Raw genomic sequence first — 72,089 nt, 5'->3', positions numbered from 1 at the left:
ACAGGTGCCATTAATACAGGTAACGAGCGGAGGACAGAGGAGCATCTTAAAGAAGAAGTTACAGGTCTGTGAGAGCCAGAAATCTTGCTTGTTTCTAGGTGACCAAATACTTATTTTACCGAGGAATTTACCAATTAATTCATTAAAAATCCTACAATGTGATTTTCTGGATTCTTTCCCCCCATTCTGTCTCTCATAGTTGACCTATGATGAAAATTACAGGCCTCTCTCATCTTTTTAAGTGGGAGAACTTGCACAATTGGTGGCTGACTAAATACTATTTTGCCCCACTGTATATGAAAAGAATAAACAAATACAGCAGATAAAAATCATTTGATATGATCATTCCCTGTGATGACCTGGCGACTTGTCCAGGGTGTACCCCGCCTTTCGCCCGTAGTCAGCTAGGATAGGCTCCAGCTTGCCTGCGACCCTGTAGAACAGGATAAAGCAGCTAGAGATTATTATTTAGATTTAGATTTATTATTTAGATTTATTATTTAGATTATTTATTATTTAGATTTAAATAATTTTCAGTTTGACATATGTAACACTCATTACAGAAAGCATAATTCTGATGATATTTTGCTGAATTGCCAGCCTTTATTCTAAAATGACAATTATGAGTTAACTTCATCTCATCTCATCATCTCTAGCCACTTTATCCTGTTCTACAGGGTCGCAGGCAAGCTGGAGCCTATCCCAGCTGACTACGGGCGAAAGGCGGGGTACACCCTGGACAAGTCGCCAGGTCATCACAGGGCTGACACATAGACACAGACAACCATTCACACTCACTTTCACACCTACGGTCAATTTAGAGTCACCAGTTAACCTAACCTGCATGTCTTTGGACTGTGGGGGAAACCGGAGCACCCGGAGGAAACCCACGCGGACACGGGGAGAACATGCAAACTCCACACAGAAAGGCCCTTGCCGGCCACAGGGCTCGAACCCAGACCTTCTTGCTGTGAGGCGACAGCGCTAACCACTACACCACCGTGCCGCCCCTATGAGTTAACTTGAAAAGAAAAAAATAAAAATGGAGACACAAAGCATACCCATATGCAAACTGCTTAGATGTATACATCAATGAATAGTTGTGGAAAGTTTCCAGTTCTGAACTAATCCTGCAAAAATTCATATTGAGTATAACACAGTACAGAACAATAATTGACAAACAGATGAAGGAACAGTCAAATCTAATACTACTAATAATATAAGCTTGGTCATGAAAATCTATGAAACAGCTTACAGAAAGAAAATATTGTACCACTGGAACAAGACCACTGTGCAGGTTTTAGTCTATCACAAGGCATTTATTGTAAAATTCAGCCTGACTAACATACAGTGGTGCTTGAAAGTTTGTGAACCCTTTAGGATTTTCTATATTTCTGCATAAATATGACCTAAAACATCATCAGATTTTCACACAAGTCCTAAAAGTAGAAAAAGAGAACCCAGTTAAACAAATGAGACAAAAATATTATACTTGGTCATATATTTATTGAGGAAATTGATCCAATATTACATATCTGTGAGGGGCAAAAGTATGTGAATCTTTGCTTTCAGTATCTGGTGTGACCCCCTTGGTCAGCAATAACTGCAACTAAACGTTTCCGGTAACTGTTGATCAGTCCTGCACACCGGCTTGGAGGAATTTTAGCCCATTCCTTCATACAGAACAGCTTCAACTCTGGGATGTTGGTGGGTTTCCTCACATGAACTTCTCGCTTCAGGTCCTTCCACAACATTTCGATTGGATTAAGGTCAGGACTTTGACTTGGCCATTGCAAAACATTAACTTTATTCTTCTTAAACCATTCTTTGGTAGAACAACTTGTGTGCTTAGGGTCGTTGTCTTGCTGCATGACCCACCTTCTCTTGAGATTCAGTGCATGGACAGATGTCCTGACATTTTCCTTTGGAATTCGCTGGTATAATTCAGAATTCATTGTTCCATCAATGATGGCAAGCTGTCTTGGCCCAGATGCAGCAAAACAGGCCCAAACCATGATACTACCACCACTGTGTTTCACCGATGGGATAAGGTTCTTCTGTTGAAATGCAGTGTTTTCCTTTCTCCAAACATAACACTTCTCATTTAAACCAAAAAGTTCTATTTTGGTCTCATCCATCCACAAAACATTTTTCCAATAGCCTTCTGGCTTGTCCACGTGATCTTTAGCAAACTGCAGACGAGAAGCAATGTTCTTTTTGAGAGCAGTGGCTTTCTCCTTGCAACCCTGCCATGCACACCATTGTTGTTCAGTGTTCTCCTGATGGTAGACTCATGAACATTAACATCAGCCAATGTGAGAGAGGCCTTCAGTTGCTTAGAAGTTACCCTGGGATCCTTTGTGACCTCGCTGACTATTACATGCCTTGCTCTTGGAGTGATCTTTGTTGGTCGACCACTCCTGGGGAGGGTAAAAATAGTCTTGAATTTCCTCCATTTGTACACAATCTGTCTGACTGTGGATTGGTTAAATAAATGACCAACTCTAATATTTTTGTCTCATTTGTTTAACTGGGTTCTCTTTATCTACTTTTAGGACTTGCATGAAAATCTGATGATGTTTTAGGTCATATTTACGCAGAAATATACAAAATTCTAAAGGGTTCACAAACTTTCAAGCACCACTGTAACTGCTGATAATAAACTGTCAATCAGTGGCAGCTGGTGAAAAAAAATTCTTGGTGGGGCTGGTGTGCCAATAGATTTCCCTGCCTAGTCCAGTATAAGCATTCAAATAAACAGTCAGAAAATGACAACAATTCCACTTAAAATCAGCAGTTTCACAGATCAAGTAAATTAACAATTTACAGCTATATTAGGCTCCATTTATGCTTTGGAAAGGAACAGTATCAAATACAATACAATACTTAAGTTCTTGAGAGGAGTTTACAGCAAGGGTATGATTTCAGCAGAATCTATACAAATCAACAGTGTGTGTGTGTGTGTGTGTGTGTGTGTTTGTGTGTGTGTGTGTTTGATTAGAAAGTGAGTGTAAGATTTCTGTGTGAGAGAGTGACTATGAAATGAGGTGTGTGTGTGTGTGTGTGTGTGTGTGTGTGTGTGTTCTGAGCTAGGTGTATTTCTGTGAAATGATAGAGAGAGGGGAAGTGAAACACAGTGTTGACACTCTTGTTGTGAATACACACTATGACAAGAAAGATGTGTGATTATTGTCCAGTATGAACCAAAAGTCGAGTTTTGAACATTACCTCTAACCAGAGAGAGAGAGATATATTTTCTGTAGCAGGGGCGAAATTTCCAGCGCCCCAAAACCATTAAATTCGGCGATGCTGATTGGCCAAATATTTATTATTTTTCCCAAGCAACCATACATGATGATTTCGCTGCACTTCTGGGGCGCTTTGCTGAGCGCCCAAGAAGAGAAATGATACGAGTCTGTCAGTGGAAATTGACTGTTGAATGAAAGTCAGTTGGTGGAAATGGTGTTTAAATAATTCAGATTGCATGTAGGCACACACTATTAAGTAAAACTGACATTGATAATAAAATTTGTAAAGATAGATAGATAGATAGATAGATACATATTTTTCCCCTGCACATCTGGGAGGGCGGCGCCCGAGCGCCCCCTATGGGCCAGCCGCCACTGCACCATATCATAATCAGTACAAAATAACCATCTTATTATCTCATCTCATTATCTCTAGCCGCTTTATCCTGTTCTACAGGGTCGCAGGCAAGCTGGAGCCTATCCCAGCTGACTACGGGCGAAAGGCAGGGTACACCCTGGTCAAGTCGCCAGGTCATCACAGGGCTGACACATAGACACAGACAACCATTCACACTCACATTCACACCTACGGTCAATTTAGAGTCACCAGTTAACCTAACCTGCATGTCTTTGGACTGTGGGGGAAACCGGAGCACCCGGAGGAAACCCACATGGACAGAACATGCAAACTCCGCACAGAAAGGCCCTCGCTGGCCACGGGGCTCGAACCCGGACCTTCTTGCTATGAGGCGACAGCGCTAACCACTACACCACCGTGCCGCCCCATCTTATTATCATTCTCTCATATTTTTCTCAGAAGCTTATTTTCAGAATGGTCACAGGTTCATGTTTGTAGGTATACATACCTGAAATTTGCAAAGTAGGGGAGGGATTTCATGAATCTGCTGTCATAAACAATGCTTGCCACTGCCCTGTGCGGTGCAGATCCAAGTTCTCACCACTCTATCTCATTCTTTATCCTCAAGCAAGCCATGTTGACATTCTCCAAGAGCCCAACTGTGTTGATTGGTAATGTGAGGTACCAATCCAATCCACATTTTCTGACACAAAATAAATATGAAGTGAGCACAAAATGAGTTCTTTGACAGTACCATGTCTTCGTGATTTTTTTGGAAAGCCTATGTAATATTTTATATATGATTTCATCTGCTGTGTGAACCAGATGAAATCAAGGTGAGATGGAGACAGCACTTCAGTGATGTCTTAAATCGTGAGTCTGTAGTCAATCCTGCTATCGTTGAGAAACTTGCACAAGCACCTATCATCCACCAGCTCGATGAGCCACCCATGAATGATGAAATAATGGCCGCTGTAAAGTTGATGAATTCCGGAAAAGCACCTGGGGATGATGGAATACCTGCTGAACTACTTCAGCAAGGAGGCGACGTAATCTCTAGTCATTTGTATACAATATTTCATGATGTGTGGGTGAGAGGTGCAACTCCACAGCTATGGAGAGACACCATTCTCATTTCACTTTATAAGAAGGGACCCAAAGATGTATGTGACAACTATCATGGGATCTCTCTACTGTCAGTTGTTGGAAAAGCGTTTGCCAGAGTACTGCTGCATCGGTTGCTGGATCATTTTGCACCAAACATTATGCCTGAGTTGCAATGTGCCTTCAGACCGACTCGAGGAACAACTGACGTGATCTTCACAGCCTGACAGGTTCAAGAGAAGTGTAGAGAGCAACAACTGGATTTGTATCAGTGTTTCATCGACCTCACGAAGGCTTTTGACACTGTGCATAGGCCAAATCTTTGGGGTATTCTTCTTAAGCTTGGGTGTCCAGAGAAGTTCACGGGGCTCATTCACTCTCTTCATGACAATATAAAAGCGTGGGTCTGTGTCAATGGTGAGCTCTTAGAACCTATCCCAGTCGAATCTGGAGTGAAACAAGGTGATATTCTGGCACCTACGCTATTTGCTATCTTTTTTGCCATCGTGATTATGCAGGCTTTTTCACAAAGCGATGCTGGTATACACATTCGATATCGCACAACAGGAAGGCTTTTCAACATCCATCGATTCGCTGCTGTAAATAAGACGTTCGTGGCTCTGATTCGGGATCTCCTTTATGCTGACGACTGTGACCTTATTACCCACAGTCAGTGCGTTTACATGCACATAGAGAAAATCAAATTTCTAACGTTGCTCAACTGAAATCGAAGTTCTAAATGCCATGGAAACACCTTAGCTAGGCTGAAATTGAACCGAACTTGATTTCTTGTAATCGAGCTACATGACCTAGATTATGCGATTTTAGCTGAGCTACTTAGTGCATGTAAACCCTATCGAGCTACGTAGTCGAGCTGCTTACTTCAGCGCTGCCCCTTCCGGAAGTGACGAGACCACAAGCGGGAAACACAACAGCCTCGGTCGGCATGACACTTCACCTTATTTGCCACTTTATTAGGAACACTTGTGTCTGGGCATGTACGCACCAATTTCCAATTAGTTGGTAAGTTATTAGCATGTTAGCAGGCTAACAGTTAATATGTTCACCATTACAGATCAACTTCAACTTAGTGGCCATTTTATTAGGAACACTTCTGTTCGTACATACAAACACTCTTCTTGTGAACACGGAACTGATAACTTTGTTTATACTCTTGAATAGCTCTTCTTCATGATGACAACCGGAAGTGTACCAACACGATGGGGCATGTAGCGCCACCTGTGGCTCGGGTGCACAATGTACCTCACACAATAGCTCGATTTCCTTGTGTGCATGTAGGATTGGATTTCTCTGGCACCCCTGCTGGGACCCTTAGCTCGATTACCAACAGCAGCTCGATTTGGATGTGCATTTAAACGCACTCAGTGAGAGAGATTTGCAGCTCCTTATGGACTGCTTTTCAACCACCTGTGATGAATTCAGACTTACTATCAGTCTCAAAAAAACAGTTGTCATGCTGCAACCAGCATCAGGCAAGCCATACACCCCGCCATCGATATACATCAAGGGTAAACGACTAGAAGTCGTAGACACATTTGCGTACCTCGGTAGCACATTATCTAGATCCAACACACTTGATGAAGAGATCTCTTATAGACTCTCGAAGGCATGCGATGCATTTGGTAAACTGGAATCAAGGCTCTGGTCACAATCAGACATCAAAGTAGCAACAAAAGTTGATGTGTATCATGCATGTGTGTTAACAACCATGCTGTACGGCTGTGAGACATGGACAACTTACCGCAGGCATATACAATGTCTTGAGTGTTTTCATCAGCGTTGTCTGTGTAATATTCTAAAGATCTCATGGTGATCTCATATGCCTGATACAAGAGTGCTGCAGTTGGCGAATACAACAAATATTGAGTCCATGGTTATGAAACATCAACTTAGATGGTCTGGTCACCTTGTCTGCCTAGAAGACACTCGCATGCCTAAGCAGGTTATGTTTGGTGAGTTAGCACTAGGAAAATGACCGCAGTGCAAGCCCCACAAGCAGTTTAAAGACAATCTCAAAGACACACTCAATAAGACACATATCGATGTAGACACCTGGGAAGACCTTGCATCAGATCGGCAGGTGTGGAGAAATCTCATTGCTACTGGTGTCAAAGATTTCAAGAATAACAGAGTAGAGTATGCACAACAAAAACGTGCAGGCAGATATATGAGAGCAGGGCTCTACACTAACTTTTTTTTTCAGGAGCACACGTGCTCCTAAGTTAAAAATTTTAGGAGCACAGGGAAAAAAATGGGGGCACAAGCACAAGTAGGTTTTCATTTTAAAGGTTTATTGCAGCGCAAACCTTAGCCACACCAACACATAAAATGCAAATTTCAAATGAGAATGAATGAACGAATGAATGAACAAACAAATGAATAACGAACAACTGAATGAATGAACAAACAGTAGCTAAACAGAGAGCAGAGCTCAGCAGAGCTAACAACATCATCAAGGACAGCTCCCAACCTGGCTCTGAGTTCTTTGACTTGCTGCCCTCAGGCAGGCGTTACAGGTGCATCAAAGCAAGGACCAACAGACTCAAAAACAGTATTTTCCCATAGGCCATAACAACCTTGAACAATTAGCCTTTTTCACATTACGTCACTTGCAGGGGAACTCATATCCGTTTTCAGCCTTTTGAATGGAAGAAGAGGTATACGGCGGCAACATATGTTAACAAAACTGTGTCATTCACAGATAAGACTGATAATAATATTGCACATTGTTGTTTATCATTACGTATTGTTAGCGACCATTCCAGTCACCTATCTGCCTTGTTTTGGAAAGGAAGTGTGGCAGCGGGGGCATGGTCTAGCATCGGTCTGTGACAGGAGGGAGGAGTCAGGGAAGGTAAGTGGCAGAATCATTACACCTGTGGTTAATTAATGTGTTTGTGTGTCTTCCCAGTGACCGCGCCCTATTTAAGGAGAGAGAGCGAGAGCAGAGGGAGCTCTCTCCACAACCAGACGGCTGATGTGTGTGCGTGTGTCTGAGTGTGTGGGAATAGATATAAACGCTGAAAAGCTGAATAAAAGAGAGTTTTGTGAAATCAGTTCTGTCCTGCCGTCCTTCTGTGCTCCACCCACCTACATGAACTGCTACAGTGGTGCCAAAACCCGGGCACAAGCACAGAAGACAACAGCCCCATGGAGTCCTCCACCTTCGCCAACCTGATCCACGCCCTCGCCACGGCCCAACAGAGCCAGCACCAGGCGCTGCTCGCCCTCCGAAAGGAGCAAGAACAACGGTTCGAGGCCCTGGTGCTGGCGCAACAGGAAGATCGTCGGGCGTTCCGGCACCTCCTCGCGTCGGCGGGGTCCACCATCTCCACCGCCGAGGGCCCTTCCCCCCTCACCCTCACGAAGATGGGCCCATAGAACGACCCCGAGGCATTCTTCACGCTCTTTGAACAGGTAGCAGAGACCTCGGGGTGGCCGGTGGAACAGCGCACGGCGCGCCTCCTCCCCCTGCTAACGGGAGAGACGCAGCTGGCCGCGCTACAGCTCCCCGCCGACCGCCGGCTGGCCTACGCGGACGTTCGCCGGGCTGTCCTCCAGCGGGTGGGACGCACCCCGGAGCAACAACGTCAGCGTTTCTGCGCTCTGCACTTGGAGGAAGTTGGCCGGCCATTCGCGTTTGGCCAGCAACTCCGGGACGCCTGCTGGCAGTGGTTGAGGGCCGACAGCTGCGACGCCAAGGGACTCATCAACCAGGTGGTACTGGAGCAGTTCGTCGCGCGTTTACCAGCGGGAACCGCAGAGTGGGTCCAGTGCCACCACCCGGCGTCGCTGGATCAGGCAATCGAGCTGGTGAAGGATCATCTGGTGGTTGTCCCGATGGCAGGACAGCAGACCACCTCTTCTCTTCTCTCCTCTCTCTCCCCTCCTCCTGTGTCTTCTCCTCACCCCATTCCCCCACCGTGGAGGCGGGGGCCGGCGCCACCTCAGCCGGCCCGCCACACCCACGGTGCCCTTCCGTGTCTCCTTTCTGTGTCTGTTTCTCCCCCCCATCAGGTGAGTGAGCCCCAGAGCACTAGTGCAGAAAGGAAGCCCGGGCCGGTTTGCTGGCGCTGTGGGGAACCGGGCCACCTCCAACAGCAGTGCTCGGTAATGGAGGTGGGCGCGGTGGTTCGGATCCCCAACGCGCCAGGAGCCGCCCTCGATTGGGCCGGAGCGTATCGCATACCGGTGAGTATCCAAGGGGATACATATCAGGCGTTGGTGGATTCTGGCTGTAATCAGACCTCAATCCACCAAAGCCTGGTGCAAGACGAGGCAGTGGGGGGAGCACAATTGGTGAAGGTGTTGTGTGTGCACAGGGATGTTCACAACTACCCTTTAGTGTCAGTCCACATTTTTTTCCGAGGGGAAATATTTATAGTGAAGGCGGCGGTTAATCCTCGCCTTACCCACTCTTTAATTTTGGGGACTGATTGGCTGGGATTTCGGGATTTAATGACACACTTAGTGAAGAGTGGGTCCTGCCATTTGACAGGGGGAGAACCGGTGTCGCTTTGGCAGGAGCAGCTGTCACAGAGCCGTCTACGTCATCTCCGCGTCAGAGTGAGGAGCCGCCGGCCCCTCCTCTCTCTACTGGGGAATCCCTCGCAAATTTCCCATTACAGCAATCGCGAGATGAGACTCTGCGGCATGCGTTTGACCAAGTGAGAGTAATCGATGGTCAAACGCTCCAGCCAAACGCCACCCCGTCCTTCCCCTACTTCGCGATTATGAAGGATAGATTATACCGAGTGACACAGGACACTCAAACTAAAGAGCGAGTCACGCAGCTTTTAATTCCGAAGAGCCGCCGGGAATTGGTATTCCAGGCGGCTCACTTTAATCCCATGGCTGGGCACTTAGGGCAGGATAAGACACTAGCCCGAATAATGATCCGATTCTATTGGCCGGGGATTCGCGGCGATGTCCGTAGGTGGTGTACGGCATGCCGCGAATACCAGTTAGTAAATCCAGTGGCCATTCCAAAAGCGCCTTTGCGCCCTCTGCCGTTAATCGAGACCCCGTTCGAAAGAATTGGGATGGATCTCGTCAGGCCATTAGATAGGTCAACACGAGGGTACCGCTTTATATTAGTTCTGGTGGACTATGCAACGCGATACCCAGAAGCAGTGCCTCTTCGCAATATCTCAGCACGCAGTATTGCGGAGGCGCTCTTCCGCATCATCTCCCGAGTTGGAATCCCGAAAGAGATTCTGACTGATCAAGGCACCTCGTTTATGTCACGAACACTGAACGAACTGTATGGGTTATTAGCACCCACGTGCAATGAACCGGTGCTACAGGTGCTCTAGCCCCTGCCCCTTTTCTGTTTGCTGTCCAAAGTGCCCTTTTCATAGGGACTGTTTTGTTGTTGTTTTTTTAATATTTGTAAAAGATAAGTTAGCTCCAACATCAATATTCTCTACAATTTGACAATAATATATGAAATTATAGATTTATAAAATAACGTTTTTCTATGTAAATGCGGGCATCAATCCGTGATGTCATGCATTCAGTGAGCCTCCGTGCAGAAAGCGCATGCAGGCGGTTGACAGTGGGAGACAGTGCGAGGAACGGCATGGTAAGGTCACACTGAAAGTCTCCTTTCATTTCTTATCTGAACATGCAATATTGTGCAGCTCAGTAAACAGTAAATGCGTAGGGTTGTTTATCATTTAATGAAGCCGCCTAGGCTATATTTAAACCATTTGCTCCATCCATTTCATTAACGTGGCAGATTCGGAAACTTTCGTTTGAATGACGACGTTAATAACATATTTTAGCAGCTTCGAAAACTTAAGGCTGAATGACGACGTCCACAACATATTCTGGGCTGTCAGACCTTCTTCGGATGGCAATTGAGAAAGATATCCATATTGAATACAGTGTTGTCATAGACATTTTCAAGAACATGGCAAACCGAAGACTGCTGCTTTGAAGAATACTGCAGCATTTAGATGGATCTCACTCACACACACACACACACACACACACACACACACACAGAATGTTCAGCTGCAATTGAAATTTAGTTTTGAATAAAGTTAACTCATCTCATCTCATCTCATCTCATCATCTCTAGCCGCTTTATCCTTCTACAGGGTTGCAGGCAAGCTGGAGCCCATCCCAGCTGACTACGGGCGAAAGGCGGGGTACACCCTGGACAAGTCGCCAGGTCATAGCAGGGCTGACACATAGACACAGACAACCATTCACACCCACATTCACACCCACGGTCAATTTAGAGTCACCAGTTAACCTAACCTGCATGTCTTTGGACTGTGGGGGAAACCGGAGCACCCGGAGGAAACCCACGCGGACACGGGGAGAACATGCAAACTCCGCACAGAAAGGCCCTCGCTGGCCACAGGGCTCGAACCCGGACCTTCTTGCTGTGAGGCGACAGCGCTAACCACTACACCACCATGCCGCCCATAAAGTTAACTTGTGTGAAAAATTTGTTCCAAGTGCCCTTTTTTGAATGTTGAGCCCCTGCCCCTCCAAAGGTCTTTGCACGGCCCTGGTTATTAGGTATTAAGCCGATCCGCACCAGCGTGTATCACCCAGAAATGGACGGTTTAGTGGAACGGTTTAATTGCACCCTTAAAAACATAATTAAAAAATTTGTAAGTGAGGACGCGCGTAACTGGGATAAATGGCTCGAACCCTTGCTCTTTGCAGTGCGAGAGGTCCCCCAAGCCTCCAGGGCTTCTCCCCGTTTGAATTATTATATGGGCGTAAGCCGCACGGCATTTTAGATGTGCTGCGAGAAAACTGGGAGGAGGGACCTTCACCAAGCAAAAATGAAATTCAATACATTATTGACCTGCGTGCAAAACTCCACACACTCACACACCTAACCCGGGAGAATTTGCGGCAGGCCCAAGAACGGCAAACCCGCCTGTACGACAAGGCTACGCGCCTTAGAGAGTTCGCACCAGGAGAGAAAGTACTCGTACTGTTGCCCACATCGAGCTCTAAATTAGTCACCAAGTGGCAAGGACCCTTTGAGGTTGCACGGTGAATCGGGGACGTCGACTATGAGGTGAAGCGAACGGACAGGGGTGGGGCGCTACAGATTTACCACCTCAACCTACTCAATCTCTGGAATGAGGAGGTCCCCGTGGAGTTGGTGTCGGTAGTTCCGGAGAAGGCGGAGCTTGGGCCGGAGGTTCAAAAAGGAACATTAGCATCACGTCCCTCTCCGGTCCCCTGTGGAGACCACCTCTCCCCGACCCAACTCGCGGAGGTTGCCCAGTTGCAGACCGAGTTTTTGGACGTGTTCTCGCCCCTGCCCGGCTGCACTAACCTCATAAAGCACCACATTGAGACGCCCCCGGGGGTGGTAGTGCATAGCCGCCCTTACAGGTTACCCGAACACAAGAAAAAGGTGGTTCGGGAAGAACTTGAGGCCATGCTCGAAATGGGCATCGTCGAGGAGTCCCACAGTGACTGGAGCAGCCCGGTGGTCTTGGTACCCAAGGCCGACGGGTCGGTCTGGTTCTGTGTCGACTATAGAAAGGTCAACGCGGTGTCTAAATTCAATGCGTACCCAATGCCTCGTATTGATGAGTTGCTCGATCAGCTAGGCACAGCTCATTTTTACTCGACACTGGATTTAACAAAGGGTTATTGGCAGATCCCCTTGACTCCATTATCCCTGGAAAAAACGGCCTTTTCCACACCGTTTGGCTTACACCAATTCGTCACACTTCCTTTTGGGCTGTTTGGGGTGCCTGCTACGTTTCAGCGGCTGATGGACAGGGTCCTCCGCCCCTACGCCACCTATGCGGCCGCGTACCTAGACGATATCATTATTTATAGTAATGACTGGCTGCGGCACCTACAACATCTGAGGGCCGTCCTTAGGTCGCTGAGGCGGGCGGGTCTCACAGCCAACCCGAAGAAGTGTGCGATTGGGCGGGTGGAAGTACGGTATCTGGGTTTCCACTTGGGCAATGGACAGGTGCGTCCCCAGATTAACAAGACTGCAGCGATTGCGGCCTGCCCGAGGCCCAAGACCAAAAAGGGGGTGAGACAGTTCCTGGGGCTGGCTGGCTATTATCGTAGGTTTATACCTAATTATTCGGACGTCACCAGCCTGCTGACTGATCTGACTAAAAAGGGGGCACCAGATCCGGTCCAGTGGACGGAGCAATGCCAGCGGGCTTTCTCTAAGGTAAAGGCTGCACTGTGTGGGGGGCCACTTTTACACTCCCCTGACTTTTCTCTCCCCTTTATGTTGCAGACGGATGCGTCGGACAGAGGGCTGGGGGCCGTTTTGTCTCAGCAGGTGGAGGGGGAGGATCGCCCAGTCTTATAGATTAGTCGGAAGCTGTCGGTGCGTGAGGGGCGCTACAGTACCATCGAGAAGGAGTGCCTGGCGATCAAGTGGGCGGTCCTCGCCCTCCGGTACTACCTGCTGGGACGCCCTTTCACCCTCTGTTCGGACCACGTGCCCCTCCAGTGGCTCCACCGCATGAAGGATGCCAACGCGCGGATCACCTGTTGGTATCTGGCACTCCAACCCTTTAACTTCAAGGTGATCCACAGGCCGGGGGCGCAGATGGTCGTGGCGGACTTCCTCTCCCGTCGGGGGGGGGGGGGGGAGTCGGCTGCGGGTCAGACGGCTGCCCGGCCTGAGTCGGGCGGTGGGGGTATGTGGCACCGGGGGCGTGGTCTAGCATCGGTCTGTGACAGGAGGGCGGAGTCGGGGAAGGTAAGTGGCAGAATCACTACACCTGTGGTTAATTAATGTGTTTGTGTGTCTTCCCAGTGACCGCGCCCTATTTAAGGAGAGAGAGTGAGGGAGCTCTCTCCACAACCAGACGGCTGATGTGTGTGCGTGTGTCTGAGTGTGTGGGAATAGATATAAACGCTGAAAAGCTGAATAAAAGAGAGTTTTGTGAAATCAGTTCTGTCCTGCCATCCTTCTGTGCTCCACCCACCTACACGAACTGCTACAGGAAGTTTACTGACTTTCTATGGTTGCTACTTGTTAGCCAGCAGATTAGCATGCCGCTTCTTCTTCCATTCAAAAGGCTGAAAACGGATGTGAGGTTCTTCTGCAAGTGACGTAATGTGAAAAAGGCTAATTACATGCACTGACTGATGCCACTTCTGGCAGGTGCAACAATGCACCAACAAGGACCTAAAAGGACAATATTCTCACACTTACCTGATACAGTGCAATACTTATTACAGTGCAACCTCACAGAGCAACTTTTTAGTTTTTATAGCTTTTGTATATTTTATATTTATATTTCTACACTTTTACATCCATACCCAGTATAATGCAATACCAAATACAGTGCAATATCCTGAGTTTTGTAGCTGAACTGAGTTTCTATAACTAACTAGAGACAATAGACCCCTTCGCGTGTTTGTAAACAAACCGACCGTTGCTAGGATGCGCACGCAGCCTGGACTCAGAAACAATGGCACTGCCCATAGACCGGCATTATGAGCTGTCAGATTATGTAAAACAATTGTCGTTACAAGATCGAGAATGCTACATAAATAAGTTAACTCTAACAAGTGGACATCGCCTACCGGATCCGTATTTAATTAAAGAGTAGACAGACGATGTTAGTAAGTTTTCCTCTGATACCTGAAGGCAGTCATACTATTTACAAAAAATGTCAAACTCAAAAAAAAAAAACTATTTACAAAAGTAGCCTGCCATCAACATTCTGGTTACAGCGAGACTACAACTTGATTAACAATGGGACATTCATATTCATTTTGTTTTAATCAAATTATGCCAGTGATGTGATGGCAATGTGGCTTTAGCTACAACAGCAAATACCAACACTAAACAGCAATTTGCAGGAGGTAATGGCATGAAAGGAATGATAGTGTAAAGAGTGCACCTAAGAGAAATCAGAGCTGCGTAAAAAGTGAGAGGCAGAGACCAGAAATGAAACTGAACGGGGCGGGAGCTAGGTTAGAGCAGTCAACGTAAGTTGGCATTTAGAGTGAGGGCACACAATTTTATCTTTCCATCCTTGCTTTAAAATTGTGATTTTCGGCATACACAAATAATGATGGCAAGAAAATCTGGACTGCTTGAGTCAAGCGAGACCTCTCCTACAAACAAAATTGCATGCAAAGCTAAGTTAACATGCTAACAATATTCATTACATTGCGTAACTATGACCCAGCTAATCAGACAAAAGTTTCCAAAGTATTTTGTTACATCAATAAAGAAGACTAGAAAGAATAAAAAAGAAAGATTTAATAAATAGCCTGATCTTACCTGTGATGAAGTGGGTGCTGCAAACCCGTGCATTTTTGATAGTGCTTTCATCCCAGTCTACACGTTTGATGGCTTGTTGCCATAGACGTCGGTGATTTTTTTGGAATGGGTGAGATCCTGCTGGAATTCTGTACATTTTAACCCCATCACTGCTATGATTCTGACACCCGACAACACAACAACTAGGTATTTGCTGAGTCTTTTCTGAGTCCAGGCTAATAGCGCAATTTCCTCTTACAAATGAATGACGTTTACTGCGAAGGGGTCTATTCCCCTGGGGGAAATTGTGAGAGTGATGCAGCGTGCGTAGCAGTCACAGTTGCAGGATCTGAGCTGTACTGTGTGAATGTGTGACTTGCCCTGATGCTACAAGCCTGTGTCTCTCTGAGAGGGAGCAGCCCTAGCCTGGGCCCGCCCATCCTAAGCATGATGCAACACGAGGGCCTGTTCCGAGCTTAGTCTGGCCAGGCAGGCTATCTACAGCATTTCCAAGCTCCCGAAAAATTGGGAACCAATCAATTTTGAGCATCTCCAACGGCCCTGGGTAGAGGCGTGTTCAAGGCAGTGACATAGTAGAACTGCGACCGGAAGCCATAGATTGTTTACAGAATCTATGCCGGAAGCGCTTCATTCACATCACGAACATGGAGCAGCGGCAAGCCTTTAACACAGCGGTAGATGCTGTATTGAAAGCATTCAACGGGAAGTTCTCATTGAAAACGGAGCAAAGAGCAGCCCTGGAGGTATTTATTGAAAGGAAGGACGTTTTCGCCTTGCTCCCGACCGGCTTCGGTAAGAGTTTAATCTACCAGTTAGCCCCGTCGCGTCACATACGTCAGAGGAAAGAGTGATGTGATTGGTTTAAGCTTCGTCACAGCCTTTTCTGGCTTCGACCAGTAGCAAACTGAGGCATTTCAGGGAGGCGGGTCAACCACAGGCTCTGGGAAATGGTTTGGCTTAATAGCTTGGCCAGACCAAATGCTCGGAGAGCTTTGAAGTCGCGTTAGCAAGGCTAGAGCAGCCCCTCCCTCATGTGTGTGTGTGTGTGTGAGAGCGAGCAGCCCCTCCCCCACCCACGCGCTCAGAGCAGAGACACAAAGAGGCACACAGAAACAGTGTTGCCAGATACTGCTGACGTTTTCCAGCCCAAAATATGTTCAAAACCCGCCAAAATGTACTTAAAACCACAACAAATCTGGCAACACTGCACAGAAAGTGAAGGATTTTCTCAGAGTGCTCCCTCCAAACAACGGGGATTTACACGAAAACGGAAGGAGATATTCACAAAATTCTTTCACATTGAGCACTACAAGGCTCTCCTGAACACAGTGATGTAATTTTCTTGTCTCTAGTGTAAAAAATTATATTAGGTCAGCTATCCAGCGCTGGATTTACATACTTTGCAGTTTAAAGGAACAGTCCACCGTACTTCCATAATGAAATATGCTCTTATCTGAATTGAGACGAGCTGCTCCGTACCTCTCCGAGCTTTGCGCGACCTCCCAGTCAGTCAGACGCAGTCAGACGCGCTGTCACTCCTGTTAGCAATGTAGCTAGGCTCAGTATGGCCAGTGGTATTTTTTGGGGCTGTAGTTAGATGCAACCAAACTCTTCCGCGTTTTTCCTGTTTACATAGGTTTATATGACCAGTGACATGAAACAAGTTCAGTTACACAAATTGAAACGTAGCGATTTTCTATGCTATGGAAAGTCCGCACTATAATGACAGGCGTACTAACACCTTCTGCGCGCTTCGGCAGCGCATTGATATCTGAGCTCCGTATGAGGAGTGACAGCACGTCTGACTGCGTCTGGCTGACTGAGAGGTCGCGCAAAGCTCAGAGGTACGGAGCAGCTCGTCTCAATTCAGATAAGAGCATATTTCATTATGGAAGTACGGTGGACTGTTCCTTTAACGTTTGATAAATTTTAGAATGTTAAACTCATCGCCTCTGTGCTCAGTGCTTTCCTAAATTGTCGGCCGCAAGAAGCCCTCGCACGAATGCGCATTTTTTTTTTCGTCGTTCGCATGCCGAAAAATTAGCTCGCAAATGTGAGTGAAATGTGCACACTGTAGAGCCCTATATGAGAGATGTCAACCTTCTCCCAGAGCGAGGCTCAAAGGAGTCTCTTATGTGTGATCAATGTGGCCGCATCTGCTTCTCAAAAGCAGGTCTTCTCAGCCACAAACAGAGTCATCAGAAGGTCAATTACCAATATGACATCCCCAATGATCATACATGCACAATCTGCCATAAAGTGTGTCGATCAGCCAGCGGACTCAAGTGCCATCTTCAAAGTCAACATCCGGAAAGGCAAGCTGCTACAGGAAGATTGACATATCAGCAATGTGGAAAGAACTGCAAGACTCTTGCAGGTCTCAAAAGCCATTGGAGGTATCATCAACGACAAGAAAATAATCTTTAAGATGCTCCAAAAGTTTATGAGTACAAGAAATGGTCTTACTCGGTCACAAGTTGACTTCCACTACATATACTGTATATATATCAGAGACCACAAAATGAGGCTAAGGCCAAACAATACTGAAGTTTAGAAGCTTAGATAATATATATTGAACATATTTAGAATGGGTGACAAATTTGCCATGGCTCTGTGACCTTACGCTGAAATAGATCTGACTCACCATTTTTTTAGTTACATATATGACAGTTACAGACCACTAAGTTTTGCAGCAATGCCAAAAATGGTTTGCAATATCACTGGCCCAGGGTCTCAGTGCACTATTCTGTTTCTGAGCAGCCACTGTGAAGGAAATTTAGTGAATGAACATTCCTATTCTCTGTGTTTCTGTGTGCTGAGCTCAAGTGGCCTAGTGTACTGAGAAAAGTTGTTTTTCCCACATGCTGTAATTGCCTTTCTGTGTCCTTGGCTGGTGATAAGCAGGGTGTCTGGGTTCTCCCTAACCACACATCTGCCTGCACATCCCAGAGCACGCCAGGTGCACGCTTTAACAAAGCTTCATAGAAAATATTGAGCCAATCACGTGAAGACGTGAGCAGTAAGCGAATGTCTTTAGAGTATAATAGATAACAGCCACTAAGACACAACTCAGAGTGTGTACTCTCGGCATCACTGAAGTGGTGTCTTCTTCTTCTTCTCTTTCCTTTCCTGTTTTATATCTCTGTTTTATGTGATCTACGATAATAAATAACTGAAAAGACAACTGCTAAGCATTCTGAAGTGTTTATTAGAAGTTTCCATTACAATTTAGCGTCCCTGGGTGGGCCCTACACGTCTGAACCTCGGACGACGGGACACTCCCAAGGCCACAGTGTGGAGTTGAGAACTCGGATGAGAGACCAGACCATCAGGGCTCACCGAACCAGTAAGTGATAACTTTGCATTCTTGTGTAAAGAAATTAGTGGAAACAGTATTTAAAGACTGATGTAAGAGATGGACAGAAATTTGTCCTAGTCAAGGAAGACTGATATAAGAGACGGACAGAAATTTGTCCTAGTCAAGGAGGACTGCTAAGTTGTGGTACCATCAACATGTTTGCAGAAACGGATAGAACACAATTTTGAGACAATAAACCGCGAGTAGTTTATTGGGTTGTGTAAGAGAAAAATCCGCCTAAGTGACGACTGGGTAACGGCTCACCTACTTGAGAGAGCGAAGTAAGGGAGCGTGTTTCGACAGATTCACATTCAGTGATTCATAACTGGGAAAGAATTGAATCTTGCTCCCTTTGTTCTGTGTGAACAACTGGCCCGTCGTAGGAACGGGATAGAGAGGTTCGATCACGAAGTCGCCAAGACACACCGGTGTGCATGCAAAATATTGATGAATTAACAGAGTACTGTCCTCCTCCAAATTCTGAAACAGAGAAATAAATCTTGTACACATGCATAAGTTGTCTTTGAGGTTGTTGTGCTAAATGATACCTACTTTTAGCTTGAGATAAATGTCAGATAAATTGTTACTAATAAGAACATACCTAAAGGATTATTGTGTCACATTTTTGGACATAGTCCAACCTATTCTTCTTGTGACCCTAGTTAAGAAACTCAGCCATTGTTGTCATAACCTATTGATATAACAGTGTACAATGGGGAACAGAAACGGTAAGTTAGGGAAAGAAAATAAAAAAGCAAGTAAGCCTGAGGCTATACTAAGGCTATACTGAGGCTATAATAAGAATTGGGTGTTCCTATGACAGCCCAAACATCCAGTTTATGAAAACCTCGTATGGCAAGGATTGTTTGGCACAGTTTGACATATGGGTAAAGGACTTAGGATTCCCTGAGAAGGGCAGTTTTAGTCCCAGGCAGATAGAACAGTTAGAAGAAACGTTGAAACAGAAGGAAAAAGAAGAGTCTGCAGATAATGTTAAGTGCTTAGGGGACTGGAGGGCATTTTCTGCATGGAAAGAAGAAACACTTAAGAGAGAGTACAAAAGAGAGAAACGACAGGCAGGGCTCTCACCCTCTTCTCAGTGTTTGAAATTTCAGATGGACTCTGATCTGGCATCTGCCCCACCACCCCAAAATTATAAACAGTCAGGGTGAGGGCCCCTATGCAGTAAAGACCATATTGGGATGGGTTGTCAATGGGCCCTTAGGGCATGGCAAGTCTACTGTCAGTAATGACTGTCAATCTACAGCAGCGAATAGAATCTCTGTTGTAAATCTAGAAAAGTTGTTGATCAGCCAGTACAATCATGACTTTAATGAAAAGACTTCAGAGGAAAAGCATGAGCTCTCCATTGAGGATAAAAGGTTCCTTGAAATTGCAAACAATTCTATTTCACTTATAGATGGTCACTATACCTGCCCTTTAGGAGAGATGACGTGCAGTTGCTTAATAACCATCATATTGCCATGCAGCGTCTCCAAAGCCTAAAGAGGAAGCTAAAGAGATAAGAGTCTTTTCATAACGAGTATACAGCTTTTCTGAGTGATGTCATAGTACAAGGATATGCTGAAGTGGTCCCACAAGAAGAAATGGAAGGAACTGAAGGAAGAGTCTGGTATATTCCGCATCATGGAGTATACCACCCTAAGAAGAACACTCTCAGGGTGGTGTTTGACTGTGGTGCGGTGTACCAGGATAGGTCCCTGAACTTAGAACTTTTGCAGGGCCCTGACCTTACCAACTCACTAATTGGCGTTCTGCTCAGATTCAGACGAGAACCCATAGCTCTCATGGCTGATATTAGATCTATGTTCCATCAAGTCAGGGTGTCCAAGACAGACATAGACTTTCTGCACTTTTTATGGTGGACAGAGGGGAATGTTGAACAAGATCCAATAGACCATCGCATGCTGGTACACTTGTTTGGAGCCGCTTCCTCTCCAAGCTGTGCCAGCTTTGCCCTGCGAAGAATGGCGGAAGATAATCCCCACATGGGACCACAGGTGACAGACACAATAATGCATAATTTTTATGTGGATGACTGTTTAACATCTTTGCCCACAGTACAGGATGCAGTATAGTTAACATCAGAACTGGTGGAATTGTGTAGTAAAGGAGGATTCCAGCTTACGAAGTGGGTAAGTAACAACAGAGCTGTGCTGTCAAACATAAAGGAAGAGGAAAGGACATCAGATCATTGGATCTTGACAAAGACCAACTGCCAGTTTACCGAGCTCTTGGACTTCAGTGGAGTGTGGAAAATGATGACTTCAGGTTCAACATTGTAGTTCCTAAAAAGCCACATACATGGAGAGAAATTTTGTCAATGGTAAGCTCTGTGTATGACCCATTGGGTATCCTGGCACCTCTCACTCTCCCACCCAAGCAACTGTTACAACAGCTTTGTAAGCAGGGCTATGGATGGGATGAGCCAATTCCCCTGGGACAATCTAAGCAGTGGGCTAATTGGATCAAAGATCTTCTAAAACTGGTCAACTTTAATGTTCCACGCTGTATCAAACCTCCTAACTTTGTAAATCCAGCAATCATCCAACTGCACCATTTTGCTGATGCCAGCGAGCTTTGGTATGGGGTGGTGAGTTATTTGAGGATGACTGATGACCTGGGTGGGATCCACGTGTGTTTCCTGATGGGAAAAGCGAGGGTTGCCCCCTTAAAGCAACTCACAATACCGAGACTAGAATTAGCAGCGGTGGTGCTGTCTGTTAAGGTGGACAGGCTGTTGAGGGCTGAATTACATCTCCCCTTACAAAGCTCCACGTTTTGGGTTGACAGTCAAGCTGTACTGAAGTATATAGCCAGTGACAGTGCTAGGTTCCACACCTTTGTTGCAAATAGAGTTTCCTTTATCAGACAGAACACCAGCATTCAGCAGTGGAAGTTCATTGAAAGCAAGTACAACCCAGCAGACGATGCCTCCAGCGGGCTCAGTGTACAGAAATTCCTGGACAGCAAGAGATGGCTTTGCAGCCCTCAATTTCTCTGGGAACAAAAGCACACCTGGCCCACGGAAACTGTCAACTCAGAGTCTCTGCCACATGATGACCCAGAGGTCAGATGTTCCATTGCATGCAATGCTGTAGTTCAAGATCCATTCAGCCCAAATAATAAGCTTCTCTCTTTCTTCTCAGATTGGATCAGGTTGATGAAAGCTGTCACCTGGTACCAAAAACTCAGGGACAGCCTGTTGGCACTAGTTGCCAAAAGAAAACAACTTTCCACTGAGGTAACCACCCGTTCTCGCCAACAGAATGCAACATCTCTGCTGCATGCCTTCAAGTTGAAGCTTGGTGGACAGTGCATATCCCTAGATGACCTTGAAAGGGTTGAGAGAGGAGTTTTGTCATTTACTCAAAGACAGGCATTCCCTGTTGAATGTGAAAGGTTAGCAACAATGCCACCTTGTGTTCCTAAATGGAGCAAAATTTACAGGCTCGATCCTGTCCTCAAAGATGGGCTGCTCAAAGTAGGTGGACGGTTGTCCAGAGCAGCTATGTCTGAGACGATGAAGCATCCCGTCATTCTCCCAAAACAGTCTCACATTTCCAGTCTCTTACTTTGCCATATCCATGAAAGGTATGGACATTGTGGCAGAAACTATGTCCTCAGCCAATTGCGAAAGAAGTATTGGATTGTTAGTGCAAACAGTGCAGCAAGAAGGGTCATCTCCAAATGCATAAACTGCAGGCGCTTAAAAACAAAAACAGCAGAACAAAAAATGGCAAATTTGCCATTTGAAAGAACTAGGCCTAACCTCCCTCCATTCACCAATGTTGGCATGGACTAGTTTGGTCTAATAGTGATGAAGAGAGGTAGAAGTCTACTAAAAAGATATGGTGTACTATTTACATGCTTGTCTTGCAGAGCCATCCATCTCAAAATGGCTTACTCTCTTGACACTGATTCCTGCATCCATGCTATAAGATGATTTGTATGCAGACGAGGCCAGGCACGGCATATCTGGTCCGACAATGGCACCAATCTAGTTGGTGCTGAAAAGGAACTGAAACAGGCTCTGTCTAGTCTAAACAACGACAAGATCCAAGATACTTTGCTGAAGCGAGGAATAAGCTGGACCTTCAATCCACCAGGAGCATCTCACCATGGTGGGGTATGGGAGAGACTGATCAGGTCAGTGAGATGGGTCCTGAACATTCTCCTTCACCAACAACCCCTAACTGATGAAGGTCTCCAGACATTGTTTTGTGAAGTTGAGGCCATTCTTAACAACCGCCCAATCACCACAGCATCCTCTGACCCTTTTGATTTGGAACCACTTACCCCAAACCATATCCTTCTACTCAACACTCAACCCGTGCTCCCTCCTGGTGAGTTTTCCAAAACCGACTTGTACACCAGGTGCCGGTGGAAACAAGTACAGTATCTGGCGGATTTGTTTTGGAGACGATGGACACAAGAATACTTGACACTCATGCAAGAAAGACAGAAGTGGTCCAAAGTAAGAGAAAACCTCAAGATTGGAGACATTGTGGTGATAGTTGACCCTACTTCCTCAAGATCTTCATGGCCTCTGGCAAGAATTCTTGAAACATAGCCTGATTCCAGTGGACTGGTCCGGTCAGTCAAACTCAAAACCAAAATGGGTGTTATAGAGAGGCCAATTACTAAACTGTGCCTGCTCTTAGAAGATGCACATTAATGGCCAGATCAAAGAACATGTAATGTATGTCTTTCCTTATCATTTCTATTTATCGGCTCCTTATATTATATTAAGTAATTGTTTTATGTTACGCCTAAAACATTAGGGGCTGGATGTGTAGGAGCCAAAAACTTATTTTCTCTATTCTGTCTTGTGCAAGTCCCCTTCTCTCCTCCCTCTAGTGGCCAAGTGGCCATCTCTGCTTTAAATGCAGGTGATGCTACCTGAGTGGGTGTGGCTGGAGCAGGAAGTAATGGTCTTTGACCAGACAACCAAGAAGAAGCTGAACACAAACAATCTTCAGTTTATCTTGCTAATCCCAAGTTATATTGAAGTTTTATACCTTGTGAGCTTGATATACTCTTTTTTGTTTTCAATAAATTCTACAATACTTTTGGACTTTACTCATCTGGATCAGATTTTTAACTTGGACGTTTGAGTCAGACTCTCCAGCTTGGCCACCAGAGTGGTTATCAATAAGACAAAGAAATAACCACTACACATAGCCTTCTGAGAAAATGTAATTAAATAGCCTACATTACATATCAAAATGTTGATGATTCCTTACATCTAAAATCTTTTGATGAATTAATTAAAATAGTTCCATCTGCCTATCTACTGGCTACAGTTTCATATGTAACCTACCCTTCAAAACCCTGTTTGAATGAGGGTTTTTATTTTTATTTTTTTTTTTGGGGGGGGGGGTTTGTTTTGTTTTTCATGTGCAAAAATTGTTTTCTATGCCTGCTGGGTTTTCATTTCTCAAAGGAGATGTCAACAAAACAGCCATAGAGGCAGACAAATTAGGATGTCTATTATGTCTATGTCTATTATGTCTATTTTCAGCCATTCCAAACTCTTTCTCTTTAACTGGATGAGATTTGTGTACAGGTTAGTTGAAGAAAACAGGTTTTTTTTCTTTTGTCATGTCTGTGTAACATATCAGGACCCAAGTCACAATCAGGATATTTCACCATCTAATGTCTACAACCGTGTATTCTTCATCTTTTTGCACTCTTTTTTGCATTTTCTCATGTATTAAGGTTTTCTTAAGGACTTAGATTTTGTCAAATTGACATGCTAGAGGATGACATAGCAGGGAGCTCTGCATCCCTGATCAAGATGGCAAAAAAATGTCAGAGAAGTTTGTGTGGTTGCAATGGAAAGACTGAGAAGGCGCACTGGACAATGTCTAGGTGGACATAGGCAGTTCATCATAATAGATGAGAGCCATTTCTGACATAAAAGAAAGGTAAGAGCAATAATTATTACATAAGTACTACTATTTAATAACAAATTATTCAATATATTTTATGTATTTTATATTGTACTATGATCTGTGAACATTAATTCTAATATGTGTTCTATGAATGGCTCATTTCCTTTTTCCTATAAATTTTTCACACAGTACAGGCGAGGTAGAGTGGCTGGTGCATGGAAAAGGAAGAAGTGGGTATTCGACATGCTGGGGGTTTTGTACAGTGGAGGCACCTCTCCAAAGCTGGTTCTCCACTTGGTTGAGAGGAGAACAAGAAGAAAACTGGTTCCTCTCATAGCTCACCATGCTAGAAGAGGAGCCATCATCATCAGTGATGAGTGGTGGGCCTACAAACATGCTTTGCCCCAGCTAGGCTACAGGCATTATTCTGTAAATCACAGTGTAGCATTTATTGATACCCAGACAGGAGCTCACACTCAACACTTAGAGAGGGCCTGGAGAACTTATAAAGAGACTGTGTGGAGGCTCAGGGGTAACCGGACAGAGGAACTACTGGTGGACCACCTTGCAGTGATTGAGTGGCATGGACAGCTGCCAAAAGACCACCGAAATGGACCCCTAGGCTGCTTCATTCATGACATTGCACAACTTCATAGATCAGTGTAACATGTCTGGTGTACTGTAGCATGTTCAGTTAAGCACAAGAAGAAAAAAAAATGTTAAGCTAAGTATGATGTGGCCAGATTGTTGTGTATCACGTTAAGTTTGATTTGAATATGATTTAATTTCCCCTGTTAAAAAGTATAAGAAGTTGAGAGAATTGAAAGGAAAAACAATTTTTACTCTTTGTTTAAGTAAGGTTTTGGGTGGATGAGAAACCTACCTGTCTATTGACGAATAGCAGTAAGTAATTGTGATCACAACACATTTTTGGTGTAAAACGTGAGAGTAAAACATGGTCTTTGCATGGTAAAATGGGACAGAAAGGAATAAAGCAGTCAGAAACTGAAAAAACTCCTGAAACCTATCCCTTTTGTCCAAACATCAAATTTATGATAACCAATTATGGACTGGACTTGTGTAAGCAACTTAAGATGTGGATAGAATGATGCGGATTTCCAGAAGGAGGTAGTTTAAGTCTATTACAGATACAGAATCTTTAGGAGAGGTTGAAATGAGTAAAGGAAGATAATGGAAGAAGAAGAAGAAGAAGAAGAAGAAGAAGAAGAAGAAGAAGAAGAAGAAGAAAGAATGCAGGTTGATTGGGGTGCATTTAGAATGTGGCAAACAGAAGCTGTGGTAAGAGATAAATGGGCAAATTCACATACACACCAGGGTCAGGTAGAACGGCAGGGAACTAATCAGAATTCTAGTGCTTTTACAGCTTTAGCTCCACTCTCCCATGCGCCTGGAGCTTCGCAGAGGAATGCTGCCATTCATCCAAAACTCACCCCGATGCAGGATTCCTTTCCTCCCCCTCTTCCTCCATCTTCTTCTCAGCCTCCAGAAATGGCACCTATGCCAGTAGTTGCTGTGGCCGGGCCAGAAGGCCCAACTATGGTCTCCTGTGCCTGGAGTTCAGAGGAGATTATGCAAATGGCTGCAGAAATAAAGGATCCTAGGCAGTGCCAAGGAACTTGACAGCTTCTGTAAAACATACCTCCCCACCAGCCATGAACTACGCTGAGTGTTTGCAAAGGAACTAGGTTTGGACTTCAGCAAGATTCAGGACAAGTTTCCTGCAGAAGAGAAGCATGCAAACCACCCAGATTGGATGCATGCCAGTAACGGGACCTACCGAGAGTTCGTTACTGGATTGCAGAATGCTGTCAGAACAAGGCTTCCAGTCCAGATGGACATCACACAAATAACTTGTAAGCCTCGGAAAGAGAAGATGCAGCAAAGACAGAGGGAAAGAGACAACACTCTGCACAAGGCCATGTTTACAATGGTCTTGGAGGTGCAAGTCACACAAGTAAATCAGCAGCATGGAGTGGGACATGCAAGAGCATGTGGAAGAGATCGTGGGGGAGAAAGAGGTTGACAGTGCCAAGATCCCAACTTTCAGCACCCCTGGTCCTACAACAAAATTTAGTCGAGGCATCATATTTTAAAGGTAGATGTAAATGTAGTAAAAAGTAACTGCCTGACTATGCAGTACACATCTACAGTGTCTTGCAAAAGTCCCACTTGGTGTTTGGGATGGGGAAAAACATCCCACTTTGTGTTTGTCCTGTTTTGTCACATTACAAGCTGGAATTAATATGGATTTTTTTTTTTTTTTTTTTGGGGGGGGGGGGGGGGGGGGGGGGGGGGGTTAGTACCATTTGATTTACACAACATGCCTACCACTCTAAAGGTGCAAATTGTTTTTTATTGTGACACAAACAATAATTAAGATGAAAAAACAGAAATCTGGAGTGTGCATAGATATTCACCCCTAAAGTCAATACTTTGTAGAGCCACCTTTTGTTGGAATTGCAGTTGCAAGTCTCTTGGGGTATGTCTCTATTAGTTTAACACATCTCACCCCTGGGATTTTTGCCCATTCCTCAAGGCAAAACTGCTCCAACTCCTTCAAGTTAGATGGGTTGTGTTGGTGTACAGCAATCTTCAATTTATGCCACAGATTCTCAATTGGATTGAGGTCTGGGCCTTGACTAGGCCGTTCCAAGACATTTAAATGTTTCCCTTTAAACCACTCCAGTGTAGCTTTAGCAGTATGTTTAGGGTCATTGTCCTGCTGACACGTGAACCTTCATCCCAGTCTCAAACCTCTGGCCAACTCAAACAGGTTATCCTCCAGAATTGCCCTGTATTTAGTGCCATCCATCTTTCCTTCAGTCCTGACCATCTTTCCTGTCCCTGCAGATGAAAAACATCCCCACAGCATGATGCTGCCATCACCATGCTTCACTGTAGGATTGGTGTTCTCAGGGTGCTGGGTTTGTGCCACACATGCCATTTCCCATGATGGCTAAAAAGATCAGTTTTAGTCTCATTTGACCAGAGAATCTTCTTCCATGTGTTTGGGGAGTCTGCCACATGCTGTTCAAGAATTCAAGAATTCAAGATGTTTATTTGTCATATACACAATGACTAGTCTGGTTAACACCAGACCATATCACAAGTGAAATATGGTCTGGAATCCACCTATTGAATTTCTTGTAGGGGAGGTGTGGTTTACGATTGTCAACAGCCGTTTATTGGACGTTGCGAATGTCTATCATTTGGCGTATACGTAGCCCATGGCCAATCATGGCAGTTGTACCCAGTGACGTAGTTAGAGCGACGAAGAAGACGAAGAGGCGAAGAAGAGAAGGAAAGAGAAAGAGAAGGCAAAACAAAAATAGGAAAACAATGGCACCAAACGATTACTGCCATTTGTGCAAGACAAATATGAGAGAAGCTGGTTTGGTTAGTTTGGTTCGTATCGCTCGCCGCCATGTTAAATATGATCCATAAACAGTCCCAAATAAACTACAAGCTTGTGTTTGTCGAGTAGTATGCGTCACCGTCTTTCCACCCCTCCCCACTCTCTGATTGGCTCCCTAACTCAGTCGAGCCTTTAGACCATAGTTTCCATGCTGTCTTTTCAGATCGGAATGATTGTGCAAAGCAGCATGGGATTTCCCAGGCTACACAATGACAGACACAGCGGTTTATTATTGGGTAATGAAATCCTTATTTTGCAACTGCCCGACCAAACTATGCTTACCAATATAAAAAGAAATATATATATATAAAATACGAAATATCAAATATAAAGTGCATATGGAATACAAAATATAAAAGTAGAATGAAAAACGAAGATAACATTTAAAAAAAGAGGCAATCAAACAAACAATGTGCAAACATAGAGATAGATATACTGTGCAATGTCTTGTGCAAAATTGCTAATATAGAGGTAGATGGTGATCATAATCTGTGGTTCAAAAGCCTGATGGAAATATAGAGGTAGATGGTGATTATAATCCATGGTTCAAAAGCCTGATGGCCTGGGGGTAAAAACTGTTTGTCAGTCTAGTAGTCCTTGCTTTCACACTCCTGTAGCGTCTGCCAGATGATAGGAGTGTGAATAGTCTGTGTTGTGGGTGTGTTTGGTCCCTGATGATGCTCTGTGCCCTTTTTGTGACCCGGGTGTTGTAAATGTCCTGTAGTAGGGGGAGGACAGCTCCACAGATGAACTATGCCATTTTAATGACATGCTGGAGAGCCTTTCTGTCTTGAGTTGTGCAGTTCCCATACCACACAGTGATGGAATTTGTCAGGACACTCTCCACTGTGCACCTGTAGAAGTTGCTGAGGAGTTTGGTGGACAGTCCAAATTTCCTCAGCTTCCTCAGGAAGAAGAGTCTCTGTTGAGCCTTCTTGATGGTCTGCTGTGTGTTGTGTGTCCAGGTGAGATCCTCACTGATGTGAGTTCCAAGGAATTTAAATGTTTTCACCCTCTCCACCTGTGTCCCATTGATGTGCAGCGAGGCATGCTGGTCTCTCCTCCTCTTCCTTGGGTCAATAATCATCTCCTTGGTCTTCTCAGCATTCAAGGAGAGGTTATTTTCCCGGCACCAGGAGACCAGCTGAGCTACCTCCTCCCTGTAGGCTCTCTCATCTCCGCTGGTGATCAGCCCAATGACAGTGGTGTCGTCAGCGAACTTGATGATGGAAGTGTTACTCTGGGTGGGGGTGCAGTCGTAGGTGAAGAGGGTGTACAGGAGTGGACTGAGCACACAGCCTTGGGGGGGTCCCTGTGCTCACTGTCTTGGTGCTGGATGTTCTGGTACTGACTCTGACAGCCTGGGGTCCAGAGGTGTTGCCAGGATGTCATGCTTGGGTGGGCATTTGGTTTATTTGGGGGGGCAACAAATTACATTTCTTATTGTAGTGTGTGTATGTATGTGTGTATAAGTCCCCCATTTTCGTGATCAGACGTGTTTCCCATGATTAATAGCACATTCAGAAGGGTATGAGCAAATTAATAGGACAAAGATTTCCTAAATGATAGTTGCTGGTGATTGGTTGAAGCAAAGTGGATAAAATAACATAATGGTGGGAAATCTGCACTGCTTGGAAGAGGTTTTGTTTATTGCTCTTGTGACATTTGCTACTTTTTATCATCATCGTCCTCACCATCATCATCTGCTTGACCCCAGGGAGTTGGGTAGCCCCACTGGGCTCTGAATCTGCTACAAATCCAGTAATGCAATTTGAACTATAATATTTTTTGATTGAACTAGGGTTTGATTCCAGTAATTATCACCTACTAATGCTTCCAATTTCACAAATGGCCATTTTTAGTTCTTTACAAGAACAAAAATCTTTTGAAACTCTATTTTGCGTAATAATTTGGAACAGTCCATTTTTAGTTTTTTTTTTAATTTAAAAAAATACAGTTAGCATTGGAAGGTTCGTTCAAAAACAGTTGATTTGTACACTGACGGTTGATGACTTGAAAATTAGGACGATTGTCATTTCTATTGACTCTTCAGGAAAATCAGTGAAAAAAGTCATTTGCATAATAATTTGGAATGTAGTGTAAGGTGAGATCCATACTCACACATAAACATTCAGAGGGTCAAACATGAAAAAAACAAACACATGAAAAAAAGGTTGGGCTTCATTATGCACCATATCTGCATCTAGTGATAAAAGGAAAGGACCTGTCATTACATGGACTTGTGTGATTAATAGAAGCAATGGAACTTTTTTATATCAATATTTTTTTCCCTTTTTTATGAATACAAACAGAACTTATAGGTTGCAATATAGGTGTATTAAAGAACTATACCTACTAGAGAACAAGAATAGTGGAAAATTGCTCTCAGTCTAGTTAGATAAGTGATCAGTTTCTAGTGTATAACCTGGAATATCTACAGTATTAGTCTGCGGTTAGATTTGGAAAATTCTAAAACAAATTCATTCATATCCAAATTCTTTGTTATTTGTTTTTCATGTGCCAGAATGACTAAATGTGTCTTCCTTGAATGCAGCATTGTTCTTTGGAGAGGTGTGAGAATGCGAGTCAGAGTAGAAAAAGAGCTTTCACATGCAGCTGATGACACACCAATGATGAGTGCGGTGACATGAGGGCAGAGGTGCTGGGCTGAGAAACGTCCTCAGTATCGGAGGAAGTGCTGGGCACGGGGGGTGAGGGTGTCTGCTTTTTAATGAGAAACCTATGCATGACTATCAGAAGGGAAAGTAAGCAATGTATTACTGTTAACTATTAACTCGGAATCTACAGTACTGCCGTACACACTGACTTTGCTACTACCGCATGTGCATAGAGCGAGCACGCACGCAGCTTTTTTATATATAGGGTGGGCAGGGCACACACCCCCCTTCCCTTTCGAAATGGCCAAAGAGAAAGCAGTAGAGTGCAAAATGGATTTAAAGGAGAACACAAGACGCCACCTCCGAGCAAAATCGCGCATATTGTGATGATATTCACAGGCGTTTTTTATAGGATGGGCAACCAATTTATCAGGGTGGGCAAGGCTTATCTCAGGGTGGGCACTGCCCACCCCTGCCCCCTCATAGACACGCCCCCGTTCACCAGAAGTCAGCTGGGTTTGGCTCCAGCTTACCTACAACCTGCACTGGATAAGCAGGATAGAAAATGGATAGACTGACAAATGGATATAACATTTGAGAGAACAGAAAAAGCACTATTTACCAGTTAGTCCTCATTTTGCATTCCCCAATTGTTTTCAGGCTTAAAGGCAAGTTCTTGCCCTGGTGAAAAAAAAAAAAGTACTTTATTGTATTTAAAGTATATTCATATTTTCAGTAGTATATTGAAAATGTACTTACGCAAATTGTACTTTTTGTAAATATATAAAAAGTATACTAACATCACGCTTTCACGCTAACACTTTTAACACACTTTAAAATAATGATACTATATTACACTTTATAGAAATATATTATACTAAAATATACTTTAAGTGAAAGTTGTGTAACTTCTAAAGTGTACTTATTTGAAATTTGTTTTTACACATTTTTGATATATTTTAAAATGTATGCTCAAAATTATCATTGTAACATACACTGAAAGCATATTTTAAAAGTACACATTTTTAAAAGTACACATATATTATAATACAAACAAAGTACACTTTAATTTGACTAATTAAGCATATATTAGTACATATAAAGTCATATACTTAAAGTATACAAAATATACTTTAAGTTGTTCCACTTTAGCACATAAAAGTACACTAAATACACTTCAAGTTGCACTTTTCTACAATTTAATTACAATTAAAATATATTTAGTACAAAATTAGTTGTTCCAAAATAGCATGCCTCAAGTTCACACATCACACACATCACATTATCTCTAGCCGCTTTATCCTTCTACAGGGTCGCAGGCAAGCTGGAGCCTATCCCAGCTGACTACGGGCGAAAGGCGGGGTACACCCTGCACGGGCGCCGATAGAGGGGGGGACGGGGGGGATTCGTCCCACCCAGATTTAAATTCACCTTGTTCGGTCCCCCCCACTTATAGGGAGGAAAAAACGTCTATGCTGTCTTTCTTTGCATAAGGCAAACCTCACGGAAAAATCAAAAGACTAATTACCATTCGGTTTATTGAGGTGCACAGCAGTACAGACGTAGTTGCAACTGCGCAGACTGCACAGGTTGCGAGCTCGAGCTTGGTTGCTATGGTTACGTACAACAAGTTTGACATGCATATCGGGGACAGCTCCTAGTTCAGGACCCCAACATGGCATGATGAAGGGTGCCAAAAGGCAGAAAACGATTGCATCGTTTAAAAAAAAAAAAAAAAAAAACGACTGTAAGTAAACTGTGCCTTACTTTATCATATCACCTTGCAATTTTTTGATAGTCTGTTCAAAGTAATGTCGTAGTGAAAGTAAAATCGTACGGAGTGATGCCTTTCTGGTAGCCTCCTTCTTTCGGTGGTAGCCTGTAGATACAGTGCTCAGAAGGCAGTTTTAATGTTTAATCTGGCGTTCCCTGCCATAATTTCAGCGAGCATATTGTTTCATAAGGAAACTTTGCGAAGAGTTGTTGACTGACTGCCGCTCACACAACACACAGGCATAGTTAGAAAGTCAGGATGCACTGGTTTACACTTTACACACACACACGTAGCCCAGCCTCTCGCTATGTTTAACAGTTGGAACTTAGCGGTTTTAAAACTAGTTTTGCACTTTTGCAATTTCTGTGCGTGATGATAATGTGTAAACTTTGGATTTCCATAGGCTATGTTAAAATGTTATCATTGTCCTGGCCTGCAGGTAGTTCCTGGTGATGGCAGTGAGCAGTGATGGGAATAACGGCGTTAGAAATAAACGGCGTTACTAACGGCGTTACTTTTTTTAGTAACGAGTAATCTAACTAATTACTTTTTACATCGTTATAACGCCGTTCCCGTTACTTACAATAAAATACTATGCGTTACTTTATTAAAGCTGTTCTCATCTGGCACGCTGCTCGTTCAGCCTTTCTTTCCTCTGCTTTCGTGTGGGGCGGGGAGACACGAGAAACGGCACAGTAAGCCAATCAGAGTAGATTTGGACAACATAGGTAGGCCACGCCTACTGCACTACTGCGCGCTCTTTCAATCGGAAGACCCAGCGATGGCGAGCGGTCAGCCCAGCACTGCGCTTTCACACTGGAAATACAGCCATTACTTTTCATTACTTTAAATAAAAGGCAAGAGTGTTTACGTGCAATGCACATTATGTCGAGGAACAAAGTGTTTGTCCTCGTCAGTGGCCAGTAATTACTAACATAATTTTAATAACTACAAAAATATATTAGTACATTTGATAGATGTCTTATCTCACATTGTCCCACAAAAATATTAATATAGTGTAGATAACATTACTAATTGGTTCTGTTAAGTGTCCATTTCAGTCATTAAACACATTTAACATTCACTTTTATTATGATTACACTAACTGAATTTGATTTTTTTTGAGGGGGAACAAAATGTAACGGAATAATTACTTTCCCTGGTAATTAGTTACTTTTATGACAAAGTAACTCCATTACTAACTCAGTTACTTTTTGGGAAAAGTAACTAGTAACTATAACTAATTACTTTTTGAAAGTAACGTGCCCAACACTGGCAGTGAGGGAGGTGAAATAACATGTATACACACTACCGTTCAAAAGTTTGGGGTTACCCAGACAATTTTGTGTTTTCCATGAAAAGTCACACTTTTATTTACCACCATAAGTTGTAAAATGAATAGAAAATATAGTCAGGACATGTTTCTGGCCATTTTGAGCATTTAATCGACCCCACAAATGTGATGCTCCAGAAACTCAATCTGCTCAAAGGAAGGTCAGTTTTATAGCTTCTCTAAAGAGCTAAACTGTTTTCAGCTGTGCGAACATGATTGTACAAGGGTTTTCTAATCATCCATTAGCCTTCTGAGGCAATGAGCAAACACATTGTACCATTAGAACACTGGAGTGATAGTTGCTGGAAATGGGCCTCTATACACCTATGGAGATATTGCACCAAAAACCAGACATTTGCAGCTAGAATAGTCATTTACCACATTAGCAATGTACAGAGTGTATTTCTGATTAGTTTAAAGTGATCTTCATTGAAAAGAACAGTGCTTTTCTTTCAAAAATAAGGAAATTTCAAAGTAACCCCAAACTTTTGAACGGTAGTATATATATATATATATACACACACACACACACGCACACATACATGCATACACAAAATGGAATCATTTGCTGACAGCTCAGTCCCCCCCAGTTCAAAAATCCTATCTGCGCCCCTGACACCCTGGACAAGTCGCCAGGTCATCACAGGGCTGACACATAGACACAGACAACCATTCACACTCACGGTCAATTTAGAGTCACCAGTCAACCTAACCTGCATGTCTTTGGACTGTGGGGGAAACCGGAGCACCCGGAGGAAACCCACGCGGACATGGGGAGAACATGCAAACTCCGCACAGAAAGGCCCTCGCCGGCCCCGGGGCTCGAACCCAGGACCTTCTTGCTGTGAGGCGACAGTGCTAACCACTACACCACCGTGCCGCCCATGCCTCAAGTTAACTAATCATAAACACACTAAGTATATTGATGATTAGTGTGGCTTCAAGTACACAAAAGTATGCTAAATTTTAGTACACTTAGCACATTTGTTTTTCACCAGGGTGTGTTTAATGATGGTGCTCTAGATGCTTGTGGAAAAATATGGGAAGCTATTACAGACGAAGTATCTCTCTCTCTCTGCGCATGTGCGGTGCGAGTGGGTGGAGTGGAGCGTGTGTGAGTGAGTGAGTGCTGAAAGTTTGGCCGCCGTGCCATAAACTTTTGTCCTTTTTCTACCTTTTTTCTATCTTTCTATTTCTTTTTTTTTTGCATGCGGTTTGTTAGTTTATTGTTGTTTGAATTTTGTTAAAAGTGCACGCGCCAGGCATCTGCTTCCTGTTGGAAGTATGGCGGCGCGAAGTGCACCTGAGCAGCGTTTTGGCTTTCTAACGAGGAAGCATGGTATTAAAATAGATTCACCTCTTTCAGTGGAGGAGATCAGTTTGGCTGTGGGAGGTTTAACTGGTCATCATGATAAGGTTTTGTCTGCATCTCGCATGAACAGGGCAGTGGTTTTATTCCTTGCTTCTGTTGATTTGGTAAACGAAATGGAGGAGACGGGGGTAGTGGTTGAGGAGGTTTTTCTCCCCGTTTTACCTTTGTCGAGCCCTTCAAGAAAAGTAATGCTTTCTAATGTGCCCCCCTTTATTAGCAATGATGTGCTTTCAGAGGTCTTATCTCGTTACGGAAAAGTAGTATCTCCCCCAAAAATGATACCGATGGCAACCAAATCTCCGCTATTAAAGCATGTTGTCTCATTCCGAAGGTTCACTTATATAATGTTGAAAGACAAGGGAGAACTTGAAATCTCTCTGAATATTAAGGTGGATGATTTTAATTACATGACTTATGTGACAGGGCGGCACGGTGGTGTAGTGGTTAGCGCTGTTGCCTCACAGCAAGAAGGTCCTGGGTTCGAGCCCCGTGGCCGGCGAGGGCCTTTCTGTGTGGAGTTTGCATGTTCTCTCCGTGTCCGCGTGGGTTTCCTCCGGGTGCTCCGGTTTCCCCCACAGTCCAAAGACATGCAGGTTAGGTTAACTGGTGACTCTAAATTGACCGTAGGTGTGAATGTGAGTGTGAATGGTTGTCTGTGTCTGTGTCAGCCCTGTGATGACCTGGCGACTTGTCCAGGGTGTACCCCGCCTTTCGCCCGTAGTCACAGCTGGGATAGGCTCCAGCTTGCCTGCGACCCTGTAGAAGGATAAAGCGGCTAGAGATGATGAGATGAGATTTATGTGACCACAAATACAATGAAATGTTTTGGATGTGGACAGCTGGGGCACCTGGCGCGTAATTGTCCAGATAAGATGAAACCGAATAATGTGAATTTAAAAGAGGGTATCCCCAGTGATGAAAGATCTCAGGAAACACCCAATACTGAGAATGATGAGGCACCTACGGGTGAGGAGGGTGAAGGTGCGGGTGATGGGAATGGTGAAGGAGAGGTAGCCCCTCCGGCTGAGACACCAGAAGATGGTGACTCAATGGATCTCGTTTCGGAATCTGAAATGTCCGCTGCTTCGCAGGGTAGTTACACAGATCTAGTGGAACAAATCTTTAATGAAGTTATTAACGAACATAACCCTCCTATAGAAACTGAAAATGTTTTTAAAATGCCGTCTAAGAAAAGGGGTCATCCAGGCTCTAGAGGCAAAGCAAAGAAGAAGAGTCTGACAGTTGATGTGCCTGATAGTGAGAGCGATTATGCGTCTGACTGTAGTGTTACCTGCAGTCTACGCACAAGCAGCTTTTCTCAACAGAATTACAGTGTCAAAGATATCAAAGCGTTTTTAACCAAAACCAAACATGCTAGCAATGTAAGGATTGATGATCATTTTGCAGATGTTGATCAGTTTATTGCAAAGACCAAACTGTTTATGTCAGAAGGGGGATTTACCAATCAAGAGGGCTTCCGTTTCAAAAAAGATACTGGGCAAGTTAAATGATAGTGATGTTAAAAATCAATTGTAATTCTTCTCTATGATCATTATGTATCTTAAGGTCTATATTTTATATTTCCTTATGTGTGAATTTCTAATTGCTTCGTTGAATTTAAATGGAGCAAGGGAACGAAATAAGAGAGCTATTGTGTTTGAAACTTTTAAACAAAAGAGAATTGATGTTGCGTTTGTTCAAGAAACTCACACAGATATAAGGAATGGTGATGACTGGGCGAGTGAATCAGTTTTGAGTCATAACACCTCAAATAGTGGGGGTGATGGTATTCTTTTTAGCCACAATTTTATTCCATGCTCCTATGAAATTAATGAAATCATTAAAGGCAGACTTTTAAACGTAAGAGCCAAATATGATGGTAAAACCTTTGTGTTTGTTTGTGTTTATGTACCTACTGATGCGTTAGAGCGCATACTTTTTCTACAAACACTGGATGATGTTCTTAAAACTTGTGATTGTGAAGACATCTTGCTTGTTGGGGGAGATTTAAATTGCACGGAGAATGGCATAGATCGCAGTCATATGCAGCCTCATGCCATCTCGTAAAAAGTTAGTTGAAATTTTAAAGGTTCACAATCTTGTAGATGTTTGGAGAAGTTTCCATTTAAATCAGAGGCAGTATACATGGGTCCACTCATATAATAACATGCTGTCCTTGGCAAGGCTAGATAGATTTTATGGGTTCAAACACCAGTTCAATTTCTTTAGGAGTTGTAACATTGTACCAGTTGGGTTTTCTCATCACTGTATGGTAACATGCAACATATTTATTAGTGCTTTTAAACCAAAGAGTGCTTACTAGCATTTTAATACCAGTTTATTGCAAGACAAGCATTTTAGGGATGTTTTTAATTTTTTGGGGGATCAGTGTAAGAGTACAAAGCCTGTTTTTAGGTCAATACAGCAATGGTGGGATTTTGCTAAGGTCCAGATAAAAATTTTGTCCCAACAGTATAGCTTCAATGTCACGAGGGACATCTCCAATCGTATGACTGCCTTAGAGATTGAGATTTTGAATCTTCAAGGGGACACAACTGGCAATGTAATGGAAAAATTGAAAATTAAAAAGAACTTACTGGCCAAGTTATTAGGGGTTAAGGCTCAAGGAGCTCTGGTCAGGTCATGTTTTCAGTCTATTGAACTCATGGATGCACCTACCAAATTCTTTTTTAATTTGGAAAAGAAAAACGGTCAAAAAAAGCTAATGCAATCTTTGTCGTCAGAAGATGGCACTATTCTGTATGCTCACACTGACATTCGTAAAAGAGCACGGGCATTTTTTGAGAATCTTTACAAGAGTGAGATCTCCTATGAGCAGGCTCCAGAGAATGTCTTTTTGAACAATTTACCCCAGATGTCCAGCTTGGCAAATGCAATCCTCGGAGCGGTGATAACCCTGGAGGAAGTGTTTACAGCACTCCAAAGTATGGAGAGTGGAAAGGCTCCGGGGATTGATGGTCTACCGGTTGTATTCTACAAAGCTTTCTGGTCTGAAGTAGGCACAGATTTGCTGGAGGTGCTTAGTGACAGTTTAACCAGTGGGTGGCTGCCACAAAGTTGCCGAAGAGCTGTGGTGACGCTGTTGCCAAAAAAGGGGATCTAAATGACATAAGGTCATGGAGGCCTGTCTCTGTCCTATGTGTGGAATATAAAGTGCTCTCAAAGGTTCTGGCCAATAGGCTTAGAAAAGTGGTAGGAGAGGTCATCCATCCTGACCAGACTTACTGTGTGCCTGGAAGGTTGATTTATGACAACATTTGGTTCATTAGAGATATTGTGGATGTTGGACGGCGTCTAAATTTAGATTTTGGACTTATCTCAATAGCCAATCAGAAAGCGTTTGACAGAATTGAGCATAACTATTTATGGAATGTCTTGGCCGCATTTGGTTTTAATTCTGATTTTATTAAATATATAAAAGTCTTATATTGTGACATTGAAAGCATACTAAAGGTTAATGGTGACTTGTGTGCCCCTTTTAAAGTGTTTAGAGGTATTAGACAAGGCTGTCCCTTGTCTGGGATGTTATATTCCTTGGCGATAGAGCCACTTTTGATTAAACTGAGAAATGAGGTTGAAGGTGTAATGCTTCCAAATTGCACTTTTAAGTTTAAATTATCAGCTTATAGTGATGATGTGGCTATTCTTGTTAAGAGCCAGAGGGATGTGAATGCCATGTTGGGATTACTTAATGATTTTAAATTGCTATCCTCTACTAAAGTAAATTGGGGAAAGAGTGTGGCTTTGTTGATGGGGGACTGGAAGAATGGTCCACCCAGTTTACCTGAGGACCTACATTGGTGCAGAGAAGGTTTTAAATACCTGGGGGTGTTTATCGGGAATAATGATTTTATGCAGAAAAACTTTGAAGGTGTTTTAGAGAAAGTGAAAGGCCGTCTTAGTAGATGGGACTTTTTAATGAATAAATTGTCTTATAGAGGCAGAGTGCTTATAATAAACAACCTGGTTGCATCATCCCTCTGGCACCGGCTGGCCTGTATAGACCCTCCTGTCAATGTGCTTTCAAAAATTCAATCTGTTCTGGTTAATTTTTTTTGGGACAACCTACACTGGGTGCCACAAAGTGTTTTGTTTTTACCCAGAGAAGAAGGGGGACACGGGTTGGTTCATTTACAGAGCAGGACGGCTGCTTTTCGTCTACAGTTCATACAGAGACCGCTTAGTGGGACTGCGAAGAGCAGCTGGGAAGCTGTAACTTGTGTCATTCTGCGCACTTTTGAGGGGCTGGGGCTTGATAAGATGCTTTTCTGGATGGACCCTAAACGTCTGAACTTGAAGAAATTTCCTATTTTTTATCGGAACCTTTTTAAAGTATGGAGTCTTTTCAAGATTGGGAGGACTATGAGCTCTACATCTCTTTTTTTTTTTGTTGGTTTCTGCAAGAGCCTTTGATCAATGGCTCCATATTAGACCTCTCACATGATCAGTCTTTTCCTGCCCTCAATGGAGTTCTCTGTGAGGCTAAAGTTCTCACCCTGAATGACTTGATCAATTTAGCAGGTCCTTTGTTTCAAAATGCAAATCCAGTGGCTAACCAATTAGGAGTAAGGTCATTTCGAATGATAAAGCATCTTCTTGGAAAGTGGAAGGGGTTCTTTACAGAAGACGAAAATAAGTTGTTGAACGATTTTTCTGTGGGCTTGTTGTCTCCAAATGACTCTGATGTATTTCCTAATTTTACTGTAACTGCAGATTTGGATGACTCCTCAGGTGTTTTACTTAAATCCGAGCCCATATTTTTTCTTGGATGTAACCTTGCCTCTGGTAAGGCATTGTATAAACTGTGTGTTCTGGCTATGAACAAAAAACACCTTGATAAAAGAATTGACACTCCGTGGCGTGCTGTTTTGCAAATCACTGAGGAGGTTAAACCACAATGGAGGGTCTTTCACAAGTCACCATTACCTAAGGAATGTGGGGACTTACAATGGAGGATTTTACATGGGGCAGTGGCGGTTAATGCTTTTATTTCAGTTTTAAATCCCAGTGTAAGTGAACAGTGTCCCTTTTGCACAATGAAGGAAACCATTTTTCATGCAATGTGAGAGACTGAAACCTCTTTTTACCCTTTTAGAAAGGTTATTTGGTGGTTTTAATGAAAACTTTTTAATGGAAACTTTTATTTTAGGGTTTAAATATTGCCAGAAGCGCAGGTTTAAATGTCAATTATTAAACTTTTTACTTGGACAATCCAAAATGGCTATTTATGTGAGTAGGCGAAATAAAATAGAGTTTGACTCAGGTTACAATATTTTAATGGTGTTTATGATGTTGGTGAAATCAAGAATTTTAATTGATTTTCGTTTTTACAGTGAAATGAATGATCTTGGGGCTTTTGAGAGGATATGGTGTTATAAAGATGCTGTGTGTTATCTGGAGGATGATACAATTAATTTTAACAGCCTGTTAGAGGATTTGCAGCCTGATTAACTGTGTCAATTTTATCAGAGTTGTGCATATGTGTATTTATTTATTTATTTATCTATTTTAGGCTGCATTTTTACTCTTTTATTTTTTAATGATTTTTAAATACTGGTGAAGACTTGTAAAGACTTTGTTTTAAGGACATGGTGTGCATGTGTAAGCAATTTGTATTAAATGAAGTCAAGTCTCTCTCACACACACACCACCTAGAGGCCTGCATAAATAACAGCCTCATGTAAGAACAAAGGGCATGGCTTATCAAATCACAAAAATGAAAGTACACAAACAAAGCATGAACTTTGGAACAAAGCGCTTTTCCTTTTAGCGTCGTCTTATTGAGAAAATATTCGTCTTAAAATGAGTGAGTATTTTAATTTTTTAAAAGAAGTGATGTGTTAAATTGCGCTGAAACAAGTGTAATGTGTAAAGTGTTATTTATCTTGTGAAACAGACTGAAGCAATAATGAGAACCTTTCTTTCAGGGGTTATTTGTGTGACTCTCCTGATTCTCTCCAGCGTTGTGGAATCTCAATCAGGTATGGAAAAAGAATTGTGTGTTCTGAGGTTCTATGTCCTTTCCTAACCACTTTGACCTCGATGGAAAACGACATAAGCTGAAGGAAAGATGTGAAGGAGAATTCATATTTAACAAGACAGCGAGGCATCAACGATTTGTATTTGTTTCCAAAATCACCTTTCTGTTAAATGTGTTTCACTATCTTTTTCCCCCTCTGCTTGAGGGAGCTGTGGCACAGATTGATGGGTAATAGGGAGCACTGAGGATACATCGATGTTGCCTTCAACCAGGAGCAGTTTGAAAGCATCTTAGACAGGAAATGAGAGTTCTCGAGATCAGTATCGAACAGTCCTTGATGCCTCGCTGTCTGAGGAGGGTCTGGCTGCAGACTGGAGCTCCACTCGAGACAGGAAACATGTGACCTCCTAACCTTAACCTTAGGTCACATGTCTCCTGTCAAGAGTGGAGGTCATGTGTTTCCTGTATATCCTATTGGTTATTCCTTTTAATTTGATTTAAAAAAATATATTATTGAAATAAACGACGCTTCTGCTTTCTATCTCGTACAGCACAGAAACATCTTAACGGTCAGCAAATTTACCAAGCGACTCTGTCCGTGTCTGAAATCACTCACTCGTTCACTCCTCCCTACTGACTATATTGCAGTGGAATAGACCCCAACAGTTACTTCCTCATTATTCTGAGCGAGGAGGTTACGTGTTTCCTGTCTACCGGTGGTCGAGCACTGAGCTCTCGCCCTCATACACTAGGGTGACCACCTGTCCCGCATAGCACGTACGCGTACAGCATTTGAAGCCGAATTTATGTGTCCCGCAAATTCAGAATGTGTCCCGCATAATCGATGCTTGCTGAGGGGGATGTCGCTCTCCCCGGGCCACCCAGGCAGCCAAACGAATATTACTTGACATTTCAGCACACCACCGTCGCCACTATAGACTGTAGAACAAAACCACACACACACCCCTCACAACTGACTGGTTGTTGTCAACTTTTTGTTGTTGCCATGACCCCGCACTCACGTGCACAGACAGTGACGAGGGACGCAGGTGCAACGCATGCATTGCTTTCATATTAAAAAATGGAGAAAGGTACCGGGGAGATGGCAGGTGAGGCACCGCCACCTCCAGTTAAAAAGAGAAGGTGTATGTACAGGAAAGAGTGGGAAAATGAATATTTGTGGCTGAAAGGGGTTGAGGGGGATACCGAGAGGGCTTTTTGTGACCTTTGCAAAACATCTTTCTCAATCGGACATGGCGGGGAATACGACGTGAAACGACACAGGCTCGCGGAGACTCACAAGAAACGTGTGCAACAGAAAGAAACGTCTTTCCTTCGACCTAAAAATGACTCTCTAGCTGACAAAGTGACTGCGGTTGTGAGTTAAGAGACTTTTTTTGTTTTTGTGGTGCTGAGCCACTACAATTCCTGTTAATCCACTGAAAACTAAATGGAGACTTGTCACTATTCCTGCTGTTCTGATGCACTGCAAAGCCTCAGACTCAATATTATATTATGATTGATTTAAAGTGAATGAATTGTAATGGAAAATAAATAAAATTGAGTAGCTTCAGTAAATCATAAGTGGAAGTGTGTCTGTCAAGTCATTGAATGGTCAAAATATTATGTTTATTTAAAAAAAACACATTTGGTGGCCTGTTCATGACCATACATCACCAATAACAGCAGAATAGGGTATTATTGATATACCATGTAAGGTAGTATGTGCTAGAAATGGGTAAACCACTATCTGTGAGTCTTCCAGCGGCCGGCGCGGCGCAGTGGGGGTGGCGTCCCACATTGTCCCTCAAAAACATACCCCTTGCCCCCCCCTTGGGCTTATGAGCAGGTGGTCACCCTATCATTCATACACACACACACACACATATATATATATATATATATATATATATATATATATATATATATATATATATATATATATATATATATGCATATATGGCTAAAAGTGAAGGTTTTGAATGACTAAACTTGCCTTTATGAATATGGTATTTTCCTAAAATGATCAACAAATTTATTATATATAACTGTTTTTTGCTTTTGTTATTATGGAAACCAAACAGTACATATTTCCAACACAGAGAAAAATCAGAGTCAAGGTTGGCTGCAATGTTATTTCGATATTTCATTGTAATGTTATATCAAGGTTATTTCTGTCCAGAATGTGATGGTAAAGGGACATTGCCAGAACAGGTGCATTATTGTATCCGGGTCCGTCTCACACAATGAACAGTCCACACAAATGCCTCTCTTAAACTTAAGCAGATAATGCTTGACAGGATAGTATCTATGAATCAGTTTGAAAGACACCTCCCTTACTTTGTTTGGAAGGAAGTATCTGTATGGGAGGTTCCACACACTGCTCCAGTTCAGTACTGAACCACAGAGGGGATAGTGGTGATACCTGACTGGAATAATGTGCTAATATTGCGATTATTGTTCTTGGATGTGACAGAGAAGCATACATGACCCACTGAGGTCAATATGGGGTCCAGAGGTGGTAAACAAACTGGTTTTTCAGCCCCTCTTAGAAGAGTTAGGATACCAGAGGAAATGGCATCCATTACAATGGCAAACTCATGGGGTAACAGGAATACCAAATGTTTGGAGGAACTCAGAATAATTTCGCAGACTTCCATTATCATTGGTTACTAGAATTATGTTGTTACTGAACCAGGATTAAAAAAAAAAGGATTTATTTTTATATTTAATGTGCTGATTATTCCAGATGAAGCGTCTATGTGGGGAGAAGTTGTGTTTATAAATTAATGACCATGCCAAGAGCATTTGTTTATGGAAATTGGACAGGATTAGGGGAAGTTTCTCTATTTCATAATCACATACTGTGAAAGTACATATTCAAGGCCTGCAATCGTAATGAAAATGTACCCGAGTATAAAGTTCCATGTGGATGTGGGATTATGTAGAAACTGTTTTATTCAATTAATTTTAAAGGTATTATTAAGGGTAGTAAAATCAAGAACGTTTAGACCACCAGAATCATGTGTTCATAACAACAGACTTTCACATAATGTAGCTTGTTTTCCCAAATTAAATTGAACAGTAACTTATCAATGGCATTACACAGCTGCTTGTCGACAGACAGGGGGGTAGCTGTACATGGAAAGACGAGATAATCCTTCTGCCTTTGTCAGTAATATTCATCAAGGATAAATCTCTCTGAAGCCATTAAGTTTTTTTCCTTGTCTTATCAATGATTAATTTGAAGTTTTCAGAGCATAATTGGATCCAAGACATTTTAAGCTGTTTAGCAAATATTGAAGCAAAGACTTTGTCGTCATTGTTCAGTAACAAAATTGGTCAATCTTCCAAATGCAAGCACCACACCTCAAATCAACTCCAGGCCTTTTATCTGCTTAATTGAGAATGACATAATGAAGGAATTTCCCACACCTGCCCATGAAATAGCATTTGAGTCAATTGTCCAATTACTTTTGGTCCCTTTAAAAACAGGGTGGCACATGTTAAGGAGCTGAAACTCCTAAACCCTTCATCCAATTTTAATGTGGATACCCTCAAATGAAAGCTGAAAGTTTGGACTTTATGTCCTTGTCCATTATATAACTATAACTTGAATATGTTTCAGTAAACAGGTAAAAAAAAGAAAATTTGTGTCAGTGTCCAAATATATATGGACCTAACTGTAGACACATCCACAAAAAAAGCAACTTAAAAGTATTTTAATTTTTAACTGGTTTGCCATTTTGACAATGTGCGTCAACTCAGGAGGAAAACATTGGAAGTGACATCATCAGAGTGAAGATATTGGAAAATATGTCACTCAGGTCCAGGATGTGTTTCAGATGAAAAATGAGTTTTTCCAACATGAGAAGAAAATCCATCCCTCCATTATCTGCAACCACTTATCCTATGCAGGGTCGTGAGGAAGCTGGAGCCTATCCCAGCTGACTATGGGCGAGAGGAGGGATACACCCTGGACAAGTCACCATATCATCACAGGGCCAACACATAGAGAGACACAACCATTTACACTCACATTCACACCTACGGTCAATTTAGAGTCACCAGTTAACCTAACCTGCATGTCTTTGGACTGTGGGGGAAACCGGAGCACCCGGAGGAAACCCACGCAGACACGGGGAGAACATGCAAACTCCACACAGAAAGGCCCTCATCAGCCACTGGGCTCAAACCCAGAACCTTGTTGTGTGAGGCGACAGTGCTAACCACTACACCACCGTGCCCCCAAGAAGAAAATCTTCATATTTTCAAACCAAGGTGTAATTTTCTTTTTATTATATGGACACATTCCTAAATAAAAACTACCCAAGTGAATCAAAACAATTCATCGATATCCTCAGGCTATGGAAAATATGTTACTCAGGTCTCAAATGTAGTTCATATGAAAAATACAAGTGGCATATTTCCCAGTAAATCACTCGTGTCGAATTAATGAAATTAGACAGCGAGAGAGAGAGATTTGTAATACAGGTTCCAATTTCCCTTATGAAACCAGGATGAATAAATATAAACTAGCATTATATTATAATTAATTAAAACTACACAATAATACATTATAAATATAACACATTGTGAACTATATACATAATTCGATTTAATTCATTGTAGTTACTGGTATTGAAATTGTATACTATCTCTTTAATAAGCAGGAGAAAGAAAGGCAAACGAGATGCAGTTTTTTTTTCCTTCAATCGAATGAAGCAGCTAAAAACAGGAGATGCAAGAAAGTTCTTCGGCGCTCGAATCATGTTTTAAAATGCATAATATTTGGATGAATATAAGACAAACCTTTGAATTAAAACAGATTATTAAACAAACTTAAGCTAGACTGGTTAAACCGATATCTTGCCAATTATCCTCACTTTCATGTGCAAACCTTGCGAACTTGCCGTGGAAAAGTTGTTGAACGGATTTGGTCAGTTCATGTCATTTCATTTTCTTGTTTTCTGTTCATTTGGAGTATTGTATACGAGAATGAACCAGTGTTCCAGCAACTGTCGGCCTAATGGTGAACGGTTAGGTAATGAAACCCGATCAGCCTTATCAGTTTGTAATGTATCTGAATTTGACAGTTTTATGTTGCGAATTAATGTTTATGTATAACCTGTTGCATAAACAGGTCAGGTTTTTTGTTGGGTTGGTTGCATGGTATTTTCATACCACTGTGCAGAATCTAAGATGGCGAGCCGACCATGAGGATCGAACACGTGGTCTTCTAAGGGAACAACTGCCCAGGATCTCAGCGCAAGAGGCCACGTAGAGGGTTGCACGCGCAGCTTGGCAACGGAAGTATGGCGGCGTTAAACAGCCTGTCAAGCTATGCAAGGGGATCATCAACAAAAGACCGTGAAAGTTACCTTAATAATTTAACTTTGGCAAATGGTGTTAGACTCCCGGATCTGTGCTCTATGAATGAGTGGGTTGACGATGTTAGAAAGTGGCCAAATATTCAGTGGCCGGATATGTATACATATTTAATAGACCCTTTTTCAGCGTCACGTGATCAAACAGTTGCGCACGCAGCCTGGCAACAGAAGCAGTAAGCTTCCCAATTGATTCTGGGACAGACTAGCCTACTTATCAATCATTTAAACGTGGATATATACTGTTCTCAGCATCAACATGTCTGGTTGTTGCGTATACGGTTGTACGAATCGCTATTCCACCAGCGGACTAAAGTTTTATAGGATTCCTAAAGGATCGCACCCATTTCAGAGCAACAGATGGCGGCTGCAGGTGATTAAACGTGTGGACTGGAATGAGGACATTATAAAAAAAATGCAAAACAGCAGATGTAGACACCAAAACAATGTAGCACCGACTTAACGAGGTGCAGCAGCAAAGCTAGATCTAACGTTACGTTACCGGTTGACAGGTTTGGCTTATGCAACAGAGGAAAACAAACAAAACAAAAAACGACTGAGAGGAGCAACTCTAATCCTACCTGTCCATCTTTCCACCTGGGTTCTGGCTTTGTTTTGTGTATGTAAACACAGATGGCACAAAATCAGGACTACTGGAGTCCAATGACATCTCGCCTGTAAAACACAAACACATTTGTTTTGCCTAGCAAGCTAATGGGCAAATCTAATAAAACTTTAGCTGCATAGCAAGCTAGCAGCTAGTGCTACTAGCCAAAGCTAACGTCAGTTTATCCAACAACTTAAGCTGCGTTTGATTATTATTCTACATCATGCAGGTAATCACTAATGTAAACAAGGCTTCCAGTAAAATCAGTAGATAAATAACCTTACTTGATATAGCTACAGCCGCCATCTGTTGCTCTGAAATTAGGGCTGTGCTCACAGCTCGCGATACTCGATCATGCACGATTTTCGGGGGTACGATACGATATCATTTACTCACTTGAAAATTGAAAATCCCACATATGACATATTTCATGCATATCTCCAGGTTCTGTAGCAGGTTGTCATCAATTTTCACTTGATTTAAAGCATGTTTCATGCCAGAAATTGATGGAAATTCATGCTTGCAACCTGTTCCAACCAAAAACGTTTTTATTTCCAAATGGCACTTCCAGTTACTCAGGGCATGCACACTAGAAATGAGCCTTTTTTTCATCCAAACTACTTTTTGAAACCCTCATTGTATTATAAGCCAGCCAATCAGAATCAGTGTCTTAAGGCAGCAGCATGCCATAATGGCTGTTTGTTGTCTAATTAGTATCCAATATCTCTGTCATTTGTGACTTTATTGTCCGACTTTTGTGATTGAAACACAACAAATCACGAAGTAGATAACATCTTTAGACATTTGGTGACCCAAATCTGAAGTTTGCTTGGATAATATCAACTGGAAGTGGCTCAATCGGTATGTTGTTATCAGTAGATTGTTAAGTTTCAATGCGCTCTGCTACAGACGCTGCAAGCCACTAATTACGTCCCCCATGTCTCCATGGCCTCGTCTCGAGACTCATTGATTGAATAATTTTGGCGCCAAACGTATTCGCGCCCTCTGCTTACAATACATTAAAGACATCGTTTAACTCGATATATTGCGATATATATGGTACAATATCGTGAGCAACTGATGGCAAACGAGCACAGCCCTATCTGAAATGGGTGTGATCCTTTAGGAATCCTATAAAACTTTAGTCCGCCGGTGGAATAGCGATTCGTACAACCGTATACGCAACAACCAGACATGTTGATGCTGAGAACAGTATACAACCCTGATTCCAAAACAGTTGGGACAAAGTACATATTGTAAATAAAAACAGAATACAATGATGTGGAAGTTTCAAAATTCCATATTTTATTCAGAATAGAACATAGATGACATATCAAATGTTTAAACTGAGAAAATGTATCATTTAAAGATAAAAATTAGGTGATTTTAAATTTCATGACAACAACACATCTCAAAAAAGTTGGGACAAGGCCATGTTTACCACTGTGAGACATCCCCTTTTCTCTTTACAACAGTCTGTAAACATCTGGGTATTGAGGAGACAAGTTGCTCAAGTTTATGGATAGGAATGTTAACCCATTCTTGTCTAATGTAGGATTCTAGTTGCTCAACTGTCTTAGGTCTTTTTTGTCGTATCTTCTGTTTTATGATGTGCCAAATGTTTTCTGTGGGTGAAAGATCTGGACTGCAGGCTGGCCAGTTCAGTACCCGGACCCTTCTTCTACACAGCCATGATGCTGTAATTGATGCAGTATGTGGTTTGGCATTGTCATGTTAGAAAATGCAAGGTCTTCCCTGAAAGAGACGTCGTCTGGATGGGAGCATATGTTGCTCTAGAACCTGGATATACCTTTCAGCATTGATGATGTCTTTCCAGATGTGTAAGCTGCCCATGGCACATGCACTAATGCAACCCCATACCATCAGAGATAAAGCTTCTGAACTGAGCGTTGATAACAACTTGGGTCGTCCTTCTCCTCTTTTGTCCGAATGACACGGCATCCCTGATTTCCATAAAGAACTTCAAATTTTGATTCGTCTGACCACAGAACAGTTTTCCACTTTGCCACAGTCCATTTTAAATGAGCCTTGGCCCAGAGAAGACGTCTGCGCTTCTGGTCATATTTAGATACAGCTCCTTCTTTGTACTATAGAGTTTTAGCTGGCAACGGCGGATGGCAGGGTGAATTGTGTTCACAGATAATGTTCTCTGGAAATATTCCTGAGCCCATTTTGTGATTTCCAATACAGAAGCATGCCTGTATGTGATGCAGTGCTGTCTAAGGGCCCGAAGATCACGGGCACCCAGTATGGTTTTCCGGCCTTGACCCTTACGCACTGAGATTCTTCCAGATTCTCTGAATCTTTTGATGATATTATGCACTGTAGATGATATGTTCAAACTCTTTGCAATTTTACACTGTCGAACTCCTTTCTGATATTGCTCCACTATTTGTCGGCGCAGAATTAGGGGGATTGGTGATCCTCTTCCCATCTTTACTTCTGAGAGCTGCTGCCACTCCAAGATGCTCTTTTTATACCCAGTCATGTTAATGACCTATTGCCAATTGACCTAATGAGTTGCAATTTGGACCTCCAGCTGTTCCTTTTTTGTACCTTTAACTTTTCCAGCCTCTTATTGCCCCTGTCCCAAGTTTTTTGAGATGTGTTGCTGTCATGAAATTTCAAATGAGCCAATATTTGGCATGAAATTTCAAAATGTCTCACTTTCGACATTTGATATGTTGTCTATGTTCTATTGTGAATACGATATCAGTTTTTGAGATTTGTAAATTATTGCATTCCGTTTTTATTTACAATTTGTACTTTGTCCCAACTTTTTTGGAATCAGGGTTGTATATCCACGTTTAAATGATTGATAAGTACGCTAGTCTGTCCCAGAATCAATTGGGAAGCTTACTGCTTCCGTTGCCAGGCTGCGTGCGCAACTGTTTGATCACGTGACGAATAGAGATCTTGCAGTCACGTGACCGGAAAGTTAACAGCCGCCATCTTGTCGGTAAAAAACACAGCTGAATACTGCTGCACTCGTGTACAGAATGGATCAATTTCAACCGACGGACTACATGGCTCATTTTTCTAATGAACAGATAACTAGATATATGTCTAAAATAAACGATCTCCAGATTAGTGACCCTTATGGCTTACCGGGCGTAGTTTTCACGACCGTGTCAGTGGATGTTGAACTGCCAGAGGCGGAATACCCAGACGTGTATAATTACCTCATTAACTTTCCCTCGCTGTTCAGTGGTGAAGCACTGCGTGCTTATAAATCTCTGGACAGTTATCTTTACAGAAATTCAGGATTTGTCAGCTGCGGCATCTTGTAACAAGAAAATAACAATCCTCATTGGACGGGTAAGTCACTTAAGTATTACTAGTACTGATACTAGATATATCAGTAGTATAGCACTGACCAGCCGATTATAGAATAGAATAAGGTAATTCCAGCTGTAATTCCAAATCGTCCGTCTTGTTTACCATGGACCTGGCATTGGAGAGGTAGAGGCTTAGCAGTGGAGATTTGAGTGGCTGTTTTCTGAGCTTAGTCAACAGGCCGGCTCTACCTGCAGCCTTGCTTTTGCTTCCGCTCCCGGCGCCGCCTCCTTCGCTTTGCTTCCAATAACAATCCACGGAGACCCCGCTGGTCTCGCTATCTCGACCGGAATGTTGTGCATGCGATGGAAATCGCTACAAACCGTCATTTTCTGCTGGAAACCAATGTCCAGTAAGTCCATACGGTTGTAGTGGATATTGAAGTCCGGTACAGACGAACAACACGCAAAAATACACACAAAAAACATAAAAAACGTGCACAGATAGGGAGAGCTTGTAGCTGCAGCCATTGTAGTAGAATTGTATGTAGTAGGGTTTTCCAGAAGAAAAGGTAGAAGTAGAAGGTGGAAATATGGTGTTTGACCGACAAGATGGCGTTTTTTTTTTTTTTATTGTCAAATATCATTGCATACATTTTGTATAAAAAATATATATAACAGTCTGCCAGGGGTTATGGCATGGAAATAATAGTAAAAAAAAAACAAATAAACAGCAACAGAAACAGGAAAATAAATAAAATTACATGAATGCATTGTACAGCACAAAAAGGGAATAAGACTTCACAGCTTTCTTATTAAGAGAACAAGAGATGGACGCTATTTAATGATTTACATAAATGAGAATTCAATAAAGGTTGGCTTTACATTTTGAAATTTTGACTTGTGTATATAATGTTTGGCTAAAATGATAATGAGGTTAATTAAGTAAAACTCAGAAGTGGCATTCCTGTCTTGAGTAACAAAACCAAAGAGTACATTTTCCCATTTCAAAGCAAAATCAGGGTTGACAGAATCTATAATATATCTTGATAGTTTAGACCAAAATGTCTTTGTATGAGAGCATGACCAAAATAAATGTTCAAGTGTTTCTCTGTGATCCCTACAAAAGGTGCAGTTTACATCAATATCTTTTTTTAAGTTTCTCTAAATAGTGGTTGGTTGGGTAAAACCTATGTATCAACTTAAAAGAAATCTCTCTGACCTTATTAGTCAAGCAGAACTTATGTGGTAGCAGCCACACTTTATCCCAGCAAATGTCCCCTATAACTAGACCAGAATGATAAAGAAGGTGGTGCAGTGGTGATTTCTTGTTGGAAAAGTTGACGGATTGTTTTGTTTGAATTCTTATGATTTGAAAAGCAACTTCTTCCAACATTAGTCTCAGCAACATCACGCACGACAGGGTCATATAACTGACCCTTAAGGCCTCTAAATAAAGAAATTATGCCCGCAGGGATGGCATCAAAAACAACAGAAAAGTCCTTCGGGGTGACAGGGATACCATATTTAAGAAGAAACTCAGAATAGGAATAAAGATGACCATCTTGATTGAAGAGTTGATTAACTAAAATGATATTGTTATCAAACCAATGCTTTAAAAAGAGTGATCTATTTTTAAATAAAATATGCTTATTGTTCCAAATATAAAATCTTTGTGGGCTAAAGTTGTGTTTTATATATCAGTGACCAGGCCGACAGGATTTGTTTATGGTAAGAAGCAAGTTTTACAGGAATTTTATCAATATTGTAATTGCACTTTTGGACAAAGTTCAGACCCCCCAAAGAAGAAAAAATGTAATTGGGAATAAAGTTCCACAGTGATGTTGGATGCCTTAAAAAACGCTTAACCCAGTTTATTTTAAACGTGTAATTCAATGTGGAAAAATCTAGAAAGTTAAGGCCACCCTTACAGTATTCATTCATTATGACAGATTTTTTAACAAAGTGAGTACGTTTTTTCCAGACAAAGTCATATCAAATTTTGTCTATAGCTTTACATGTTTGTGTATCTACGCTCAAGGAGAGAGCAGCATACGTTAACCTGGAGATCCCCTCTGCTTTGGAAAGTAAAATTCTGCCACTTAAAGACAGGTCACGAAGAAGCCATTGATTTAATCTTTTTTTTTGTTTTATCAATAATGGGAGAGAAATTAACTGAGCATCTATGAGAGTCTTGTTTGTCTATAGTGACACCCAAATAAACTACAGAGTTTTTAACAGGAATATTTGAAACAGAATCAACGTCGCAGTCCTTGATAGCTAGTAATTCACACTTTTTTAGATTTAAGTGAAGACCAGATGCCCTAGAAAACACATCCATAAGGCTGATGGCTAAAGGGACTTGAGAACTGTTCTTTAGAAACAAAGTTGTATCATCAGCTAATTGACTGATGAAAATAGTTTTATCAGCTATGGTGATACCTTGTAGGTTGCTTGATTTAATATAAGTGCACAAAAGTTGGGCAGCAAGCAAAAATAAGTACGGTGAAATAGGACATCCTTGACGGATGCCTCTCTGAACCTCAAATCTAGCTGAAGATCCATGTTTAAGCTTTATAGAACAGTTTGCTCTGTTGTAGAGTGTTTTTATAGCATTACAGAAGAAGTTACCAAAACCAAATTTTCTAAGTGCGTCATAGAGAAAGTTGTGCTCAACTGTATCAAAGGCCTTGCGGAAATCTAAGAAAAAAATAAAGCTATCATCATAAATTAAGTGAGAGTAGTCAATAAGATCTAAAACCAGTCTAATGTTGTCAGAGATATGCCTATTGTGCATAAACCCAGTTTGAGCCTCATCAATAACTGAAGAAAGTACAGCTTTAATTCTTTTGGCGAAAATGATAGCCAGCAACTTGTAGTCATTGTTCAGCAAACAAATAGGACGCCAGTTGTCAATCAAGAGTATGTCTTTTTGAGGCTTTGGAATAAGTGTTATTAAACCTTGAGTCATGCTCCATGGCAATGTACTGGCAAAGCTCTCATTAAATACTTCTAACAAAAAAGGTGCTAACTGTAGAGAGAATAATTTATAAAATTCAGACGTTAAGCCGTCTGTACCAGGAGATTTGTTATCCTTTAAAAGACTAATACAATTCTTACCCTCTGATAGAGATAAGGGAAGATCACACATGTTTTTTTCTGATTCATCAAGTTGGGGAATATCCTGTAACAAGTTAAAGAATGTTTGTGTGTCACTGTCGGAGTATTCTGTTTTGTATAGTGTTTTGTAAAAGGTGGAGCAAAATTTTGAAATAATATTGGGGTCATCAGTTACATCATTAATTTTAAGTTCAGATACAGAGTTCATATTGGCTCTATACTTCTCCAGTTTAAAGAAATAGGCAGAGTTCTGTTCACCTTCCTCTAACCATCGCCTCCGTGATCTAATAAAGGCACCTTTAGCCCTCCTTTTATACACTCCATCTAGGTTCTCTTGCAAATTAACCAGCTCTACTTTCTGTTCATCTGTAAGGGTGTCTGGAGATATCTGGGAGAGCACAGCGATTTTGCTAATGATGTTCTGTTCTTCAGCAGCCCTAATCTTGGCAAGGTTACTACCAAACTTCCTAAGATACTTAGAAGATTCATATTTAAATAACTCCCAGTTTAAACCAAAAGAATTATCATGTTTAGCTTTGGTGAGGAAATGCTTGATTAGTTGCAATATATGAGATTTTACTTCTTCATGCTCAAGAAGACAGTTGTTTAATTTCCAGTAGTTGGCTTTGATGTAGCGACTATTTGAAGGCAGTAAGTTTATAGAGATAGATATGGCTTTGTGATCACTGAGGGGACATGGAAGAATATTAATTGAGATATCCTGCTCTTTTAAATTACTAGAGACTAACCAGAAGTCAATAAGTGATAACCTTGTATGATCTTTATTACAGGTGTATATAGCAGTATTTGGAAATTTAGCTCTCCATATGTCCACCGAGTTAAATCTTTCCATGAATGATTTTAGAAAAGCATTTCTCGTGCTGCAGACATGAGGCCATCTATCTATTTGAGGATTTAGAACTACATTAAAATCCCCTCACATTACTATATGAGAATTAGGGGATTTAGACAACCAGTGTTTAAGTCTGTTTTCTATGTCCACAAATAGTTGAGTGTTCTCAACATATGAGTTGTACCCATACACATTTATGATAATGAAAGTAACCTTATTAAGATAAATTACTTGACAAATGTAATGCCCATTTGGGTCTGTATCTGTGTGCACAATATTGCCATTAAACCTATGCTTTAGGGTTAACACACCTGCAGATCTTTCGTTGCAATGAGAAAACCATAGATCATATCCCCACTGACTTCTCCAAAAGTTGACATCCTTAGAAACTGAATGAGATTCCTGGTAGAAACATAAATCTGTATTTAGCTGTTTTGAAAACAAAAAAGTGCTTTCCGTTTAGTGATATTTCTTAAACCCCTGGCATTTAACGAAAGAATAGATAAAGAAATGCTTTGAGAATGAAGTAGCTAGATAAATTGTAATATCTGGCACACTGAGCCAGCACTGCACTGTTAACATTACTATCAGGAAAAAAAAACCCCAGCCTAATATGAATTAGGCAGGCCAAATGGTCGAACATGTCTGTAAACCTAAAACTTATGGTTAAGACAACCCACAGTTGAGAAAACTTTCTTAGCTCTTAGTCTTTGAGGTAGGTCTACATGGTCTAGAGAAAACGTCTTGACCGAAAGGCGAACAAGCAACTCGTAGTCCAGCCTCCTGCAGACTAGAGGTCACATCAGGTAAGATTGGGGAAAAGTTCATCTTCACCAATGAATGCATGTCCCCCTACGAAGTAGGCATTCTTTCCTTCATCACACGCTTTCTTCACCGCAGGCCACAGGATCATTCTGGAATCCTTTGCAGATTTCGGCAGATCTTTGGCGAATCGGAGCTTGTGGTCATGCATGAAGGGATGATTTTTTGCAGCCCTCCAAACAGCATCTCTGCATGAACGCAGGGCGAATCGGATGATGATGGCCCTCGGCTTCGTGTCCCCGGCTTCTTTTTCCCAAGGCGATGTCGATGGCCTCATCAGCTTTGTCTTCCTTCTGGAGGATGGTTTGACATAGTTGCACCACATTTTCCTTCACGTTTTCGTTTTGGCTTTCAGGAACGCCATACAGCTTCAAATTCCATCTTCTTGAGTATGACTCCATATCAGAGATACGTGCCTGGAGTTTAGCCATTTTCGATTCTTCTTTTTTGAGTCGTGTGTCAACATTGTTTACTTTCTTCTGACTATCTTTTATTTCACTGAATGCAAAGTCCACTGATTTCTTTAAGCCTTCTATTTTCATAGTGTTGTCATCAATTTTCTTTGAATTTTCGCTCACCAACCTCTCGATGGCATCAGCGCGGTCGTTAATGAGTTTGGACAAAGTTTGGATAACCTTGTTGTCCTGTGTAGATTCCTCATCCTTTCCGTACAGAGCTTTTTGGCAACTGGAGATTTGGACGGTGTCACTGGTATGGATAGAAAGTCGTCAGCCATCACTGCTACTGTAGACACGAGGCTGTAGTCATGGCAGGATGCTATCAAAGCATTAGCTTTATCTGGTGCGTCGTCTACGACATGTCTTTTCCTTTCACGATTAGGCATTTGGTAGCGGCAGGTAGTTATATGATATTTCGTTGTTAAATTGTTCTGGGTTCGTCTGTATTTACATATTACCGTTTCTTTTCCGTTGTTTTTTAAAGTTTTGTGCAGGAGCTCAGCAAAGGACGTCTTACTCGGTCGCCATCTTGGAAAACCCCCCCGACCGACAAGATGGCGTCTGTTACAATCTGGATCGGCTGTGACGTCACATGCAAGATCTCGGCCCTTTGGTTAATTCTGACCGGCCCGCGTAAGGTTAATTAGAAATTACAAAATAAACGTATTTTCTAATTTTACCTCATGCATGGACTAAATAGCGATTCGTACAACCGGTTTCTTCTTTTTTTCTTTTCTGAATGTGCATTGCTTTTATTTTGAAGTTGTGTTCAACAAAAACGCAATGCACGTGACATGAACATGACATGAAATCCCACGAAACCTAATCCCGCGATAACTATTTCCGTAATTTGTCCAGACCAACCACAAACTTGTACGTCATCCTTCAAACCGTCCAGCCAATCTCATAGTGTGACGTCACGTTGTTGCGAGCAGGTCACAAGAAAACTTTAGCCCCCAAAATGTCTGCAAAAAGAAGAAAGGCAGATGCCGAATGCGGGGCTTTCAACAAAACATGGACTGCTAAGTATTTATTTACTGAAGTCAGAGATAAAGCCGTGTATTTAGTTTGCGGAGAGCAGATCCGAAAAACTGAAAACACCAAATGAGGTGATTAGACTACAAATGTGGGCATCATTATTATAATCTGATGTATCTTGCTTGATATTTGGAGTAGAAAGACAATATTGTGATGTCTTTATTGTGCTTTGGGGTGAATGTGACTGAAAAAAAAATGGTACAAACGTTCACATTTTGTTAACCATTGTTTTGGGAAATTTGATTGAATAAATGATATTTTTTGTAAGGCAACCTCGTTTTTTCCATACTCTTACCAGTCTTAGCAGCTTGTAAAAACAATGTTATTTATTGCTTTATATAAAGAAATACAATTAATATTATGCAGAATTTAGTTCAGCCTTTTGGTCCGGCCCTCCATAAAATTTTCTGTTTCTCATGTGGCCCCATGGAAAAAATAATTGCCCGGTTGTCATTTTTTCACTGCGGTCTGCACTGCATGCTATCTGGACATTTCAAGGCTGATAAGCAGTAACTGTTTATGGTGATTTGTGAATTGCAGTGGACAAATTTAATAACAATTGTATTTCATTTTCTCAGGTGAATTGTGAATGTGGAAAGATAAAGTTTCCTTTTCTTTTTAATGATTAACTGGAATATATTCTGGTAAAAAGTGAATCATTAAGACAAAAGTAAGGGGGGATTAAACTAAAATAGGCCTAAAATTAGAAAAATAGAACTTAAATCCTAAAAGAGGATAAAATAACCTTTAGTTTGATTACTAATAACTGAAACCTGAGTACTTGAACAAAACCTATAGGGAAAAGGGGGAATATAAAACAAGAATATCAAATATTTGATGAGTTTTATTTTATTTTTGATGTTATCTGCAATTGATGTTTGCATTTCATGGCATAATCACATATCTTGGTGTACCGATTTCATACAATTTTCTCGATAAAAGTACGCCTGCAGTTAAAACTTCTCACGGTCTGTGGTCTCTTTATTACATACTTAATTACTGCTCTTATCGAACCTACACACTGGTCCTGAGCACATTGCATATCGCAGGTGCTACATACTGATATACTGTGTGTTTTTTTTTTTTTTAACACAGAGAGATTCCAGGTGGTTGGTCCAGAAGCTCCTCTTGTTGCTGTAGCTGGTGAAGATCTGGTTCTGCCCTGTTTTCTCAAACCCAGCACCAGCGCTGTGGACATGACAGTGGAGTGGATGAGACTAGAGGAAAGAGCTTCATTAGTGCATCTCTATCAGGATCATGAAGACAGAAATGAAGGGCAGGCTCAGCCCTACAGAGGAAGAACATCACTATTTAAAGAGGAGCTACAGAAAGGCAACGCTTCACTCAAACTCTCACCTCTCCGAGTCTCTGATGAAGGAAGATATAAGTGTCTCATTGAGGACAAATCCTGGTATGATGACATCACTGTTCACATCGTTGTCGAGGGTAAGATCCATTTCTGCACTGAAGCTTTATGCAGTGAAATGTGTTTTTGCTGTTCTAACTCACCTGATTTAACTCAGGAAGGGCTGTTAATTAGCTGAAGGGGAAACACTAAAACATGCAGGACGGGTCCAAACCTGAATGTACAAAGAATTTGTTGTCAGTTAATAGCGATCCTACAGTGCACATTTACCACAGTGGCCCTGAAGGGCAAATCACAGCAACAAATAAAGAATCAAAACAACAAATCAAAAAACATAATGAGAAATCTGTAATCACAACGGCAAATGACAAAACACAACAGCAAAATCAAAAATACAACAACATTACCTTCTCCCAGAAATCGTAGGGACGTGTTATTGATGAGGATCGTCACTGATTGTCTGAACACACTGTCTGTCTTTTTAACTGGAGGGAAATGCGTCACACACATCATTTGGTCCCAGGCCTCGCAAACAGTAACGCAACCAGGCCACAGGAAGAAGGAATATTGACAGAGAATACACTGAGATACATCTCAATATCCAAGAGTAGCCCATGACGACTTTCTCAATATTCCTGTTTCCTCAGCTGGGGGAGAAAGTACATCCTCTGCTCTGCTTTCTTAGTGATGACGACAGTATTGTTCCTTTCCCTCTTCAAGTCCTTGCAGATGGTCGTGCTGGACACAGTGCTCTCTATTTATTCTCTCCTGATGTGTTGAAATCATCACTCCAGCTCTGTGTTGCATCTTCTCTGTTTTTAAGATGAAGAAATCAGTTCCATCACAAAAATTTGACAATTTTCATTTAATTATCTCATGATCATTTTGGCTGTTTGAAACCTTTCCTAAAAATACATGCTTTTTGTCTGACTACAGCTGTTTTATCAACTTCTGACTCATTAGAACTTTTCTTGAACTCTCATGAATTTGAGCACAATCAGGAATTAAGAATCTTAATCACTTCTTTTAAAGAAATGAACCAAAATGTAATCTCTCTCAGAATTCTTTTGACTGATTTCATACTCGGAGGTTTTATTAGGCCCAGATTGTGACCCAGATTGTGGAAGGTGCATCTACAGAACAGGAAAAGCAGCGAATTGCGTGAAGCTCTGAGCACTCAAAGACTGATCATTTAAGTCCATGAAAATGTCCAGATGCTTGAGCCTCCTGTAAAATCTTAAATGTTCAATTTACATGCCAGGAAGCTCCTTCACTGTCTAAACAGGCAGCACCTCATCAGGATGTGCAAGTTTGTTTAAATGAATGAGTGTGGTACTGTCTAAACAGAGAGTAATTCTCTATCAGCAGGTTAAAAGTCAACAACAACCAGTTTAATTGATATAGCACCTTTCACCCATCAGGATACCAGGGGCGATCCTGGGGGCGGTCCGACCGGGCAGCCGCCCGGGGTGGCATCGTGGGGGGGGTGGCACGAGCGCGGGCGTGGAAGGAAAAAAAACAGTCCCCCCCAAAAAAAAAGGTCCACCCCCAAAAAAACCCCGAGAAAAAAAACAAAACAAGACGGGTGGGGGTGTGTGAACATTTTGGATGGGGAAGCCCAATACCAAAGTTGCGCAGGTGACGTCATCAGTGTGTGTGTGTGTACCTAACTTGTCATAGCCCCATAATATGCACAGTCCCGCCAGCAGAACGGTGTACTAGTCATTAAAAAGACTTTACTACCATAGTACTACACTACTATGACATTACACAGAGTCTTAAGTAATACATTACGACTTGATCATTGCCATTCTGATAACAGCAAATTTATAACGGGCCGTGTCCGCCCCGCGACGTACAACACACGACGAGAAATGTTTAAATGACCATGTAAAGCTGTTAACATTCTGTTGGCTAATACAGAGCCCAACGCGGGGGGGGGGGCAGGTGCGAAAAAAAAAAAAAAACAGTCCCAAAAAAAAAGGTCCCCCCCAAAAAAACCCCGAAAAAAAATGAGGGGGGGCACCAGCAGGGGGTTTCGCCCGGGGAGTAAATCACTCTAGGATCACCACTGAAGGATACTTTACAGAGTAATGACACGACAGAAAGAGAAACAAATCAACCAAAAGAAAACATAGATAAGAGACAGGAAAGGAAAACACAAAATGACAATTTACATGAGCATAAAGATAACAGATTTGTTCAAAGCATTGAAGAAGATAGAACAGTTAGTGCTAAGGAGAGGAGGAACAGCAGAGAGAGAAGAGAGAAGATTTGGGAAGAGATGTACAATCCCAAAGACACTGAGGGAGAGAATTCCACAGCTTGGGGGCTGCAACCCTAAATGCCCTGGAACCCATGGTGGATAATTTAAATGTGGGGACAGACAACAGACCAGAAGATGAAGACCTGAGACTGTGAAGGGGAGAGTCGGGTTGAAATAATTCCATTAGATATTGAGGAGCATGGCCATGGAATGCTTTAAATGTAAACAGAAGAATTTTGTACTGAATGTGATCTAGAAGAGCCAGTGGAGCTTCTGGAGGATGGGGTGATGTGTGCCGAGTGTTTAGTACATGTATGTGTGGACTCTGGCTGCAGAGTTTTAAATATATTGAAGCCGAGCAATGGATTTAGCTGGAAGACCAATGAACAGAGCATTACCACAACTACATTACTGTGCATTAAAAGCATGGATGAGTGTTTCAGCATCCTTGGTGCTGAGTGCAGGATGGAGACATGCAATGTTGTGAAGGTGGAAAAAAGGCCATTTTAGACAGGGACTTTATATATTTTTTCAAAAGAGAGGGCATAATCAAAGAGAACACCAAGGTTATGTACAGTGGGGTGAAGGTTTAATGACAGTGCTATCAATGACCAGATTAAGACTACTGTTGGAGAAGGTTACTGATTTGGAACCAATCAGAAGATGGTTAGTTTTATCAGTATTAAGTTTTAAAAGCTTTAGGTCATGGATGCGTTCAGAAAGGGAGGGGGCAGGGCAGATGTAGAAGGCCTACAGCTGATGTAAATCTGCATATCATCTGCATAGCAATGAAAATTCAAACCATGACTGCGGATGATTAACCAGGATTTTACCAACAAGCATTTTAACCAGGAAAAGGCAGAACCAGAAATACCAAAAGCAAAGAGATAGGAGAGAAGCAATTCATGATAAACAGTGTCAAAAGCACAGCTAAGGTCCAAAAGAAGGAGTATATGAAGTTGACAGCAGCCAAAGTTTCCCAAAATCCCATCCCAGTTTACCAAAACACTCTATGCCCATGAACCCACCAGATCTGCTCTTTTATCTAATAAATATCTATTAATAAAACACTTGACTAAACAAATGTTTTTAGCATAGACTTCAAAACAGAGACTGTGTCTGGGTCCTGAACACTCATTGGAAGGCTTTTCCATAAATGTGGGGATTTTGTATAAAGAGGCTCTTCCCCCTGCCGAAGCCTTCATGATTTGAGGCAGCAACAAATATCCTGCACCTTTTGATCGAAGTAGTTACGGCAGAACATAAAAGTCCAGAAGTAGCTCAGGTACTGTGGTGCACGACTGTTTAGTTCTTTGTAGGTCAAGAGTAGTATTTGATAATCACTGAGAAATTTGATTGTGAGACAATGCAGTGTGGATAAGACAGGGTGATTTGGTCATGTCTTCTAATTCTCATAAAGACTCACTGCTGCGGGCGGCACAGTGATGTAGTGGTTAGTGCTGTCGCCTCACAGCAAGAAGGTCCTGGGTTCGAGCCCCGGGGCCGGCGAGGGCCTTTCTGTGTGGAGTTTGCATGTTCTCCCCGTGTCCGTGTGGGTTTCCTCCGGGTGCTCCGGTTTCCCCCACAGTCCAAAGACATGCAGCTTAGGTTAACTAGTGACTCTAAATTGACCATAGGTGTGAATGTGAGTGTGAATGGTTGTCTGTGTCTGTGTCAGCCCTGTGATGACCTGGCAACTTGTCCAGGGTGTACCCCGCCTTTTGCCCGTAGTCAGCTGGGATAGGCTCCAGCTTGCCTGCGACCCTGTAGAAGGATAAAGCGGCTAGAGATAATGAGAATGAGATGAGATGTGACTCACTGCTGCATTCTGTACCAGTGTTCAAAATACCCATCTGCATTTTGCAGAATGATTTTCAAGATTGCAGAAGAAAAATTAAACAAACTGCAATATTGCAGAATGAAAAAATCAGGCTCAGGATTCAATTTAGTAAACTAGTGGCGCTGTAAATAAACTGAAACCTGCGCCGCACGAACCTGACGGCGTTTTCCAGGTCAAAGTTGAGCAATATTTACGTAATACCGACGAAAGGCGACGACAACCAAATAAGGGCAGTTGCCATTTTCTGATGCAAGATTTCATCACTTTTAATACCCGCCGGGAGGACCCGACAACTACCTCGGCAGTGTTCGGCAGTTTCCGCCATGCATCTCCCAGAATTCAATGCGGCACAACAAACATGGCTCCCAAGAGGAGGATTGTTTCTTCAGGGCAAGAGTCTGACAAAAACGCCAAGAAAACAAGGATGATTTTGTCGTATCTCGGCAAAACCGGCAGCCAGCGTGACTCCAACAACAACAGCGACAGATCATGCATCCGCGAGGGGGACAAAAATGAAGACGGTCGCTGTTATCGTTGCATACATATATACTGGTAAACTGTATAGATTTGTATATATTGTATTGTTGAATCATGCAAAATTATACTGATATTATATCCCTTTTGAAGACAGCAACAGTATTTTACCTTTATTCATAGATACTTTTGGATATTTTGTTTTCTCATACCAAGTTACACTAATACATGTTTTGTGTACATTTTTTTTTTACTAGTGCTGTCTTGCCTGTGGTGCAGACTAGCACAAAATAAAACAGTTGCCCTGTAAGACAAAGCTCATAGGTTCAGTTCTGTAGCTCTCAGTTCTGCCATGATTAGTTTGTACCCAGTTCTCTGTTGTTAGTTTAGAGCAGTGAAGCCCCTGTAGTCGTTCTCAGTTCAGTTCATGACCTTGCACTTTAGAAGCCAGGCAAACACAATGAACCCAAACGTCTTTCCATTTGCCAGTTGGGTTTTATTCCTTAATGGCATCAATTCTTTGCATCATCGTAAGATGTAACAGAGTGTAGAATTGAAACCTTGCTTTCAATTTAAAACTACAGGTTGCAGATGCAAACACTGTGAATGAAGTACATTCTGGGTAACAATCTATTGTTCAAGCGAGAAACTTAATCTTGACAAAATGTAACATGACGTGTAACATGAAAATGAATGTTTTGTTTCTTGAACAGTTGTGTTCTATTTTTTATTGTGGTGATACCTTTATTAGTATGTTGTGTGGAAGGATAATGTGTGGGTGTGATAACTAGTACATTTATGAACTAGAAAAGCACTCGGAGAGCACAGACCTCCGCCAGGAGTCCTTTAAAAAAATCCAGGATCCAGAAGGTGATCTGGATCACCACCAAAATTTAATGGATTGTTACTTATGCCCAGTCACACCTCTGGAAAAAATTTCAGAGCAATCCGTTCATAACTTTTCCCGTAATGTTGCTAACAGACAAACCAACAAACGCTACCGAAAACATAACCTCCTTGGTGGAGGTAATTAGTTGGTATACTTCAAGTTGTAGTAGCCCATAGTGTCAGGACGAGGGGGATGAAAGACCTGTGGAGGTATCATGGAATGATAACTTTGCTGCAGAGAAGGATCTGTGAAGACTGAAATTAAAAATAGTGAGAGAATAAAGAATTACAGTAATGCTATGAGTTGTAAAGCTAGATATGATGTAAATATAAGCATTATTAGGTTGAGAAGGGTGTAGTATGGAGGCTTGTGTATTTGCAGAAAATATTTCCAAATTGCAGAACAAAATTTTGACATTCTGCAATATTGCAGAACACTGGAAAAAAGTATTTTGACCACTGTGTACTAACTGGACCTTGTTTATGCACCTACTGGAACATCCAGACAGTAAGGCTTTACTATAATCCAATCTAAAGGTAACAAAAGCATGAACTAGTGTTTCTACATAATGTAGGGACATTGTATTTATTATCTTAGCAATATTTCTGAGATGAAAGAAGGCGATCCTCATAATATTACCTACATGAGCTTCAAATGAAAGTCTGGAGTCAATCATCACACCAAGGTATTTTACTGCTGCACATGATGAAACAGAAAGGCCATCCAGAGTTACTATCTAATCAGAAAGCGTACTTCTAGCTGCATGTGGTTCTGGTACAATGACTTCTATCTTGTCAGATTTAAGTACGGGGAAGTTAATAAGCATCCAGTGTCTAATGTCCTTTACATATTCCTCAACCTCATTAAGCTGTGGTCTCTAATCTGGCTTTGGTGAAACTTGGTATTAGTTTCCCTTGTGTAGTTTCCTGTGTGCCATCAGCATTACAGTGGAAACTAATACCATGTTTATGAATAATTTCATAATAAAAGTCTGGACCTAAAACAGAACCTTGTGGAAGATCACATTTTACCTTAGTATGTGTAGAGAAGTTTCCATTTACATCTACAAACTGATAACAATCAGTCAAATAGGACCTGAGCCAGGAGAGGGCCATTTCCTGAACAACATTTTCTAGTCTATCAAGGAGAATGGTATGATCAGTGGGGTCAAAAGCTGCACCAAGGTCAAGCAACACAAGCAAGGAGAGACAGTCCTGATCAGAGCCCAGCAGGAGGTCAGTTACCACTTTAACCAGTGCCTCATTACTTAGACCTCATAATGAGGTCTAAATCCTGACCGATACATTTCATGAATTTTATTCCGGTATAGGTGTGAGCATAACTGCTGTGTCACAGCCTTTTCTAGGATCTTGGAGATAACTGAGAGGTTTGATATAGTTGGACAGCAGACAGGGGTTGAGTCAGGATTTTAAATCAGGGGTTGGATAACTGCTAGTTGAAAGGATTTAAGTACATAGCCAGTGCTGAAGGAAGAACAGATTATTTTTAGAAGAGGTTTGACTGCTCCTGGTATTATCGGTTTGAAAAACATGTAGGTATGGGATCTGGTACGCAAGTTGGTGATTTTGATGAGGAAATTCATGAAATTAGTAAAGCTTTATATTTAGTGTCACATTTCATAGTATTCTCTTTGACCATGTTAAGAACAGTCTTTAAACTGAAAATGAGTATAAAATAATCACCTCTATGGGGGTTAACAGTTGAACATGATTTCAATATATTTAAAGCAATACTTTGTTGATTGCCTGTAGCTCAGGGAAGCCACCCAGTGATCATGATGGAGAGTTATGATCACTCAGGAGGGATTAATCTAGTGTGTGAGTCCAGAGGCTGGAACCCTGAACCTGAGGTTGTGTGGCTGGACAGAGAAGGAGCCGCTCTGCCTGCTGAAGATACACAGATACACAGAGACACCGAGACCTTCAGTGTGAAAAGCCGCACCACTGTTTATGATTATAGCGACTCCAACAGATATTATTGCAGACTTCTACAAGAACATCACATGATGGAAACAGAGGTCATCATTAATCGTAAGTGTCTATGATTAAAAGCTCTTATATTTATACTGTAAGATTCTACTGTAATCATCACAGATGAGGTGATTAAAGATGAAGCATGAGCATGATGAACACAATATTTTTGCATTATTTTTATTCCTGTATATCCATTGGATATTTTGTTACAATTCTGTCAGTAAGTGTGTGTTTAGTAGTTATCAAATTCTTCACAAATTCTTGCACAGTTTCTTAAAAATATCTCTAATCTTGCTCTCATTTTAGGTAAAGTCTTTGATGCTTGGAGGTGGGTTGTCGGTGTTTCAGTTTCAGCATGTCTTATTGCTGTCGGATCGATAATAACTGCAGTTATCTGTTACAAGAAAGGTAATATTTCAGTCATTTTCCATTGTAATGTCTCCAGCTTCAATCACTTTATCCCGGAGCTTTAGTCCACAGATTCCCAGCCCTGGTCCTGGAGAAGCCCCTGTCCTACACATTTCAGTGCTTTTCCTGCTCTAACACACTCACTTTAACTCAGGAAGAGCTGTTAATGAGCTGATCGTCTGGATCAGGTGTGTTAGAGCACAGAGAACACTAATATGTGTCGGACAGTGGGTTCTCCAGGACCAGGGTAAAGAACCTGTGCTTTAGTCAGCAGTCCACAGGAGTCCAGTTGGCCGTGCTCTCTGTGAAGAGGATGATTTAATTCAGTCCTGTCTCAAACTCTCACCTCTATTTCTTTCTGTTCACTTCCATTACCACAAGCCCTTTCTGAAAAAGTGAAAAGTAAAAGGACAAGGAGGTTTACAGCACATTTCACAAGAAAAAAAACTATGTAATTATACCTTAAAGTTTGAAGTTAAAACAAAAGCTCTTCATTTAAATGTCATCAGTGTTGTTGAACTTTGGTGAATTTTAAAAAATCTTGGCACTTCTAAGGTAAAGTCAAACTCGGATTATTGGTTTAAACATTGATGACCAGATCTGTTTTGATAAGACCAAGGTAGCAGAGAAATTCAATAACTTCTTTTCAACCACTGCATCACCTCTGCAACTGCAGTTACCATCCGGATGTGGAAAATATGGCCCTAATCATGTGTATAAGTGCTATGAACAGGTGCGTCTCTCAGTTCTCATTTGAACCAATCTCTGAGGAATTCATCCAAAAGACTCTCCTCAATCTAAATCCGAATAACTGGACTGGATCAGATTCCCACACATCTTTTAAAAGATGGAGCTGAGTTCATAACCTCTCCACTCACTCATCTTCTAAATCTGTCCCTTTCTACTGGTAAGATCCCTTCTGACATTAAGTCTGCTAAAATTTCCCCGATCTGTAAGAAACATGCAAAACTGAAGCTGGCAACTATCGTCCGGTCTCAATCCTCAGTATTGTAAGTAAGGTTTTGGAAAAAGCTGTATCTGTACAACTTATTAATTATCTCACAGATCACAGGCTCAACAAGTTGTCTCTGCACCTTGGCAAGACAGAATCCATACAGTCCTTTTTGGCTCCAAACATAGACTTAATAGTAACGAATCTCTGGACATCACGTGTAATGGTCAAAAAATTACCAGTAAATCTTGTGTTAAATACTCAGGCGTTGATTTAGACCAGTCTCTTAGTGGTAACCATATAGCTGAAAATGTTATACGCAAGGCCAACACCAAACTCAAGTTTCTATATAGGCAGGCCAGGAACCTCGATAAGGGGTGTGTGTGTGTGTATATATATATATATATCAAATATACTCTCTGTGTGTGTGTGTGTGTGTGTGTGTGTGTGTGTGTGTGTGTGTGTGTATCTCCAACCAAAAGTGGCTGCAGTGATTTAAAAAAAATATACAGGGGTCACCAAACACACAGTGTTTGTCCATGAGCTAATATACGAGTGTACTAGTGAACTTCAGCTTACATTCAGCAAAATCCCCAGTGTTGAATTAACACCCAGAGTGTTTATATATGTCCAACTGGTCACAAATTAACTCTGAAAGTGATAATTCAACACTGGGGAGCAGTAATCAGGAGCTGGAAGAACTGTGAGTCGAGAGCATGTTGTTGTGTCTGTCAGCACTGCATGCTACTGCTGCTGATCCTCCACATCGCCGAGCCACTGCCACAGTGGGCAGCTCTGAAGTTTCTCAGCACAGCAGTCACAGTGTTGCTGCCCAGTGCTTCTGTGGCTGAGTGCATTATAGACGCAGCACTGCAGACTTATTAAAGAGCTGCAGACAGAGAAATCCAGAAAACAGGATTTAAAGAGAATATGATCTTCAAAAAACAATAAACTGATGGATAAACACAAAACAGTAGAACAGATGATTTATCAGTAAATCCACAGCTGAATTCACAGAGAATTTCAGCAAGGCTTCAGATCACTCACGGTATATGATATTATTTACTCTGGAATTAATTGACTAATGTTTGTTTCTTTGTTTGTTAAAATAATGGACCTGTTTTCTCCTCAGAGCTTCAAAAGCAGAAGCAAAAAGCAGGTAAGAATGAGCTTTTTGTCTTTTTAAAATCACACTGATTAATTAATTGAAGGAAACTTAAAGGTGTTGACTGCAAAGTTATCTGAAATTTTCAGGGTTTTTTTTTTAATCGTGCATGGCATTTTCCTGTGTCTTGCGAGAACAAGATCACGTGGATGAGATGTGATCATTTTGATGCGCTAAGAGTCACTTTTCTCCATTTTGGGACCGTTTTCCTACTTCTTGAGGTAAACAGTACGGCCCCACGGAAACAGCCGAATGTGAGGAGCTTTAACTAATTAGCATAACTATGGAACTGCATCACACCAAGATCACACAGAAAACACTCAGTGCGTGTACATGCACATAGAGAAAATCGAATTTCTGCCGTAGCTCGACTGAAATCGAAGTTCTAAATGGCATGGAAATACCTTAGCTTGGCTGAAATTGAACCGAACTTGATTTCTCGTAATCGAGCTACGCGACCTAGATTATGCGATTGTAGCCGAGCTACTTGGTGCATGTAAACCCTATCAAGCTACGTAGTCAAGCTGCTTACTTCAGCGCTGCCCCTTCCGGAAGTGACGAGACCACAAGCGGGAAACACAACAGCCTCGGTCGGCATGACACTTCAACTTAGCCGCCACTTTATTAGGAACACTTGTGTCTGGGCATGTACGCACCCATTTCCAATTAGTTGGTAAGTTATTAGCATGTTAGCAGGCTAACAGTTAATATGTTCACCATTACAGATCAACTTCAACTTAGTGGCCATTTTATTAGGAACACTTCTGTTCGTACATACAAACTACAAACACTCTTCTTGTGAACACGGAACTGATAACTTTGGTTATACTCTTGAATAGCTCTTCTTCATGACGACAACCGGAAGTGTACCAACACGATGGGGCATGTAGCGCCACCTGTGGCTCGGGTGCACAATGTACCTCACACAATAGCTCGATTTCCTTGTGTGCATGTAGGATTGGATTTCTCTGGCACCCCTGCTGGGACCCTTTGCTCGATTACCGACAGCAGCTCGATTTGGATGTGCATGTAAACGCACTGACTGAGTCTACATCGACCTCAGAGAGTTTTGAGTCACAGGGATGTAATTTGTGGTTGAATAGAAGCTATTCATGAATGTCAGTCACATGACTTTTGCTTGTGAGTTTACTTCGGGGTGAATGAAGTGGTGGTCAGAAAAACCAATTTGGCTGCCATTTTGTAAAGAGCGAGTGAAACCGTCTCTGATTATTTTTGCAGTTTAGAGGCCAATACACGGTCAAGATACCTTCAGAAAGTTGCTGTTTGCAATGGGATAGACCCTTACTCGCTAGTAAAGAAGGATTTTTCCTCTGAGTTGGAAAATTATCCATCCATTGAGTTCCCCAACATCTCAAACACCCTGGTGCTGCAGACATCGTTCTACACAGACAAACAGATGAAAACCTGAAAGAGCATGGAGGAGAACAACTTTTTATATGTTGTTGGGTTAAGGATCTGGGGATCAGGACACTACAGTATAAATCCTGTATCGTTTATGCCCGGGTAAGGAGGAATTTTGTGGCTTTTTGTACCCATCTTTGTGATGGTTGCTAGGACGCTACAAGTTTTAGTATGGGGTGTAAACAAACCACAGCCACTTGATTCTCAATCCTCCCTGCTCTTCTCTTCCAGCAAACAATACATTTTTTTATTAAAACAGAGAAAGTGCAGTGAGAATAAATAAATGCTGCATATTGTCAAGATTTTGAGGACATCCTGATAAATAAAGTGGAAACATATGTATTAGTTTACAATATGGAGACCACGATCAAACAGTAACCAAAAACACACTTGAGGACTGAAGCATCTCCTCAACTTCAGAACACCAAGAAATAACAGAAAAATGGTGAGAAGAGTCATTTGTGAATCCAAACAAAATAAATCAGAGGAATTTGCCAACCTTTCCCAAAGTGATCACTGCAAACTCGAGCGTTCTTCAACTCTGTTCCCATCGATTGCAATGAAACGTTAAAGAGATGCCTCTCTCATTGTCTTTTGATAAAATCCTTTGCTCTTTCACCCTTTATCACTTCACGGGGAACCCAGAAGAAATTTATCAGTTGCATGGTTTGTTCGATTCGAGCAGCCCAAAACAATGCAAGTGTCGGGCGTTTTAACGACTCGCAAGGTGCCCCAGTGATGGTAACGCTTTGTAAACGGTGAGCTTCGCTGACCACCACTTTATGTCTTGCATATCTAATGAGGCGGATGTGATGTCGGATGCAAGCAGCCTATAGATCCGTGAAACAAAAGAGGAATCTCTCTTTTCTCTGTTACTGTTTTCCTCATTTCTTTCTCTGGAAGACCAAAACATTAGGTGTATAACTCCATACTCGCTACCATGGAATCGAGCCCACTCATTCTAAGGCTAAGATAGCTAAGCGCTAGCTAGAATAATTTAGTTATCTGTCCAGAAAAATGATGTCATCTTATCTTGCAGTTGCACTCACTAGGCAGACTTTCCTTTTCTTTTACGCTGGCTTTTAGCTGGAGGGAGAGTCGAGTCCGCCATGTTTGCCCACACTGACTTGTTTTGGTTAAAAGTAGGTCGGACACACCCCACAGTGGTCACGTGATATTGTTGCTCACTTGCATTGGCAGTCTCTGGAATCGTAAAATGCGGGACACTTTTTATCTCGGCAAAACATTTACATACAGGATACACGGTGTGTGCAGCAGCGAAACACCTACAAACTCCAACAGCAGCAGAAATAAAACATTTTAGCCAGAATTCAACTTTGTAGTCAGAACCTTGAACAGACCTTATTATCCTGATCACATAATCACAAAGATAACTGGGAGGTTGTTACACTGTTTGGGCCTCTGACTTAGAGACACAGTTTAACATGGTGAAGGTTCATGAGAAGGTGCAGATTGGGGCAGAGGGCAGAAATTACAGCTCCTTCTCATGATTAATGAAATGAATGCTACCAGATTATGTGCAGCTCAGGTCATGTATCCAGATTTGGACAACAGGAAGTAAACAGGAAGCAAACAGGAAGTTGGTTTATGGAGTGAAATCAGAGTCAGCAGAACCCGATATTATACTACATCATTTTATTACCACCTGAATTCTTGAAACCAGAATTTCTAAAACCTTGAATTTCGTAAGCTAAATTTTCAGTGTCAGAATTTCAGATCGTTTAATTTAGGACAATTATATTCAAATATCTTAAGATTCACACTCTCAGTTTTCAATCATCACATTTACACATTTCTTTTCAAGCATTACAAATTCAGGTTGAGTTTCTACTGACTCTGATTTCACTCCATTGAGGGTTCTGTAAGAAGAGCAGAGACACAAACGCATCACTCACAATACATTAAATGACTTGTTTTCTATCGGAGTCATAACTGACCTGTAACATCATGTTCCACTGTGTGAAGTGTGCTTCATCATTTAACAAATATAAAACATCAGAGGACACTTACATTTCATAACCGCAATCTGATGTGTCATTCATTTACTTTATCACTGTATTACACTGCTTCATCGATTTATACTTTTATATAGAATTTACACAAAATACTCAAAACTATTTTCTCTGTTTCAGCCTCAGAGCTTCGAAAGGAGAAGCAAAATGCAGGTGAGAATAAACTGTGTGTGTGGGGTCTGAAAGGAATTTCAGTAAATACACAAATTACTGATATGAATGATCATTTTAACATACAACATTAGCTCTGCTGTACACTACATGGCCAAAAGTATGTGGACACCCCTCCTAATTCAGCTGTTTCAGCTGCACTCATTACTAACAGGTGAATAAACTCAAGCCCATAGCTGTATAATCTCCACAGACAAACACTGGCAGTAGAATGGGTCGGACTAAAGAGCTCAGTGAGTTTAAACATGGCTCTGTCAGAGGATGCCGCTTTTACCACAAGCCAGTTTGTGAAATTTCTGCTCTGCTAGATTTGCCTCAGTCAGCTGGAAAGATATGTTCACACTCACGAGCAAGAAAGCAACAGGCAGCCATTCATGTTCTCTATACACACGCGACACAGAGCTGCGGTTTCAGCGACAGTGACAATGCGACAAGCAACATGCGAGTTTACATTTTCTCAACTTTATGCAAATTAGGTATAAAGTGGTAAATCCAAACAACTGGCTCAAACGATTCCTCAGACTAATCGTTTGGGACACGTAGTACAATATTTTTTCTTTCCTGCCTCATTTTAGTTCCGACCTGCAATTAGTTCCTATGTACTGCTTAACTAAAATAAAATGGGGGGACCTCTTCACAGTGGATTCAATTTAACCTGTCCTTTAGGATTTCTCATTAAACCTGTATCGAGACATTACAAACAAAACTAGCTGGTACAGTTAGCTT

Source organism: Neoarius graeffei, chromosome 1 (assembly GCF_027579695.1).
Source record: "Neoarius graeffei isolate fNeoGra1 chromosome 1, fNeoGra1.pri, whole genome shotgun sequence".
Lineage (NCBI taxonomy): Eukaryota > Metazoa > Chordata > Actinopteri > Siluriformes > Ariidae > Neoarius > Neoarius graeffei.
Note: the sequence above shows the minus strand (reverse complement) of the source record.